Source organism: Carlito syrichta, unplaced genomic scaffold, assembly GCF_000164805.1.
Source record: "Carlito syrichta isolate Samal-C Ts95f unplaced genomic scaffold, Tarsius_syrichta-2.0.1 Scaffold304511, whole genome shotgun sequence".
In the NCBI taxonomy this organism is placed as follows: domain Eukaryota; kingdom Metazoa; phylum Chordata; class Mammalia; order Primates; family Tarsiidae; genus Carlito; species Carlito syrichta.
In genome coordinates, this window is record NW_007248607.1 from 200,907 (window position 1) to 269,878 (window position 68,972).

General features: G+C 44.9%; 2 protein-coding genes across 2 annotated transcripts in view; one reads left to right on the forward strand and one right to left on the reverse strand.

Moving 5' to 3' along the window:
• The window catches only part of STT3B (STT3B, catalytic subunit of the oligosaccharyltransferase complex), a 65,088-nt gene extending 48,965 nt beyond the window's left edge, over nt 1–16,123 (forward strand). Inside the window, exons 9-15 of the mRNA XM_008060075.2 lie at nt 1,575–1,786; nt 3,406–3,593; nt 4,283–4,454; nt 5,304–5,477; nt 8,486–8,599; nt 11,142–11,354; nt 14,496–16,123. Of these exons, the coding sequence (XP_008058266.2) occupies nt 1,575–1,786; nt 3,406–3,593; nt 4,283–4,454; nt 5,304–5,477; nt 8,486–8,599; nt 11,142–11,354; nt 14,496–14,576 (1,154 nt within the window). The 3' untranslated portion in view covers nt 14,577–16,123. The remainder of the gene's footprint in view (nt 1–1,574; nt 1,787–3,405; nt 3,594–4,282; nt 4,455–5,303; nt 5,478–8,485; nt 8,600–11,141; nt 11,355–14,495) is intronic.
• A 17,014-nt stretch (nt 16,124–33,137) lies between these two features.
• Nucleotides 33,138–60,681, reverse strand: LOC103262459 (oxysterol-binding protein-related protein 10-like). The gene is made up of 7 exons (XM_021713371.1): nt 60,661–60,681; nt 59,417–59,602; nt 58,084–58,561; nt 44,003–44,189; nt 41,166–41,348; nt 36,749–36,902; nt 33,138–34,425 (listed from the first exon to the last, which is right to left on the reverse strand). Exons 1-7 carry the CDS (start codon nt 60,679–60,681, stop codon nt 34,381–34,383), a joined length of 1,254 nt encoding a protein of 417 aa, XP_021569046.1. The 3' UTR covers nt 33,138–34,380.
• Nucleotides 60,682–68,972: the final 8,291 nt, after the last annotated feature.

Sequence of the window (68,972 nt, forward strand, 5' to 3'; positions counted from 1 at the left end):
GCATTAGTAGTTTTAGCTATAATAACCCCTATTGAGAAATATTCCAAAGGTCCCTGGGCACATTGACTTACACCTTTAATATTAGAACTTTGGGAGACCGAGATGGGAGGATCACTTGAGGCCAGAAGTTTGCAACCAGCTTGGGCAACATAACAAGACCCTGTCTCTACAAAAAAAAATTAGCTGGGCATGGTGGCACATAACAGTAGTCCCAGCTGCTTGGGAGGCTGATAGCCAGCCCAGGAGTTTGAGGCTGCAATGAATTATGATAGCTTTATTGCACTCCAGCCTGGGCAGTAAGCAAGCCCTGCCTCACAAAAAGAGAGAAATATCTCAAAAGTCATTAGCAATAAAATGGATAAATTTCTATATATTAGTAAAATGGAGTACAATACCACAATTAATAAAACAGGCCAGGCTCACGCCTGTAATCCCAGCACTTTGGGAGGCAGAGGTGAGAGGATTGGCTGGGCCCAGGGTTTCAAGACCAGCCCAGGGCAACTTGGCAAGACCTTGTCTCTCTACAGTAAATAAAAATATTAGCCAAGCATGGTGGTGCACACCTGTAGTTCCAGCTACTTGGAGGACTGAGGTGGAAGGATCACCTGAGCCCCGTAGGTAGAGGCTGAGGTATCCATGAGCATGCCACTGCACTCCAGCCTGGATGACAGAGTAAGAGTCCAACTCAAAAGTAATAGCAATAATAATAATAAAGAAAACAGAATGGGTAAGCAAATAGAACATTTTCATATGATTCCATAACTGTAAAGTTCAAGAATAAGGAGGACTAAATTCATGCTTTAGAAGTCTAAATCGTGGCTGCGTCTTTTATAGGAGAGGAAGCATTTATTGACTGAAGAGGTATAAAAATGTTCTATATCAATATAATGGGTAGTGATTACATAGGTGTGTGCATATATATAAATTTGTTGAGCGATATACTTATAATGTGATAGATGTATTTTTTAATCAGGAAAAAATTTTAATTAGCATCAGATGTGGTAGGAGCTCAAGTGACTCATTGACTTTGCAAAGCCACAACCTGCAGCATTGGTTAGCATGCTCTCCAGAAGGCTCTGGCCACTGAAATTTGTGTCAGATTTTTAAAGAAGTTTCTTGGCAATAACTTTACAGGTTCTCCTTTGATTAATAATTTAGGTTCTTCTCATCTCATTCTTGATTTAAAGCAGGCTTTATACCAGATACTGGCACTGCCTTTTCATCGGCTTTATCTGATTCTGTATATTTTTTGTGCCTAATGATATAATGCACAAATGTATTTTAATCTGTCAGCTATGCGTTTTATATAGTGCTGCTGACAAACAATGAGTTAAATCTAATTCCTTATAACTATAATTAAATTTTAATCATATTTTTCTAAACTGTTGATATGTAGGTTTTATTTAGTCAACACTAACTATAATTTCTGAATATGACTATTATTAACCAGTTGGTCAGTATTATCAATTTTAAAACAATTAGATTTTTTTGTGAAACATGGGCATGCTTCTAGATTTGTTTTAATCGGTGGCGTTAAATATCCCGAAGTGTTGTAAGACAACCTGTCTTTGCAGTTGCTCTGTATGCCATCAGCGCTGTCTACTTTGCTGGAGTGATGGTGCGCCTGATGTTGACTTTGACTCCGGTCGTGTGTATGCTGTCTGCAATTGCCTTCTCAAATGTTTTTGAGCATTATTTGGGGGATGACTTGAAAAGGGAAAATCCACCTGTGGAGGACAGCAGTGATGAGGATGACAAAAGAAACCCAGGAAATTTGTATGATAAGGTGGGGACCCTAAAGTAAGGCCTTTAAAATTTTTTATGTGCTTTCTTGATTTTTCCATGACAGTAAGAACCATGCCCATTAAGAAATGTGATTAAGTGAGGATTTAGACAAATTGTGATTGTCCTGGTTGTTCTCTACTGTTTGCCTCAAAATTTCATTCCTGATCAGTTTTAGCTCAGGCTTAGAAATTAAAATGTAATCAGGGAAGGAATTCTTATTTTTGATTGGTTGTTACTTAAATATTTACGGCTTGTTAATATGCCTATTTACTTATTTATTTTATTTTTAGAAAGCAGGATTTATTGTGAGGACAGAAATCTCTCAGAGCAGGAGGGGACTTGAGGGGGTTACCCTCTGTTCATTTTTGAGAGCAAAAACTTGACTACTAAATTACATAAGCTTTGACACTGTAAATCCCTCTGAAATCATGTGGATAGACAAGTGCTTATCTTTGAAGTCCACATTCAGTGCAAACTTTAAACATTTGAGAGGTGTTTGAAAGTGATAGTTGGTGGATTGAGCAGTAAAATAAAGGGAATAAAGTACTTTTTAAAAAGCCTCCCTTTTGTTGGCAATAGGCAACTGGCCAGTACAATATAATTCATTTTTAACCTACAGTTTCTCAGTTGGTGGTAGTGTGAAAATGACTTGTAAGGGTTGGAGCACTTATCATGGATGACATATTAAACTTTGCTATTTGAATAGTGCCTAGGTTTTTAAATATCAGTAAGAAAGGAAACGTCCCAGTATAGGTGTTAGCTTTGAAAATCTTCCTTTCCTTACTATAAGATCAATGTAATTCATAAAGATTTGTGTTAATAAAGTGCATATCTACGTTTGTGTTTGTTGTTATATTTTAGTTTTTGTTGCTGCTTTGTAGTTTCTTAACTAGGCTTGAAATTTAGATTTTATGACCTTTTCTGTTCTCTCTTCCGGGGGGGGGGGGGGTGTGTGGGGGGGGGGGGGGGGTGGTGTGTGTGTGTGTGTGTGTGTGTGTGTGTGTGTGTTTTTAAAGTAATCTTAGTTTTAACCTGTGTGTCTGTGTGTGTGTGTGTTTAAAGTAATCTTAGTTTTAACCAGTCTGTTGGTTTTAGGGTTTGGAAATTGGAAGACTTCTGTTAATGAAGTGCGTGTGTGTGTGCATGTGTATGTTTAAGGTAATCATGGTTTTAACAAATCTGTGGGTTTTAGGGTTTCGAAATTGTTAGACTGATTATGTTAATGCAATTTTTCTTATACTTAAGTCACACATCGTCAGGATTATAGCTGGACATTGCCACTTTTAGGATGTATATATTACAATTTTATATTTCCAGAATTGGGGCCATTTGGTTAATCTTCTTTGTATTTTAATTAAAACATAAAGGTAACTAGAATTGAAAGCAGCTTTTTACTGGAGATATTATTTTGCTCTGTGACCAGCTTCTGAATTGGTATATTCCCAAGAAACCATCTGACTCACATTTGTCTTTAGAAAACACTCTTTCATCTCCACGCTGGAATGTCTGATGGTTATACATTTTCTGAGTTTTAGGATGAAATTGATAGATTTACATTCTTCCAACTTTTTTCCCTTAAATTAAATGATGAATTTGTCTAACCAGTTTTTGTATCTTCAGGCAGGTAAAGTGAGGAAACATGTAACTGAACAGGAAAAAACTGAAGAGGGATTAGGGCCTAATATAAAAAGCATTGTCACCATGTTGATGCTGATGCTGTTGATGATGTTTGCAGTCCACTGTACCTGGGTCACAAGCAATGCCTACTCCAGTCCCAGTGTGGTCCTGGCCTCTTACAATCATGATGGGTAAGAAAATAATTTGTATACAAAAAGATTTTATACATACACTTTTTTCTTTGTCTCAAAAGATAGAATTTAAAGATAGGATATTGTTTGTGAGGCTTTGCATGCAAATCTGTCCCTTTTTGGCCTCTCCCCTACCTTTGGTGGGTCGGGTAGTTGTGTATTTCATGCTCTTTGCCAAAATATTTCTGCATGTATAGTCATAAGCATCAGTTTTTCTCAAAAAATGTGGTCTTTGGACACACAGCATCTTCATTACCACGAAACTTGTTAGAAATGCAAATTCTTGACTCTACCCTAAGCTTATTGAATCAGAAACCTGGGGGTGGGGCCCAGCATTCTGTGGTTTAACAGGCCCAGTTCATTCAGAAGCGGCTAAAATTTAAGAACAGCTGATTTATATATTGCTTTGGCTTTCAATTTCTGCTTCACTTGAGAGCTTATTAGACTTGCATGCTATTCAGCCCTAACCCAGAAACTACTGAATCAGAATCTGTCTTTTTAGAAACTACGCAGGTGATTTGTATGCACATCGGTTTGTGAAACACCTAGTCTAGCTCTTTATTGTTTTTGGGGTTTTTCTTACCCCTAAAATGTGAACTTATTCAGTGGTTTAGTACCTCAAGATTTTAAGTTATCCCTTCACATTTGTAAGATATTGTTTAAAAAAAGAATATTGTGGTTTTTTTCAGCACCAGGAATATCTTAGATGATTTTAGAGAAGCTTACTTTTGGCTCAGGCAAAATACAGATGAACACGCGCGAGTCATGTCTTGGTGGGATTATGGCTATCAGATAGCTGGAATGGCCAATAGAACTACTTTGGTGGATAATAACACCTGGAATAACAGCCACATAGCACTGGTAAGAATCTGACAAACAAAAGATTAAATATCTTTCTTTATTACTTAGCAATCAGGCTTCACTTGTGACCAAATAGGAGAAATGTGGGTGAAAAATACTCTCCTGAATGCTCAGAATACTTCTTTACACATGTATTCAATAAAGTGAGTTCAAGGCATGTTTATTTTATTTTTAAGAATGGTATTTTCTTATTTAAGTATCATTCAGAATTGTAGGTTGATTTCTGATAGATTTTATGATATATTTAGCTTACTAGAGAATTATGCAAAATCTGAAACTTAAAATGTTTGGTGTTTTTCATTTTATAAACTGAGAAGATTATTTGCAAATATGTAAGATAAATACACTGTATTTTATGGATATGTAAATTATGTTCCTCTAACTATTACATAACTAATCTGTATAAATTAAGGTAATCACCTCATGTATTTTAAATAGATGAATCAGCCTTAACCAAATGAATTGTATTTGCGTTAGTGGTGTAGCTAATCATCAGATGTCTGCTAGACTGGGGAGAAGAAATGCATGTGCTAGCAAGATCACTGGCCAACTCTAGCCTGAGATTGTGAGAAGTTGTTTCTTTTAAGTTTGCCCATTTGCTTCTTAAATTTCATAGAACTGAATTGTTAACAAAATGTTAGAACACATATTCTGGTTTTGAGTATAGTAGGTAGGATTTTCATAAATCTAAATAAATTTGTTGAATTCATAGCAAATTGTTTCTATAAAAAAATTCATGGAAATCAAACTCATGAAGTGAATTTCATCTTACAGTAAAAATATGCATTCATTTGTATTTTTAACATATTATGGAAACAAGTACAAATGTTCTCATTTTTTATTCTGTAGGTGGGAAAAGCTATGTCTTCTAATGAAACAGCAGCCTATAAAATCATGAGGACTCTGGATGTAGATTATGTCTTGGTTATTTTTGGAGGGGTTATTGGCTATTCTGGAGATGATATCAATAAGTTTCTCTGGATGGTTAGGATAGCTGAAGGGGAACATCCAAAAGATATTCGGGTAAGAAACTAGGTAATTCCTGGTACGTGAAAAAACCGCTCACAGTGTTCATGTAATAATTATATTTTCTTGCTAATTGCATTTATTTGTTTCATCGTCCTATCTACCAGAGTAGTTATTTACCCTGATTTTACTGTTTATGAAACACAGTAGAAGCATTTCCTAGGTAAAATCTTCGAAACGCACACCCAGTACTTCCAGTCTCCCCTGTGAAGCTGTCCCTTGCCATGAATTCTTGCTTTGACTTTTCTTCACAGCCTCTCACTTCAGCCCTTTCTTTCCATTTCTACTACTTCTACCCTAGTATGGACCCATCATATGCTTGTAAACCTGAATAGGATAGTAACCTTGAAATTGCTACCTTTGCTGCCTTAGACTTGTGTCCTCTCCCAGTGTAAGATGAAATTGATCATGTCACTTTTCGGCTTAAATGGTTTCAATAGATTATGGGAAAGGACCTTCAAACCAGGCAGACGTGAGTTACAGCTAAAACTCTGTCAACTGGGAGCTGTGGACAGATTATTTTTGGTCAGTCAACATTATATGGTTTGAGCACTAATTCTTGTTGTACGATCTGTAGTTAAAGTGGTGATTAGGGCAGAATAGGTTATCTTTTGTCAAGAAGAACTCATTGACATAGTGCTGATAATGAGAATTTATAGTGTATAGATGAAGCCTCAGCCCTAGGGACTAGTATGAAATAGGTAACTTCTGATGAAACTTTGGTAAAAAGTCTAAACTCCTTAGTTTGGAATGGAAGCCCGCTTCGCATTTTGTCTTCCTTTCTGGTCTCTTGTCCCTCTGCAAGCCTTTTTCCACTTTGCCTGTCTACTCTGTCCCCAGAAACTTGCCTGTGGTTCCTTCCTTTGATTCACCCAACATGTGTTTTTACTGTTCCCTTTCATGGAATACCTTCTCTACCATAGACTTGACCCCTCTCCAGAAACCCTTTTCTGGTATACCCATGTCAGTACTCATCATCAGCTTGCTTATACCTGTTGTGTAGTTAGTATCTATCTTATCTCTTTCACTGTATTATGAGCTCTTAGAGGATGGGCATCCAGCATTTTGCTTTTATATGATGAAGACACAAAAGATAAGAGTAATTTGCCACTGATCTAGAATAAAAGAATCTTTTGAGGGAGGCTGGATGGCTCAGCCTGTAATCCCACGCTTTGGAAGGCTGAGGTGAGTGTATTGCCTGAACCCGTGGGTTCGAGACCCGCCTGGGCAGCTTGGCGAGACCTCATCTCTACAATAAATCAAAAAATTAGCCGGGCATGGTAGCGCGCGCCTGTGGTTCCAGCTACTTGGAAGGCTGAGGCAGAAGGATCGCCTGAGCCCAGCAGGCTGAGGCTGCAGTGGCTGGGAGCGTGCTACTGCACTCCAGTCTGGGTGATAGAGTGAGACTCCAACTCAAAAAAAAAAAAGTTTGTATGTATATCATGTGACAGAGATGAAGTAAAGCTCCAGATTACCTGGTCAAATGTAATTGCTGTGACATTTTCCCTTAACTGTGATTAATAAACATATTTCCTTGTATTAAATTAATCTTCTGAAATTTAATTCTCCCAGTATCTGATTTTTGTTTGCAAATTTGCTTTACCATTGTTAAACTATGACATGTGATAGATCACTGTTTTCAAATATATCCTTTAAATATTTATATGTAGAAATACTAAATTTCTGTGCATTTTAAATTCATTATTTTCAAACTTTGTAAATAATACATTCATGTGTTCCAAAAAAGTATAAGAGGATATACAATAAAAGTTTACACCCTCAAAAAAAGAAAAAATACCTATGTAGTTAATAACATTGTATGATATATTTATAAAGTGCTAAGAGAATAGATTTTTAAGTGTTCTTACCACAAGAAACTAAGTATGACAATGCATGTGTTAATTAGATCAATTTAGCCATTTCACAGTGTATATGCATTTCAAAACATGTTATAAACTATAAATATATACAAACCTATTTGTTATTTAAAAAAAAAAAAAATCCCTGGCAGTTAATATGATTATTTTCTTGTGATTCTTATTCCAGGAAGGTATATATACCCTGTTCACTTCACAATATATCTTGATAGTTGTTCCATATTAGAATATGGAGAAGCCTCATTTCTTTTTTCTTACATTTTCACAGTATGTTCCATTTTGTGTTTGTATGCCGCAGTTTTTCTAACCTGTCCCTATTGATGGGATTTAGGTTGTTTCCGGTATTTTAGTCTTATCAACAATGATACAATAAATTACATATATTCATTATTTCAGCCATATACAAGTATCTCTGTAGGATTAATTCTGAAGTAAGGAATTTCACATTTTTAAAATCTCAACTGCCAAATTGTTCCTCATAGAGGTTAACTTATAACCCAATAAAAGTTGCTACTGACTGGGCGTGGTGGCTCAAGCCTGTAATCCCAGCACTTTGGGAGGCTGAGGTGAGATTTCCTGAGCCCATGAGTTCTAGAACAGCCTGGGCAACTTGGCAAGACCTCATCTCTACAATAAATCAAAAAATTAATCGGACATGGTAGTGCACCTGTAGTTCCGCCTGCTTGGAAGGCTGAGGCAAAAGGATCACCTGAGCCTAGCAGGTCAATGCTGGGGTGGTCATGAGTGTGCCACTGCACTCCAGCCTAGGGGATGAGTGAGACTCCAACTCCAAAAAAAAAAATTGCTATCAGGGTCTTCTAAACATTCTTCTTCCCAACTAAAGAGGCTGATTTTAGAATTCATATAGACAAATTTAGGAAAACCTTGAAAAGGAGTAGAAGGTATGAAGATGGACTAATTGGAGAGAGCCAACCCTACCTAGTTTTAAATTGTACTGTTGGTGGATTCCCTTTAAATTTTCCAGGCTTTACAACATGGGCTGAAACTGAATGTGGCTTTATGAAGTCACTTCAAAAGCTGACTATTATGGGAAAATGAAAGGAGGAACCTGTAGCTTGAATGTGTAAAATTGAACTGACATGGAAACTTCTGGTTTCTTTTTTGTAGGAAAGTGACTATTTTACCCCACAGGGAGAATTCCGTGTAGACAAAGCAGGATCGCCCACTTTGTTGAATTGCCTTATGTATAAAATGTCATACTACAGATTTGGAGAAATGCAGGTTAGTTAAGTCTGTTTTCATATAATGTTTATTCAGAAGAATATTTTTTAAAATAGTGTTTGCCTTTAGAAAACAGGATAATGATGTTTTGATTATGCTATATAGAGAAATGTGCTTATCTAAAAATTCTTTTTTTCTATTAAATTTAGATTTCTGAAACTTCTATGTGAGATATTAGAAAAGTTTTAGATCAAGGACTTCTTTCCGAAGTGTTGTTAACACTAGGCTCAGATCTAACCTTTTCTTGCCATCCAATCTTTTGACTTCATGCTTTTGGAAGGCATTGTTCTGGGGAGAAGTCTCCCGGCTAGGAAACAGTGTGGTCTTAGGTAGTTCACTTTGCTGCTTGATAGAGAAAAGCTTACAATTAAACAGTTGGAGTACATCATCACTTCAGATGGTCACTCTGTTCCTGTTTTTCATTACCACACATAGCTAGAACTGTCTGGGTCACAGTTTTCTAGTAAATTTGAGTGATATGGTACAGAAGCTCAAGAATTTCCAAAATGAATATATGAAGTGGCATTGTGGCAGAAAGAACAGTGGACTTGATGTCATAATACTTTGTGTTTTAGAGTAGGCTCTGTAAAGTCATATAATCCCTCAATTTGTGTCTTCCCTTGGACTCTACATGGTTATTTTCCTGTCAGTAGTTAATGGAGGTTATACTGATGACTTGATTTGTAAGGAAACAAGAGTATGTCACCCCAATTTATGCCTCTTGGTCATAAAAATTACTTTTGAGCTGAAGGGAATTTAGAAGCAGCAAACAGGAAAAGCTCTCTTTAGCAAATATCTTTGCCAGAAGATAAACATTCTCCTTTACTGGAGACAAACTACAGACTCTAGATTTTCCCACCTTAGAGGCCTAAAACCTTTGTCCTTACCTTTCCCTACGCATTTATTGTTCTTTGTTGAACATGCTATATAGTCAGAGTTCTAAGCCACGGCTGAGTTACTTTTCATTGAGGTTTCTCCTGCATGATGTGCACTGCCTGTGATAATAAGTCTGTTCTTCTCTTGTTAATTTGTCTGTTGTTATAGGTGTCTGTCCTAAGTTACTATCTTCATACTAAAGTTTCATTGAAAACTGCTTGTTTCATTAATGCTGTCTGGTTAAGAATGCAGAGGGAAAATTGTTTGTTTAATTTTACACTATCGCTGGGAATCAAGATATTGTTCAAAACTGAAGGGGTTTGTTTGGGCCTTAATTTGTGAATCAAATTTTATACTTTTGTAAAATATAATCATTGTGACTACTATAGGCTAAAATAGAAAACCACTGGCTTTCAGAAGAGTTTGCATATCACTCTGTTGCTGTTTATTAAATTATTCACTTGGAATTACTCTGCAAGTGACTTAGAAAAGGAAAAAAATACAATAACCTATGTTTAGGTTTTTGTTTGTGTTTTAGTTTCTTTTGAAGGCCATACCTGGTCTCTAAACTCATGCTAAGAAAGAAGTACTCTGGCTGTAATAATTAGTTACACCAGAAAATGGGTAAATTCTCTGGAGTAAATTATTAGTTTCTCTGCAAACCAATAATAGATTGAAGGATCGTTTTTCTCATCTTTTAAGTTTATCAGCAGCTTTAAACTACGTTTCTAGCATGCATTCATTTTGATGCCTTCCTTACTCAAGAGTAATACATGGTTAAAACATGAAGTATAACTTTTACTCTTGTATAGATAGCAAGAACAAGTTCTTCAGGCTTTGGAGTAGAGTTCGTTTTTATGTTTCTTTTAAAGTTGGGTTATCTATGCTCGGTTTGTGTGGCAACATAAACTTAGTCTGAGAATTTCTTAAAGTCTCCTTCCTCTATCTTTCCTCCCTTTATTCTTCATAAATCCTTTCATAGTGTGGCTTTCATAGCCTCCTTTGGAGTTCCCACTTTGGGGGTGTAGATCACTGCCTACTTGTTCACTTATTTAACAAATAGCCCTCAGGATACAAAGCTACACTGTGGATAAGATAAAGTCATCATGCGGCTTGCATCCTAGTGGAGGACACAAGTAACTTTAAAAAAAAAATGTTCGACGTGCACACTATAGTTTGAAAGAACAGGGTTCTATAAGGAATCAAAGAGGGAGACTCACCAACCACCAATCTCAAGAAAATACTTCCCTGAAGGGGTGGATGGTGAAGGGGCAGCCATGCAAAGAGCTGAATGGAGAGTGTGTCAGCAGAGAATAGTGCGAGGCCCTGAGGCAGCAAAGAAGCCTGTTCTGTGTGTTCTCCCTCTGTACCTGTAAAAGGGCCTTGATGGATTTCATTTCGATATCTTGGGGTTTTCATGCCTGTAAAGCTGCTCATCCACTCCACGGATTCTATGAAATTCTTACTCTGATGTACTTAGATTCTTTCTCTCTTCCTGATTTCTTCCTATCTAGTTACAGTGTATGAGAACTATTAAGATATATTACTTGATTCTTTTTTCCTAGATTATAGGGAAAGGATATTACTGTGGTGATAATATTTACTGTTCTAACATGGAATGTTTTCCAATATGGTTAAACATCTCATTCTAATATCACGTTTGCAGCTGGATTTTCGTACACCCCCAGGTTTTGACCGAACACGTAATGCTGAGATTGGAAACAAGGACATTAAATTCAAACATTTGGAAGAAGCCTTTACATCAGAACACTGGCTTGTCAGGATATATAAAGTTAAAGCACCTGATAACAGGGAGACCCTAGACCACAAACCTCGAGTCACCAACATTTTCCCAAAACAGAAGTATTTGTCAAAAAAGGTGGGTGCCAAGTGAAGGCATTTCTATAAAAGGGCAACTCAAGGTGGTTGGTTTGGCTTGTATGAAAAAGAATTAATGAAACTTGTATTATGTGCTAAATATTAGCTGTGTGATATGTATATAGAAGCTTTTTATATAAATACTTTCTATGCCAGATATAATTTTCCATATGTAATGTATTTAAAGATGTCACATAGAGCTGACAGCCACTGCGTTAGCCATCAAATTTACTTACCAGTCTTTAGGAAAAATGACATTAAGAATTCAGATGATCTGGTTTCTCACAGGCACGAGGTAGGAGAAACTGGTCATACCAGTGCACAAGTCGATGCACTAGCACATGCAGCTTAGTCTCAAAGGAGTTACTCCTAAGATATCCAAGCCTAGTGAAGGTCTGCTTTTCTGGAAAAACAGAGCTGTTGCAGTTGCTGTCAAGCCGATGCTGCAGACCCCGAAGGAGTGAATTTTCTCCATTTGACCTCTTATCTTCCCTCATCCTTTTCCCAAAATAGATGCATGTGAATGGATACCTACAAACGAGGCTCGCCTGTATGCCCAGCACTGTGTTCTAGTCTCCAGTCACATGGATTTCCAATTTCGGGTTCCCATGGCTTTATATTCTGAGTTTTGTACTAGCACTATAGAGGAATGCTTTTTGTTTGTTGACTTTCCTCTCCCTAACCTGATTTTGACTTTTGGGGAAGAGGAGGTACTTGACAGCGTTGATTCTGTCCTGCAAAGCTAGCCTGGCTGAGGGGCTAGGAATTGTAGTCCAGGGCTGCAGAAAAGACATGGTTCACTGCTAAGAGGAGAAAAATGCCTGAGAGCTTCGTTACATACTTGCATAGTCCTGGGCACACTCACAGATCTTTTAGAAAACGTATCATGTTAGAAATCTGTATGTGATCTGGTTTGGATTTTTAAAAATTGTGCCCTGCATAGTTTCTTACTTTTTGCCTTAATAAAATGTGGCTAGCCGGGCTCGGCGACTCAGCCTGTAATCCCGCGCCTTTGGGAGGCTGAGGTGAGTGGATTGCCTGAGGCCACGGGTTCGAGACCCGCCTGGGCAACTTGGCGAGACCTCATCTCTACAATAAATCAAAACTCAGCCAGGCGTGGTAGTGCGCGCCTGTAGTTCCAGCTACTTAGAAGGCTGTGGCGGAAGGATCGCTGGCGCCCAGCAGGTCGAGGCTGCGGTGGCCGGAAGCGGCCACTGCACCCCCTGTCTGAGTGACGGAGTGAGACTCCAACTCAAAAAAAAAAAAAGCCCAGCAGGCGAGGCTGCGGTGGCCGGAAGCAACCACTGCACTCCCCTCTGAGTGACAGAGTGAGACTCCAACTCAAAAAAAAAAAAAGATGTGGCTAGCAAGTTAGCAGTAGCTACGTTTTGCTTATGAAGGATTGCATTTTGCCTTGTGTTCTTACCCCTGTTAGAAAAAAATGACAAATTGTTTTGAACTGAACATCATGAATAAAGGAACATGATACAGCATTTACCCTACCTCCAAGAGTTGTATTTAAATGTGAAAATTGAATTGAGTGGTCAGTATTTGGCCTCTTAACTCGGTGCTTTGATGGTACATTAAATTATTTATTTCCAAAAAATGCAGAGGGTGCCAAAAAAAAGTATACATATTTTAAGAAAGGAAAAAACTTAAAATTGTAATACTCTCTACATACCAATAACAAAAGATGAATACAAGTCACACAGTCACAAGTGGTGCTTGCAGTGGTTACCGTTAGTGTCCAGACACTTCTGATTACTGCAAACTACTGCGGGACTTGTTGCTATGCAAGGCCTTCTGGATCTTCCCTTGTGCACATCACACACAGCACTGTGTGTCTCAAACTTCTCACAAATGCATGCACTTGTTAGGTGGGTCAGAGGTTCTGTTGCATACTCACACCTCCATTGTGGTCGTAGTTCCACAAAGTTCTCAAATTTCACATACCACTTCAAAATGGTGTCGCACTCCTATTGACAACCCTGCTTCCACCATTTTCTTTTGACCATCCTGCCTATTGCATGGTGATTAACAACATCTTTTGAGTGAACCTCATACTACACATTGCTACCGTAATTCAACTTCAAAAAGTAATACATAGATAATATCTTTTAAAAATGTGTATACATTTTTTGGCACCTCTGGTATTTACTTTCTTCAATTATCTAGGGCTATGTATCAAATTGACAGATGTGTGTGCCTGTATGATTTAACTTGTAGGATTATAATAAGCATTTTTGCAGTAATTTGTACCACCACATTTGTAGTAATTTGTTTCTTATACCAGGAAACTTATATTGAAAGTATTTTAGTGGGATACTGAATTGTTAAGAAAAATGTTTCATTTTTAAAAGATGTATGAAGCCGGGCTCCATGGCTCAACCTGTAATCCCGTGCTTTGGGAGACTGAGGTGAGTGGATTGCCTGAGCCTGCAGGTTCAAGACCTGCCTGGGCAACTTGGCAAGACCTCATCTCTACAATACCACTGCACTCCAGTCTGGGCGACAGAGTGAGACTCCAACTCAAAAAATAAAAGAAGTATGAAACTCAGGGAATGTTATTTTGCTTTTCATTTTTAATTGCTTATTTTCCTACTTGAAAGATTATTATTACAGAATGTGCCAAGTGATTTTTTTGTCTTTCTGTTTTGTAGGTAGGTACAAGTCATCATTATTTTACAGATAAGAAAACTGGGGCTGCAAAAGTTACTTAGGTTAACTTGATTTTTTTACACACAGCTAATTTCTTGGACTAAACCAGGAGCAGTTACCAATTTTCTGATTTTTTTAGTCTAGTGTTAGAGTCTACTATGCCTGGAAATTTGAGTAATTATTCAAGCTTAGTACTTAGTAGTTGAGAAAGGAGCTGAAAGTGGTGAGGACTGTATGATACATAGTTGAGGAATGATCTGGTAGTCCTTTTTTCTTAAAGCTAGGGACCTAGTCCTATTCGTCTTGGATATCTTAGCATAGTCAGCATAAAACTAGCCATCCTCACTAAAGTGTTCGAGGAGTCCAGTCATAGGAAGAGCAAAGAGCATACTAAGACAGTCTTCATTATGGAAGCCATGTGTGTATAGGTGTTTTAATCTGTAAAAAATCTGCATTAATGCCATGTGTTCTGCTTTCTTTTTAGACTACCAAAAGGAAGCGTGGCTACATTAAAAATAAGCTGGTTTTTAAGAAAGGCAAAAAAATACCTAAGAAGACTGTTTAAACACACTGTTCTGGTTCCTAACTTGAAGCAGTTGTCCTTGTGAGAACCGGTCTTTGCCTTTAGCTCATGTCGTGTTTCACAGCAACAGAGGGTACAGAACCATCACGTGTCCAGGTTAATGTACACAATTTTCTGGCAATGCCTGATTCAAAAAATAAAATTGGTTTGTTGAGAACAGCTGTTTTCGATTTATAACGTGAAGCAAGACAGAGCACTGCTGTGAATGTCTAGCAGCAGGTTTTTTTATTGGTACATATTATCCTTCAAATCTGAGAATTTGGACTAATTGCACCAAAGAACCCTGTAATTTGGTCCCTGGCACATGCATACTTGTCAATGTTTTTATTCTTTTACAAGACCTGCATTTTATTTGAATTACCCAAATAGCAATATGTAAAATACAAATGAAAAAATGTGATGAGAACTTCTTGAACCAGTTAAACTAGTACAGGTCTGAGAAAGAGGTATTAGAAAAGTAATTATACTTCCTTGAACTGTATTTATTTTCATGTTTCTCCAATGCAAAGAATGTTTCATCAAATGTACATTTTCTATTACTTACTGTTTGCTCTGAGAAGAAGCTGCTGTTTCGAAGGTGGACCTCTGCATATATTGATTCAAATAGTTTTTTTTATGTTGACACATTACTACTGCTGTTAGCAGTTGTTTTCACCAGGTACTCACAGAGCAGGTTTCATACATTGTTCATTCAAGGGCTAAATTTATATTCTTTGGAAATCATGGCAATTGCACAAGATGTTGCTTACCACGATGGGGTTTGGTATCTTAGTACTGAAGTTAGCACTATGTTTACATGCAAAAGATGAAAGAAAAAACCCTTAAGGTGGACAGGTATCCAAAGTTCATTTTCTGTGACTTGTCAAAATGACAAAGGAATGATAAACTTTGCCTGGGTTTTTCTCATTATACAACAGTTCATCCATCACAATGATTTTGTTCTCTGCTCTATATTTTTTTAATCCCTTAAGCATTTGATGAAACACTCTTTAGTGCTATATGCATTTTCTTACTTTTAAAAATGTGACAGTTGTCAAAAAATGCACTAAAATGTACATGGAGATTGAACATGTTCACTTTCCAGCTTATAGGCAACTTTATACAGACTTGAACATACTCTCCAATTGTTTAGTAAAAGTCAGAGAAAGAGTTCTTCCTGCTGCAGGATATAATTTTTTTTTATATAACAAGCATAACACACCACTGCTTTTGGTGGAAAAGTACAGAATAGTATGTACCTTTTATGAAGAAAAATGTAATTTACAATGTTCAGTGAGAATGTTACTGCTGATTTTCTTTTCCAGGGTGTAGAATATTCTTTGATTTATAGAATTCATTTTTGACCCAAATGATGGTTCTTTTACAGACCAATAAAATGGCTGAACATTTTCACAGATATAGTGTAACTAAATCTGGATTTCTGATACCTTGTCATTTGGGGGATTTTATTTTACTTTGTTGCTTTAAAATTCAATGCAGAGAAGTTGTTGACTGTAGGGGAAATAAAGTTCATTCAAATTTTGTGTTAAGTGTTGTTTTGTATAAGTCTTTTGTTTTTAAAAGGAGTTACTACTGAACACACAACTCCTTCATTGTTTACTTGTACAAAGGTTTTAGAGAATTTGTGTGGAGAAGATATACTGGATGAGTTCAACTTAGACCAAGCTCTTTTATTTTGCCTCCTTTTTACCGCAAACTGAAAATCTCATTTTGACTTTTTGGGGGGACTGGGGGAGGGGGAAGAAGAGCTAACCAAATAGGAATTTTATCTCTATGTAAATAAGGGTAGGAAATTAATGAAGCCCTATTCATGCAGTTCTGGTCTTTAATGTCAACTCTTAGGTGTAGAATTTTGTCATTAGAAAATTCTCCAAGGAAAGACCTTTCACCTTTCTCAGGAAACAGTATTTGGTTCTGTATATCTCATCAGTAAACTACCATATTGTAACTGTTTAAACACTTTTACTGTAGCAGAAAAGTGAAATTATAGTTTGAATACACTGGAATACAGGATAATTGACTCAGAATAGTCTTTATTTCATATGTGATCACTAACATTTTATACCATGACCTTGAAGTTTTAGACTGTGAAATAGCTCTTGGGTTGTAATGCTTTGTAGTAGAAAGAAGGCAGCGAGGCAGCAATTTCAAAGACAAAATTCAGTTTTCGGACTTACATGGATAACTTCTTGAGTTTGCAGTCGTAGAGTTTGAATTCATTTGTATTCCTGGGCTGTGACCAAGAGGCCAGAGGACTAGGTAGTGTTAAAAGGACTCTGTGGCATACTCCTGTTTCCATAGCCGTGCAGCCATATGATCATGAAACTTGGAGCTACTGCTCCTGTGAGAAAATTGTAAAATACACATTAAATAAAATTCACCATCTTAACCCATTTCAAAGTGTGCAGTTCAGCGGTATTAAAGTACACTCACAGTGTTGTGCAGATAATCTGCTGAACTCTCGTCATCTTGCTGGAGCTGCTGTTGCTTAATGTAAAATGTAAACACAGAACACAAAAAGATACAGTTGACCGTTGAACAACAGGGGTTTCAACTGTGTGGGGTCCACTTATACGGGAATTTTTTTCAATACTATTTTGGAAAAATTTGGGGGGATTTTTGATAATTTGAAAAAAATTGCAGATTGAATTCATAGCCTAGAAATATCAAAAATTGAAGAAAAAGATATGGAATGAATGCATAAAATATATAGATACTAGTCTACTTTATCATTTACTACCGTAAAATATACACCAATCTATCGTAAGTTAAAAATTATCAAAACTTGCACACAAAGACTGCATGGTGCCATTTGTAGTCGAAAAATGTAAACCAAACAAGCTGTATTAAGTCATAACTGCATAAAATTAACTAGTATGTATTGTACTATAATAGTTTTATAGCCACCTGTTGCTATTGTGATGAGCACAAGTGCTTAGAGTATCTGCTTAAAACAGTGTGTGCGCTGCTGATCACACAGCATTGTAGGCTATTAATAGTTAGGTTTTGGGGGAGTCAAAAATTTTACGTGGATTTTTTTCAACTGCGCAGTGGTCATTTGGGGTCAGCTGCTCACCTTGTAAATTAACCACAAAGCAAGCAACTTTGCAACCATGACCCAGGTCAGAGAACATAACAGTGACACTACTCCAGAAGCTTCCTCAGGACCCCTTCCAGTTACTATCCTGTCCCACTCCCCCTGCAGAAGATAATCTCCTAGTTCTTATGGTTCTTTGACTTATGGTTTTACCATCTCAGTATTTCTTTCCAAGCGTGTGTGTGTCTGTTCTTTTGAACTATATAAATGGAATAACAGAGTATGTATTTTTTGTATCTACTTTTGCTTGGTATTTGTGAAATGCATCCAGGTGGTCGCATGCAGATATAAGTGTATTCCCTTTCATTGATATATATAGTATTCCCTCTGTCTCTGTATAGCTCACTTTCTCACACAAGATATATCCATTCTACTGTTAATGGGAGATACTTGCATTGTTTCCAGTTTGAGGCTGGAAACAAATAATGCTGTAGGAATATCTTTAACATCTCTGTTGGTGCTCATATGCATACATTTCTATGAGTATTCACCAAGAAATGGAATTGTTGGGCTGGGTATAGAAGCTCTTGTTGCTTCGCATCCTAATCAGCCCTTGTCATTCTTTTTAATTCTGCCTTTCTGGTGGATGGATAATGATTTCTCATTGTGTTTAGTTTGCCTTCTCCAGGTTACTAGTGAGGTGGGCCATTTGGAAATCCCCCTTTTACAAGGTGTTGGTTCTAGTCCCTTTTTCTTTCTTTCTTTCTTTTTTTTATTATTATTAGGAGTTCTGTATTTATCTTGTTAAACTTTTAACAATTTCAAAGATTTTTTTTTTGTGAACATCATAACTTAAGAATGGTGACAGGGCCGGTCTTGGTGGCTCAGCCTGTAATCCCAGCACTTTGGGAGGCCGAGGCAAGTGGATTGCCTGTGCCTGCAGGTTCAAGACCAGTCTGGGCAACTTGATGAGACCTCGTCTCTACAGTAAATAAATTAGCCAGGCGTGGCAGCACACGCATGTAGTTCTAGCTACTTGGAAGGCTGAGGCAGAAGGATCGCCAGAGCCTAGCAAGTTGACGCTGGGGTGGCCGTTAGTGTGCTACTGCACTCCAGCCTGGGCAACTGGAGTGAGACTCCAACTCAAAAAAAAAGAAGGATGACAGTTTTATTTCTCCCTTTTTAGTGGTTATATATTTAAATTTCTTGTTTTGATGATTGCCTAAGATATACCCAGTAGAGTGGTGTATAAGAAAAAGCAACATCCTTGTCTTTTTCCCTGTTTCACAGGAAAGGCTTTTGATATTTCACCTTCAAGTATGGTGTAGCTTTTCTATAGATCTCTTTGATCAGATCAATAGGGACATTGCTGCTTCCCAATTTGCTGTGTTGGTTTTTTTGTTTGTTTTAATCATGAATGGGTTTTGTTTCTCAAGTTGTTTTTTTTCCTTTGATAATTGAAATAATGCTGATTTTTCTCCTTTATTCTGTTAGGTGAATTACAGAGACTTAATTCACAAAGTTAAACTAAACTTGTATTCCTGGAGTAGTGATATCTATGTATGGTAGAATTTACTGGTAAAACCATTTGGGCCTGGAATTCTTTGTGCAAAGACTTTTAATTACAGATTTTCTTATTTTATAGATGCAGTATTTGAGTTTTATATTCCTTGTTTTAGTTTTGGTGAGTTGTGTTTTTCAAAGAATCTATTCCTTTTATCTAAATTTTTAATTAGTACTAAAGTAAAATTGTTGACCTCACTTAATGATTGTCTTAATGTCTACAGTTTCTATTATGATGTTCCTTTTAAATTACTGAGATTAGAGGGGGTTTTGGGGTTTTTTTCCCCCTTGTATTCATCCCTCTTCCCACCTTGCCCTTGCTTCCTGAAATTTCTTGGCAGTTTTTTTCCCCTACGGTTTTATTAGCTGGTTTTTTCTTCTTTCACAGACCAGCTCCTGACTTTAACACTTTCTACAGTATGTTTTTTACTTCATTAATTTTTGTAATTTCCTTGAGTTGGGGAGAAGACGATGTTCTTTTTAAACTTAGTGTGTTGATTTTTTTTTCCTTCCTAATATATGAATTTAAAGTGACAAATTTACTCTAAAAAGTTTAAGCTGTACTCTCACAGATTTTGAGGTGAACTAAATGTCATTCAGTATATTTAGTTTACATTGTAATTTTTTATTTAAACTGTATTTCTTGTTTTTAACTGTAGGTTATTTAGATGTACTTTTAAAATTTTTTAAATACTGTGATTTTCTAACATCCTTTTATTGTCAGTTTCTACCTTAATTGAATTGTAGCCTGATACTCTTATGATTTTAATCCCTTGAAATTGGTTGAGACTTGCTCTGGGACATACTCATTTAGTAAATATATAGAATATATTTCATTTAATATGTTTTGGCAGTAACATTTTACCAAAAGAGAGTACACATTGCTTTCAGGAACATATGGCAGGATATTTTTGAATATATATTTTATAAGTATATACATACTTTTTCCCATGTGACCCTGAAAGCAGTGTGTGTTCTTTGACAATTGTTGGGTATGCTGCTTGAATCTATTGTAACTAGTTTATTTGATTTGTCACTTACTAAGAAATTTGTTTTGTTACTTACTGAGAAGGACATACTGAAGTCACATTATTACAGATTTGCCCGTTTTGCAAATAATGGGCAATAATTTTTTCTTTATATGTTTCATTCCATATTACTAAGTTTATATACATTTGGAACTTTTATTGGTAAGCTGAACCTTCAGTTTTTTGGAAATAATAATTTTCAGAAGTCTTTTTGTTAAAAGCTTTTTTTTTTGTCTAATATATAGTAGCACTACGTCAACTTTCTTATAGTGTTTGTGTAATGCATCTTTTTTCATCCTTTTTTTTATATCCTACTTGGGACTTGTTGAGCTTTTAACTTTGTAACTTGTTGGTTTTCATCAATTTTTTAAAAGTTCTAAGCATTTCCCTTTAAGTGTTCCTTCTGCCTTATTCTCTTTTCTGCTCTCCTTCTGAGACTCCAATTCAACATAATCAGAACTTCTTATACTTATAAACTGTCTTCCCTTTGTTCCCCATTTTCTCTAACCCCCCCCCTTCCTCTCTTTCCTTCTCTTCTTTTGCCTCTCTATTCATTCTGTATGCTTTCTCCTGACTTCATTTTCTGACGAATTATGGCTAATCTGCTTATAAAACTTTCCTTTGAGTTCTTTATTTTACTAACATTTTTCAACTCTACAATTTATTGTTTTCCCCCCTGGATTGACTATGCCTCTTTTCATGGTATACACCTGGCCCACTGGAATACAGTCTTGTCTCAACATAGTGAGCAGTTTTACATTGTATCTGGTAAATCCAGTATCTAGAGCCCTTGTGGGTCTTAACTTGCATTGTGTGGTAGGGTTTTGTTGTTGTTGTTGTTGTTGTTGCTGCTGCTGCTATTGTTTTTTGTTTTTTTCCCTGCTGGTGGTGGTTCATGTTGTTTTATCTGGGTATGGGATTGTGTTCTCGACACTATATTTAAGAAAGTATAAGGGTAAGTTTAGGTGTTACTTTACAGATTTTTCTTTTAAGAGACAAAGTCTTGCTCTGTTGCCCAGGCTGGGGGGGAAGTGGTGTGATAATAGCTCAGTGTAGCCTCAAACTCCTGGACTCAAGCAGTCCTATCACCTTAGCCTCCCGAATAGCTGGGACTGCAGGCTCACACCAACATGCCCAGCTAGTTTTTTAAATTCTGGTAAAGGTAGGAGTCTCACTGTGTTGCCCAGGCTCGTCTTCGACTTCTGACATCTAGCCACCCTCCCGACTCACCTTCAGTGTTGGGATTACGGGGTGTGAGCCACCACACCCAACCCATACTTTACAGGTTTTCTTTTGTTTCTGCCAGGTACCTAGGAGAACTGATAAGCCAGAATCACCTTACTTCAATTTAAGGGGTATATATGGTGTACAGAACCAGTCTACCATTTCTGTCAGGGCTGGTTCATTATTCTCAGACTGAAATTCTCTCAGGACTTCACCCAAGAAGATACGAATATTTGGCCTTTTTGTCTTACAAAGTTATAATATTACTCTTCAGCCTCTGCCGTTTCCCAGGAAAAATGACTTCAGATGTTAGACTTTTCTCAGAGTTTGTCTTCTCCTTGATTCTGGCCTGGTGATCCTATTTTGATTCTGTGACGTCTTTAAGCAGGTGTTGTTTTAAACATTCCTTGTTCAGCTTTTCTAATTGCTTTTATCTGGATAGTTGGCTCAAACTCCTTTGTCTACTACTATGAGAAGTGGAGTATTAGCAATAAAATTATCTTTGGTCTTTTGGATCACAGAACACATTTAATGTTTCTTTTTTTCTTTGAGTTCGGGGTCTCACTCTGTCACCCAGGCTGGAGTGCACACAATCACAGCTCACCACGGCCTCGCCTTTGGGGCTCAGGCAGTCCTTCTACTTCAGCCTCTCAAGTAGCTGGGAATACAGGCTTGCACCACCACACCTAGCTAATTATTATTATAGTTATTATTTTGTAGAGATGAGGTCTCGCTATGTTACTGCCTGGGCTCAAGCAGTCCTCCCACTTTTGCATTCTAAAGTGCCACAATTAGAGGCATGAGCCACTGCAACCAACCACATTGAATGTTTGTGTCTTCCTCACTGTCTCACCATGTAGTAATTGTCAATCCTGACTGTGCCTCCCAGAGATAGTTGTAATCTTAATATTACTTAGAAAGCATAGCATTTTATGGGGACAGTTGCCTCTTTATAAATCTTAAAAATAGCCTGGAGTCATTTTGATTAAAATATCAAGAGGCTGCTTTTGGAAAACGGGATTTGGTGAAAGGCAGAACTAATGAGACTCAATGGAAACTTAAGATCAGGTGGCAACCAGAATGACTGACAATGCATTCTCATAATCTTGGTACACTATCTTAATTGTCCAAACAAGCTACATAGATGAAACATGCATTCCTTCTTTCACAAAATAAGATTCATATGGATCAGCACTCAGCTTTGTATCCTGCCTGCTGAAGGAAATTTTTAAAAATGATTTTATGACCCTGACTATCATGAAGATTGCATTAACATTGCAGAAGGTGGGGACTAGTCAATCTTTGTTACCTTTCTCCAAGGTTATTAGAGACCTGTCAGCAGACCTCTCCTGCTTATATAATGTTATCTTTTATATTTTAAGGTATGTACTGTGTTTCATTTTTGTATGTGATTGGAGGTGTATTTTATTCAGTTGATCCAACACCATTTGTTGAAAAGACTGTTGTTTTCTCCATTTGACTGGCACCTTTCTAAAAAAGAAGAAAAAAAACATGTTGGTCTATTTCTGTCCCATTGATCTGTATATGTGTCTTTACACCAGTGCCGTGCCAGCTTGATTGCGGTAACTTTACAGGAAGTCAAGTCCAGTAATACAAGTTTTATGCCTTTGTTCAATGGCCTTTTAACAACCCTGGGACTTAGGAGTGTACTGGATATCTTCAGCAAACATGTATCGTCACCCAACCTGTTACTGACAAAAAACTAATATCCAGAACATATAAGCAACTCTTAGGAAAACAAAAGAAATCCAAATATGAAAACAAAAAGACTACACACCAGGTTAACTAAAATGAACAAATAAATATCAGAGAGAGTATGCAAAAACAAACTCCCATATGTTGCTGGTGAGAACTGTTAAAAAACATTCTGAAAAACTGTTTGGTATTAGTGCAGTTGAAGATATACATACCCTATATTCCAGCAATTCTAAATGTCAAAAACAGACAAGTTTATAGCAGTATGTTTATATTATTAAATGGTACACAAGGGGAAAAAAGTTTATAAGGAAAAAAATGGATAACATAATTTGAGTTAAAAAACCAGCCAAAAGGATATATAACATTTTCTTTCTATATGATAGCAGTATGTTCATATCGTGAAATAGTATACAAGGAAAAAAGTTAATCAAGAAAAACATAAAAATTTGAGTAAAAGAACCAGACAAAAGGGTAACTGCAGCAACAGATCAAATCAAAAAAATTTACAAAACCCAGAAAAAAATTCAAATTATTGATTCTAAAGCTCAGTGGCCGGGCTCGGTGTCTCAGCCTGTAATCCCGCACCTTGGGAGGCTTGAAGTGAGTGGATTGCTTGAGGCTGCGGGTTCGAGACCCGCCTAGGCAACTTGGTGAGACATCATCTCTACAATAAATTTAAAAAAAAATCAGCCGGGCGTGGTAGCGCGCACCTGTAGTTCCAACTACTTGGAAGGCTGAGGCGTAAGGATTGCTGGAGCCCAGCAGGTTGAGGCTGCGGTGGCTGGGAGCGTGCCACTGCACTCCAGTCTGGGCGACAGAGTGAGACTCCAACTCAAAAAAAAAAAAGCTCAGTGAGATACAAGATAATTCTGAAAAACAATACAGAGAAATCAGAAAAACAATTCAGGATATGAATGAAAAATTTACCAAAGAGATAACATTAAAAAGAACCAAACAAATTCTAGAACTGAAGAATGTATTGAATGAAATACAAAGTACATTTTGAAAAAGCTTCAACAATGAACTTTACTAAGCATAAGAATAATCTCAGAACTTGAAGCAGATCTTACTCAACAGGCAGAAAAAAATAAGAATAAAAGGAATGACAAAGTTTCCTGACAGAACCCCATAAAGTGACAAAATATTTGAATTATCGGAGTTCCAGAAGGCAGAATAAAAGAAAGGCCCCTCCCCCCTTCCCTTTTTTTTGAGATTGGGTCTCACTTTCTCAACCGGGCTGGAGTGTGGTGGTACGATCACAGCTCATTACAGCCTTAACCTCCTGGGCTCAAACAATACTCTTGCCTCAGTTCCTGAGTGGCTAGGACTACAAGGCACATGCCACCACGGCCAGCTAATTTTTTTTTGTAGGACCCAAGTCACTGTTTCCCAGGCTGGTCTCAAACTCCTTGCTTCGAGTTATCCTCCTGCTTTGGTCTCCCATAGTGCTGGGATTATAGACATGAGCCTATTTAGTGAGATCATAGATGAACTTCCCTGGTCTAGCAAGAGATTTAGATGCCCAGATACAGGAGGCTTAGATATTCCCACATAAATTGCACAGAGGCCTGCTCCACAGCACATTACAGTCAAACTGTCTCAAGTCAAAGAGCAATTCCTAAAAATAGCAAGAGAAGTATAATCACCATCAGACTAACAGCATATTTCTCAACAGAAACCTTAAAGATCAGGAGATAATGGGCTGATATATTCAAAGTGCTTGAAAGAAAAAAGCTGTTAGCTACAGATACTATATCCAGGAAAGTATCCTTCTTAAATGAAGAAATATTCATAACCCACCTGAGCAACTTGATGAGACCTCGTCTCTACAATAAATTTAAAAAACTAGCTGGGTGTGGTGGCATGTGCCTATAGTTCCAGCTACTTGGAAGGCTGTGGCAGAAAGATCTCCTGAGCCCAGCTGGTTGACGCTGGCATGGCAGTGAGTGTGCCACTGTACTCCAGCCTGGGCAACAGAGTGAGACTACAACTAAAAAAAGAAATAGTTTCCTAGACAAGCAAAAGTTGAGGGAATTAATAACCACTAGGCCAGCTCTACAAGAAATGCTCAAGAGACTCTTAAACCTGGAAGTGAACAGATGACATTTGCCATTATGAAAACACGAATGTATAAAACTCTCTGGTTAGCGAACACACAAATGACGAAAGGAAATTTCAAATTGTATGACATCAAACCATAGTTATAAACATGAAAAAGGACAAAGAATATACAAAATAACCAGAAAACAACTAATAGTATGACAGGACCAAAACGCAACATGTCAGTAACTTGTTTAAATTCTCCACTTAAAAGACTAGTCAAATGGATTTTTTCAAATGACCCAACTATTTGCTGCTTACAAGGAATACACATTAGCTGTAAGGACACATTTAGAATTGGAATGGAAAAAGATGCCATGCAAATAAAAACCAAAAGTGAACAGAAGCAGCTATACTTAAATAGACTTTAAGTAGAAACAATTAAAAATAAAGACAAGGTCAAAGATACAAGGATAAAAGGATCATATCCAGCAGCAAGACATAACAATTCTAAATATATGTGTACTCAACACTGGAGAAGCCAGATTCATAAAGCAAATGTTACTAAATCAAAAGTGAGCAATAGACTCCAACACAATAATAGTGGGGTCAGCACCTACTCTGAGCATTAGATCTAGACAGAAGATCAACCAAAAATGAAACACTGGATTTAAAGTGGCCTGAATAGACCATATGTTAGGCCACAAAAGAACTGTCAACAATTTGAAATAATCCAAATCATAATCAAGTGTCACCTCAGACCACAATGGAATAAAACTAGAAAACAAAATCAAGAGGAACTTTGACACTATACAAATGCATGGAAATTAACATGCTCCTGAATGACCACTGGGTCAGTAAAAGGATTGATATGGAAATCAAAAATTTATTGAAACATGAAAATGCAAACATCTCAAAAGCTGTGAGACACAGGAAAAGTAGAAAGACTTCACATAAAGTCTTATGATCCATCTCAAAGAACTAATAAAAACAAAACAACCTGAAATCAGCAGGAAAAAGTATTTGTAAAAAGATCAGAGCAAAACCAGAAATTTAAAGAATACAAAAGATCAATGAAACAAAAAGTTGTCTCTTCAAAAAGATAAGCAAAATTGATAAGCTGCTTGCTAAAAAGATTTTAAAAAGTAAACATTACAACACATCCCACAGAAATACAGAAAATCATTAGAGACAATAATGAACAACAATATCGAAACTGGAAAACCTGAAGGAAATAAGTAAATTTCTAGACACACACAACCCATCAAGATTGAATCAGGAAAAAACCTGAACAGACCAATGAGTAATGAGATTGAATCAGTAATAACAAGTCTACTCACAAAAGTCCAGGACTGGATGGCTTCACTGCCAAAATCAACCAAACTTTCAAAGAAGAACTAACACCAATTCTCTATTCCAAAATACTGAAGATGTGGGACTTCTCCCTAACTCTTTCTATGAGACAGCATTACCTTGATACCAAAACTAGACATGGATACAATAAAAAAGGAAACCTATGAGCCAATATCCCAGAGGTCAATATAGGTACAAAAATCCTCAAAGTACTAGTAGACTGAATTCATCCACACATCAAAAAGATAACACACATGATCAAATGAGATTTATACCAGGGATGCAAAGGATGGCTTAATATATGTAAATCAGTAAGCACAACACATCGACAGGACAACAAACATGATGATCTTAAGAGACACAAATAGCATTTGATAAAATTCAAGAACCCTTAATGATATAAACTAGACATAGAAGGAAAACACCTCAAAATAATAAATGCCATATATCAGGGTCCCCACCTCCTGGGCCATGGACTGGTACCAGTCCGTGGACTGTCAGGAACTGGGCTGCGCAGCAGGAGGTGAGCAGTGGGTGAGCAAACGAAGCTTCATCTGTATTTACAGCCACTCCCCATTGTTTGCGTTACTGCCTGAGCTCCACCTCCTGTCAGATCAGCACTAAAAAGCCTGCTTCCATTTCTGACATCCCATCTTTGTAAAGCAGGGTTTTCTGCAGTGACAGCATCCAAGACAGGATTATGGAGCAGACTGGACATAAGCAGCACACTTCAGCTGTCACTGTCTCCTATCATCCCCAGATGAGACCATCTGGTTTTTCACTCAGGGCATTCTGCATTATGGCGAGTTGTATAATTTCATTCTATATTACAATGTAATAATAGAAACAAAATGTACAATAAATATAATGTGCTTGAATCATTGTGAAACCATCTACCCTCTCCCCCATCCTCAGTCTGTGGAAAAATTGTCTTTCATGAAACCTGATGCCAAAAAAGATTGGGGACTGCTGCTAACATGACAAACCCACAGCAATCATCATACTGAATGGGGGAAAGTTGAAAACATTTTCTCTAAGAACTGGAAAAAAACAGGGATATCCATTTCACTACTTCTATTCAACATAATACTGGATATCCTAGCCAGAGCAATCAGCCAAGGGAAAGAAAGTAAAAGTCACCCAAATTGGAAAGTGGAAGATAAATTGTCCCTCTTTGCACATGACATGATCTTATATTTAGAAAAACCAAAGGACCACCAAAAAAATCTCTTTGAGCTGATAAGCAAATTCAGCAAAGTTGCAGGATACAAAAGCAACATACAAAAAAATTAGTAACATTTTTATACACCAGTAATGAAATAACCAAAAGAGAAATCAAGGAAATCCCATTTATAATAGCTACAAAAATAATAAAATACTTAATAAATTTAACAACAGTGGTGAAAGAGATTAAAGAGGACACAAATGGGAAAACATCCTCTGCTTATGGATTGGAAGAATACTGTTAAAATGACCATACTGCCCAAAGCAATAGACAGATTCCATGCAATCCTTATCAAACTGCCAATATCATTTTTTACAGAAACAAAAAAAAAAAATGCTAAAATTCATATAGAGCCAAAAACGAGCCAGAATAGCCAGAGTAATCCTAAGCAAAAAGCACAAAGCTGGAAACGTCACACTACCTGACTTCAAATTATATTGCAAGGTTATAGTGACCAGCATGGTGTGGTATGAAAATAAACACACAGACATATGAAACAGAATAAAAAACACACAAATAAATCCACATACTTACAGCCAATCAATTTTCAATACAGGCAGCAAGAACATACATTGGGGAAAGGACACCCTCTTCAATAAACAGTTCTGGGAAAATTGGATATCCACATGCAGAAGAATGAAACTGGACCCCTATCTCTCCCATATACAGAAATCAACTCAAAATAAAGACTTAAACATAAGACCCAAAACTACTAGAAGACTACGATAAGAAAACAGAACATTTCAGGACACTGGTCTAAGAAGAGATTTTATGGCTAAGACCTCCATCGTACAGACACAACAAAAATGGGTTAATTTTGCCAGTAATATTTTTTTTAAAAAAGGACACATGGGACTATGTTAAACTATGTTAAAGGTTCTGCACAGCAAAAGAAACCATCAACAGAGTGAAGAGACAACCTGTTGAATGGGAGAATTTATTTGCAAGCTATCCAACAAGGACCTGATATATATAATATATAAGGAACTCGTTAAAAATATTAAAATACTGTTAAAAAGTGGGCAGAAAACATGAATAGCCAATTCTCAAATGGCCAAATAAATGGCCAACTAGTATCTTAAAAATGGCTCAACATCACTAATCACGGAAATGTAAATCAGACATGAGATATCACCTTGCCCCAGTTAAACTGACTATTATTAAAAAGATGGGGGAAAAGTTTCTGGCAAGGATGTGGAGAAAAAAGGAACTCATACACTCTAGGTGGGACTGTGAATTAGTATAACCACTATAGAAAACAATATAAAGGTGTCTCAAAAAACTAAAAAGAAAACTGCCAATCCAGCAATCCCACTACTGGGTGAGTATCCAAAGGAAAATCAGTATGTCAAGGGAATACCCACAGCACTATTCACAGTAGCCAAGATTTGGAATCAACCTAAGTGTCCATTGATGGGTGAACAGATAAAGAAAATGTGGTAATTATACACGATGGAATATTATTTGACCGTTAAAAAAAATGTTATTTGCAGCAGCATGGATGGAACTGGAAGTCATTATGATACATGAAATAACCCAAGCACATGTTCTCACAAATATGTGGGACCTTAAAAAAAAAAAAGAATGATCTCATGGAGATAAGAGAATAGAATGATAAACACCAGAGGCACAGAAGGGTTGAGAAGGAACTGAAGAGAGGTTTTCGATGTGTACAAACTTAGAAGAAATACATTCTAATGTTTAGTGTTAGACTAGGGTGACTATAGTTAGCAACAAGATATTTCATATTTCAAAATAGCTACATGTGAAATGTCCCCAACACATACAAATGACAAATACAAATGACAAGGTGATGGATAGTCTACATACCCTGACTTCATTATTAAACTTCTATGCCTGTAGAAATACATGTACTCCATAAATATGTAAAATATTATGTATCAATAAAATTTTTTAAAAATTCCAAAGCTGAAAAATAACTCAGTTGAAAAATCAACTAGAGGCCAGGCTCGGCGGCTCAGCCTGTAATCCCACATTTTGGGAGACTGAGGCATGTGAATTGCCTGAGCCCGCGGGTTCGAGACCCGCCTGGGCAACTTGGAGAGACCTTATCTCTACAATAAATCAAAAAAATTAGCCGGGCGTGGTAGTGCGCGCCTGTAGCTCCAGTTACTTGGAAGGCTGAGGCGGAAGGATCGCCGGAGCCCAGCAGGTCAAGGCTGCGGTGACCAGGAGCATGCCACTGCACTTCAGTCTGGGCGACAGAGTGAGACCCCAACTCAAAAAAAAAAACAAAATCAACTAGAGGCATTTAACAGCAGATTCAAAGAGGAATAAGAATCATGACAGATCATCTGAAATTGAGTTAATGGATTAGAAAGCTTAATATTGTTAAGATGGCAATACTACCCAAAGTGATCCCAGAGTCAATGCAAACTGTTATCAAAATCCCAGTGTTTTTTGCAAAAATAAAATATTTCAGGCCAGGCGTGGTGGCTCATGCCTGTAATCCCAAGGTGAGAGGACTGCTTGAGCCCAAGAGTTTGAGACCAGCCAGCCTAGGCAATACAGTAAAACCTTATCTTTACAAAAATTCAAAAATTTAGCTGAGCATAGTGGCATGTGCCTGTAGTCCCAGCTACTTAGGCTGAGGCGGGATTGCTTGAGCCCTGGAGGTCAAGGCCTCAGTGAACTGTGATCGTGCCACTGCACTCTAGCCTGGGTCACAGAGTGAGACCCTGACTCAAAAAAAAAAGTGTTTTCATCCTAAAATCGTAGAGGATCCTGTATAGACAAAGCAATCTGGAAAAAGGGGGAAGAAGGTGAGGTCTCAAACACTTCCTCAGAACTGCTACAAGTCTACAGTAATCAAAAATGTGTGGTACTGGCATAAAGACAGACATAGACCAATGGAATAGGATAGACAGTCAACAAAACAAACCTTCATGTATATGGGCAAATGATTTTCAACAAGGGTCCCACGACCACTCAATGGGGAAAGGACTGTGTTTTCAACAGGTGATGTTGGGAAAACTGGATATCCGCATGCAAAAGAATGAAGCTGGACCATTACCTAGTACTACATATAAAAACCAACTCAAAATGGATTAAAGACCCAGATGTGAGACCTAATACTATAAAGCTCTTAGAAGAAAACACAGGCCAAAAGCTTCACGCATTTTATTTGGCAATGATTTCTTGGGCATGACATCAAAAGCCCAGGCTACAAAAGAAAAAATAGGTAGGTTCGACATTATCAAAATCAAATACTTTTGTACATCAAAGGACACTATCAACAGAGTGAAAAGGGAACCCACAGAATGGAAGAACATATTCGCAAATCATACATCTGATAAAGGATTAAAATCCAGAAAACATATATATATAAACTCTTGAAACTCAACAACAAAAGGCTAATTTTAAAAATGGAAAAAAGACTTATATAGACATTTCTCCAAAGACGATATACAAATGGCCAAAAACACATGAAAATATGCTCAACACCACTAATTATTAGGGAAATGTAAATCAAAACCACAATGAGGCCGGGCGCGGTGGTGGTTCACGCCTATAATCCCAGCACTTTGGGAGGCCGAGGTGAGAGGGTTGCCTGAGCCTTGTGGTTCGAGACCAGCCTGGGCAACTTGTCGAGCCCTCATCTCTACAACAAATAAAAAAATTAGCCGCGTGTGGTGGTGCATACCTGTAGTTCCGGCTACTTGGAAGGATCACCTGAGCCCAGCAGGTCGAGGCTGCGGTGGCCGTGAGCATGCCACTCCAGCCTGGGTGACAGAGTGAGACTCCAACTCAAAAAAAAAGAGATAACACTCCACAACCATTAGAATGGTAGTTATTAAAACAATAACAATAAAAAGAAAATTACAAGAGTTGATGAGGATGTGGAGAAACTGAATCCCTTGTGTATTCATTGCTCGTGGGATTGCAAATTGGTGCCAACCCCTGTGAGAAACACTTCGGCAATGCCTCCAAATTTAGAAATAGCATTTCCATAGAACCCAGCGGTTCCACTTCTGAGCACTTCCAAAAGAACCGAAAGCAGAGACTCGAACAGATGTTCGTACACCCCAGCAGGAGAATGGATAAATGAAATCTGAGTGTATGTGATATGTGTGTGGGAAGGGGGTGTCGTCCAGCCTTCAAAAAGAAATCCCGACACATGCTACAACATGAACTCAGAACACAAAATGCCAAGTGAACTAAGCCAACATAAAGGCACAGGTGCGGCATGATTCCATTTCGATGTCCTGAGTAGTCGAGCTCACAGGGACAAAGTGCAGTGTTGTTTGCCCCAACTGGAGGGGTGGGGAGACGGAGTTATCGTTGAACGGCTGCCGAGTTTCAGTTTGGGACGTTTCGGAGATGGAGCGGGGTGGTGGCTGCACAATTATGTGAAGGTACTTTAATGTCACTGAACCGTAACTTAAAAATAGTTAAAACGGCACGTTCTGTTACATATATTTTACCAAAGGGGGAAAACCCAACAATGTGGACTCAGCAAAAGACAAGGAGCAAATAGAGCAACATGAACTGGACAAGAAAAAGACTGGCGCAAATTCCCAAGCCATGCTATGAGATGGTATAATTCCACTCACACAACATCCAAAACCAGAGAAAACCAAGCGTGCTGTTTCAAAACACACATGGCACGTAGAGTTTCAAAACACACGAGGGGACAGTCATTCCGGGGGGGCGTGGAGGTGGTGACCACGCTGTGTAAAGGTGTGATAGTGGCTTTTGAGACACGGGCAAACTTTGGCTCTCTACTTAAGCGGTGGGTACTCAGAATGATTCTCGGGGTTGCACATGTGTTTTATGTCAATCTCCTGGCTTGTAAGATTTCATAAGTTTAAATATACTCCCTGCCCCAAAAGAAAAGTGAACCTTCTCCATGTTCTACTTCCCAGATGGTTTGTATTTTGCAGGAAGACTGGAAAAATCCAAAAACACCACAGTGATTGCTTTTCAGTCTTCCCACTGAGGATGATTTTCTCCCCTTTTTTCCCTCAAAATAGCACCCGCTCTGCTTCTCAGAAATAAAACGGTTCCCAACATTTCACTCATCTAGACGTTCTCAAGACTGGACCTGAGCAGACTTACGTTATGGCTGCTTCTGGAAGTGACTCTTCTCATGAACCAAAGCATCCACGGGATACGAGTTAAATGCGTCTTATGAACTCATCAGAAAATATCTATGCATAGTGGTTTACCTGGTACATTTTTAAACGTCTTTAAGACACCATTTTGATAGACAGGATTTGCTATTCACATCAATAATTAGCAATACCTCAGCATGAAAATCTGAGCTCATTTAGGGCCACCAGTCTATTAGAATGCTTAAATCCCTGGAAATAAAACACAGACACACAGATAGGTATAGTATTTAATCGAAATATATTTGTCTAATATCTACAAAGTGTGAACAATTGGTCTTAAGAAAGCAGACAAAAGGCACAAGATTAGTATTACTACAGAGAAGCAGTCATGCTATTGGATTTTATAAATGTCATTGGAGTGGCACAGTAAAAAATAAATTAAGCATTCAGCAAGAAATCAAATATTTCTTTTTTTTTTTCCCTTGCCTTCTATTTTGGTCACATCTTTGACCTCACTTGTAAAGGCTAAGGCCTGAAATTTAACTGAAACCATGGAATACTTATGCAGGCTGTACGTATGTTTTAATCACAGTGCTTTTCTTACAGAGTTTGTGTCAACCAGAGAGGTGCACTTAAGAAAGAAAAAAAAAAAAACATGGGAAATGATTTTCTCTTTCCCCAAATTAGATATAAGATTGAAGCTGTGGTTGTGCATGTTTATATATGCATGCGTGTGTGTTTAACTTCTAAAGCCCTTTTTCATCATAAAAGTAGTGAAGTTTCCATATGATTTGTTTTCTGATGTAAAAGCAGCAGCTTCTAAAAATGGATGACTAGTGCTCTGACTGCAAGAGAGGGCAGGAAACCCGGTGGGGCTTGGTTCTCGATGCTCCTGGTGGTGCTCCATATCCCGGAAGGCTCTGGCAGCTTCCTGCCCAGCTCCACACAGCGGGAAACGGCTGTTGATCTTCCTCGGATGTGGACCAACACAACACTGGGGTGGGGAGTGGGTGAGAATCACAATAATTCTGAAATGGTCGCCCCCACCCTCCACTAGGAATGAACCGCCTTCTATTGTGTGGACATCAACCGGGTCATGCCAGTTCACCATTTTGATGGGACCTGACCGAGTGAGACTACCTTTGTGAGTGTAAATCATTTCCGGCAAAGTGGAAAATAGAAAACCTCAAACCTGATTGATAGAAAGAAGCTCTCGATAACCCACTTCAACCTCGGTGAGTGCGGTATTGACCTCGTGTCCGCCATCAGCAGATGTGTACGTAGTGCCTGCGTGTGAACATATACTGTGTGTACACACACACGTGCCCCAGTGGCTCTTGGATAAATTCGTTTCTCTAGCAGAGTCTGGGGGTGCAGACTTCACAGTATGTAATTCCTCTCTCTGTGATCGTTTCTCGGATGCTCACACGAGGTCTCAGTGAACGCCAACAGAACCTTGATAGTCTGCCACTTTAATGCCTAAAAAACGGGGCTATTCCGGAAAGTTCTGCGCCGCCACCCGTCAGTGTGCCTTCCACAGGGGATTGACGTACACCCAGTCGTCGCCCTGTAAGAGAACAAGGGAGGCATTACACGGAGACCTCCCCCCAGGGGCAGCCGCGGTCCGTCCATGGAGCTGCCCTGTTCCTGACACATCATACCCACGCCAAGCTGGCGGTCTCACCACCCCTTCTCAGCCCAGATGATCTCACGATCTCATGATCTTGGCCTTTCAGGAGGGACTCCCATGCAATGAGCACAATTAAAGGGGAATTTTGCTAGTTTCCATCCAGGAAGATGACTTGGCAAAAAAGCACCTCGAGACAGTGAAACCAGAGAAAAGGAGGGTAGCTGGGAAAGAGGACAGGGGAAAGAAAAGGCGGGGGCGAACAGACCACCAGCCTGGAGGGGATGCCCGCCTAAAGGATTTCCAGCAGGCAGTGGCCACAAAGAACTCAACACACACACGAAACAACACCAGTCCAAAACCAAGAAAGAAAAAGGCAAGACACAACTGGTCTGTATGATCTGGTTTTGGACTAGAAGGTGACATGCTGAGTGGAAGCTGTCCTGATGTTGGGGTGACTTTTCTTCTTGGCATGTCCCCAAAGCTTCTGTTAGGAACACACTGGCTTTTCTTAATCCCAGGGGTAAGAACTGACGATGGATTTTTGTTGCTGTTTTATGTGTAACCTTCCACAAAAGCCAGGCAGACACTGTCTCAAGAGAGAAGGGACCCACCTCCCAGAAGGAGCCTTTGAGGATTTACCTCACCTGGGCAAGACCGGCAGTACACAGGGTCCCCACCCAGTGACCCGCAAAGGCGGAGTCTTCCTGTCCGAACCAAAATCCAACCTTGAAGTCTCCTTCAGTCCACAGCCCTTGGTTCCTGACTCAGGAGAATGCTGGTGGCTTCCTGCTCTGAACCAGGGGTCCACCTCCAGGTTACCATGTTGCCCTAACTCACTTCCCGGCCTACGTCTAGACAGAGGAACCCCTTCCCGTAGCAGAAGTCGGAGGTTAGCAGCGTGTGGGCCAGAGAAAGCCCACGAATACATTTCAGTCGGTTCCTGATATTTAAAATGCTTTGAATTCCTTGACACCATGCAAATATCAGATTTCTCATCAAAATCCAGATTTCTGGCTCCTGGTAAAGAATCCAATGATCAGCCGGGCTCGGTGGCTCAGCCTGTAATCCCACGCCTTGGGAGGCTGAGGTGAGTGGATTGCCTGAGCCCGCGGGTTCGAGTCCCGCCTAGGCAACTTGGCAAGACCTCGTCTCTACAATAAATCAAAAAATTCGCCGGGTGTGGTAGCACATGCCTGTAGTTCCAGCTACTCAGAAGGCTGAGGCGGAAGGATCGTCGGAGCCCAGCGGGTCGAGGCTGCGGTGGCCGGGAGCGGCCACTGCACTCCAGTCTGGGTGACAGAGTGAGACTCCAACTCAAAAAAAAAAAAAAAGAATCCGATGATCAGTCTCTGATCACCTGGAGGTGAGTGGGGCCCACCCGCTTGAGATATGGCCTCCCGCGTCTGCCCGGGTCTACACGGGCCTCTGCAGACAACTTCAAGAGTCTGCGGGCCTCAACTGGGCACATTATGCCTTGCCCAGCGGTGGGAGTCCCGTGGGCATTATTTTTGCCTTCCAGTGCCACCTTCCGGGGTGACAGCAGCAGCGTTTTAGGCATAGGACCCCGCTGGCCTTCGCCAGCATGTCTGTCCCTTGTGGCCCACAGCAGGCCAAGCTCTGAAAGGCGGTTCTCAATCCCGAGGGCTCAGCTCAGCCCCGCCAGTGTGGAGACAGGCTCGAGGCGCTTCCCAGCTCATCTGCTGCTAATGATAAAGCACTGGGGTCACGATGTGTTTTCCCAACTGGACAAAACAGTATCCAGACCTGCAATCCCGCTCCTTTCCCGCCCCCAAGGGAGTTGTCTCGCTCAGTTCTGCCCTCCAAGAGGTTTCAGAAAAAATGATCAAGAATTTTTTTTCTTTTTGGAGTTGGGGTCTCACTCTGTTGCCCAGGCTGGAGTGCAGCGGCAGGATCCCAGCTCACTGCAGCCTCAACCTCTTGGGCTCAGGCAATCCTTCCGCCTCGGCCTCCCAAGGAGCTGGGAGTACAGGACTACAAGCGCGAGCCACCACTCCCGGATAATTTTTTTTTATCGTGTGCAGTGACGGTCTCGCTGTGTTGCCCAGGCAGGAATCATGGATGTTGTCCAGAGAAACCGGCAGGAAGCTGGAGCCAGGGTTCCTTCTGGAGCCAGAGCCACGCCTGGCCCAGCCATCCTAGGACCTCCCCCACCCCCATCTGTCATTCAACCGACCGCGCGGTCATCTACCCTCTCGGGCCTAGTTCTCCCGGGCCCGGCCCGACGGCAGGTGGGAGTTACCTCCTGGAGGAAGTATTTGGGCTTCCACGGCGCGCGGAGTTTCTCCCGCTTCCGCTCCTCGGCCCGCTGCTTCTCCTCCAAGTGCCGCTTCTGCTCGGTGGCCGCGTCGATGTCCCCCAGCCGCAGGAATCGGGTCACCTCCCGCCACAGGTTCCTGGGAGGCATGGAGGAGAGGAGACCATGGACAGGGCCGGCCGGCGGGAGGACCGCGGGCCTGGGCAAGGGGGCCGGTGAGGCCTCTCCAAGGCAGCCGTCCCAGGTGCCTCCAGGGCCTGGAGAGCCAGGATTTGAACCCTGGGCTGCCTGGCTCCGCCTCTACACTCTTTCTGTTCCGCTTTTCCGAGCTGCAGGCCCTTCTAAGGGCCTGGAGTTTCTGGGGACCACATCTAATAACTGAAACAGGCAGTCTGCGATCACAGTAAGTCCCCTACCTCCGGACAAGTTCCGTTCTGAGAGCACGTTTCTAAGTCCAATGTGCCCCTAAGTCCAAGAGAGTCAGCCCAGGTACCCAGCTAACACGCTTGGCTATAGAGTACTGTCCTGTAATAGGTGCATAAAACTTTTCACACAAATAATGCATGAAAAACAGACACAAAAAATAGGCCTTTTTTTTTTTTGAGTTGGAGTCTCACTCCGTCGCTCAGACTGGAGTGCAGTGGCACACTCTCGGCCACCCCAGCATCGACCTGCTGGGCTCCCGTGATCCCTCCGCCTCCGCCTTCCAAGTAGCCAGAACTACAGGTGCGCACTACCACGCCCGGCTAATTTTTTGGTTTATTGTAGAGATGAAGGCTCGTCAAGTTGCCCAGGCTGGTCTCGAACCTGTGAGCTTAGGCAATCCTCTCACCTCAGCCTCCCAAAGCACGGGATTATAGGCGTGAACCACCGTGCCCAGCCAACATTTTAAATCTCATACTTCAGAACCTTGGAAACTACAGTGGTACCATTCAGCACAACAGCTGGCCTACAGGGACTGGCATTGCGTGAACAGGCAGGAGCAGTCACTGATGGTGGCGGGAGAGGAGGTGGGAGGTGGCAGAGTTGAAAGATCACCAGCAACAGGAGACGAGGACCAGCTGCAGTTTCACAACGTACGCCAGACACGTCTACTGTGAAACAACTCACATGACTGGACATGGGAACACACGTTCACATCTTTGAAAGTTCGCAACTCGAAGGTTCTTATGTAGGGGACTCACTGTACCACACACAACAACAGCAGAACATATAACAATTTCCTTATTTCTAAGCATTTTACATCTATACATGTATTTAATCCTCACAACAACCCAATTATATAAATATCATATTATCAGCTCCATTTGACAGGGGAGAAAACTTGAAGTCCACATAACATAAGACTTGCCTGAGGTCACCAAGCTGGCCAATGTGAACGATGCCTGTTTTTCCACAAGGGACCCCGGAATTAGGAGTCACAGACTGCACATGCATGCGTCTATGGTGTGGAATCTACCATCGCCCCCCACGTCTACACAAAGCCTCTTCCTTGCCTCACGCCCTCTTTGTAGAAGGCGGCCTACACCGGCTTGTGTTCCACACACAGCTTCCCCTGGGTCTTCCTGGGGACCCGCCCAGACCCACACACACTCTGTTCTGGAGAGAGAGGAAGGCAACCATGGTCATCAGGACGCCATCTCCCATGCACTTCCTCACATAAATTCATCAGGAAAAGCTGGGGTTTCACGCCAAAGGAACTAGTGAAATTCTCTGGTGGGGATGTCCTCCCGGCTTTGAGAAAACAGTACTTCTGCACCCAGGACCAAGGGAATGTCCGCCATTACATCCTGGGCCAAGAAGCACTTCTTTTTTCTTTTTTTTGAGTCGGAGTCTCACTCTGTCGCCCAGACTGGAGTGCAGTGGCCGCTCCCGGCCACCGCAGCCTCGACCTGCTGGGCTCCAGCGATCCTTCCGCCTCAGCCTTCCGAGTAGCTGGAATTACAGGCGTGAGCTACCACGCCTGGCTAGTTTTTTGATTTATTGTAGAGATGAGGTCTCGCTGCTCAGGCGGGTCTCGAACCCGCGGGCTCAGGCAATCCACTCACCTCAGCCTCCCAAAGTCATGGGATTACAGGCTGAGCCACCGAGCCCGGCAAGAAGCACTTCTATAGTGGGTGCCCTCAACTCTTTCCACAGAGAGGGTCTAGCGCAACAGGAAGCCTTGAGCATTGACATGACTGGGCCAAGGAAGGGAGACAGGGCTGCCCACAAAGTGGGGACAGCAAGCAGCACCTTCCAAGGAGGGTCAGATGCCAAAGGGAGACACAGACAAGGGCCGAGCTCTGGCTGCAAACTCCCTGCCCACCAGAGCTGCCCCGAATCCCACCGTACAGAGGCCCAAAGAGAGTGATGCTCTGGCCCCCGTTTTACAGCAAGAGAGACATCTGGAATTCAGATATAAAGTCAGGTCCGGCTGGCCTCACAGCCCCTTCTACTCTGCCTGGATACTCGACTTAAGAAGGACCGGCCAAAACAGGCCTGTGGGGTGAGGGAAGGAAGCAAGGAGGGGTGGGTGTCGGGTCAAGTTACAGTCCTTTTCGTCACCTACAACCTGGAGGAGGAGGAGCTGGGTTCCAGGATAGCCAGGGTTGGGGGGATTCCAGGGATTCAGATCCTCTGTTTTCATTTCATTTACACACACTGTTCCATCCCTGCTTTGTTTCCACTGAATAAGCACGATTTTTTTCACTTGGTTACAATCGCCTCCAGTAATAGTAAACCCTTCCATAGATTCATATGTAATTTCATTTTAACGCTACATCAAATTTCTAAAGAGCGTATGCTTTTAGATTAGAGCAGGGGTTGGCAAACATTTTCTGTAAACGGCCAGATAGCAAACGTTTTAGGCTCTGCAGACCATATGGTCTTGGTTGCAACTACTCTGCTGTTGTAGCAGGAAGGCGGCCATAAACCATATGTAAATGAATGACCGTGGCTGCATTCCAATAAAACTTTATTTACAAAATCAGCCACAGGCTGGATGTGTGGCCCATGGGCCATGGTGTGCTGATGTCGTGGATTAAAAAATTAAAAATGGGCTGGGCTAGGTGGCTCAGCCTGCAATCTCAGCACTTTGGGAGGCCGAGGTGAGTGGATTGCCTGAGCTCAGGGGTTTGAGACCAGCTGGGCAACTTGGTGAGACCTCTTCTATACAATAAATTAAAAAACCAGTTGGGCATGGTGGTGCATGCCTGTGGTTCTGGCTGCTTGGAAGGCTGAGGCGGAAGGATCACCTGAGCCCAGCAGGTCAAGGCTGTGGTGGCCGTGAGCATGCCACTGCCCTCCAGCCTGGGCGACAGAGTAAGACTCTGACTCAAAGAAAAATAAAAATCGGAGTATTTCAAGAAGAGTCTGCTCCTACACCTACATAAACATCACACAAAGTGACTGTATTATGTACTCACACCATCGATAGACACACTGATTGAACAGATACTTCATCATGTACTTAACCGTTTTCCAAATATTAGACAGTCGGGTAATGTCTCCTTTTCGTTGTTGTTTTTGTTTAGTTTTCTTTTAAAAAAAAATTCTTTTGTTTAAAATTTTTTCTGGCTGGGCACAGTGGCTCACACCTGTAATCCCAGCACTTTGGGAGGCTGAGAAGAGAGGACTGCCTGAGCCCAGGGTTCGAGACCAGCCTGGGCAACTTGGCAAGAAAATAAATTTTCAAAATTAGCTGGGAATGGTGGCATATGCCTACAGTTTCAGCTATTTGGAAGGCTGAGGCAGAAGGATCGCCTAAGCCCAGCAGGTCGAGGCTACAGTGGCTGTGAGCAGCCACTGGACTCCAGCTGGGACAACAGTGAGACTGTAACTCAAAAAAATAAAAATAAAATCTTTTCTGAACTTAAGAACGTTCCCTGAGAAAAAATTCTCAGAAGCACAGAAGCAGAATGCAAGATTAAAGTGAGTTCGTGAGTTCAAAGCAACTGATCCAGGCAGCTAAACTGCACACCCTCCTACTGGAAGAGAATGTCAATTTCACTACATCTCCGCCAGCACTGAATTTTTAATAACGTTGCTAATCTGGTAGAAAAAAATAATCCTATCTCATGCCTCCGTGTGCAGTTCTTACCTTATGATGAGCAATTCTTCGTATCTACCTCTGCAGTCAAGCATCAGATCAGCTGAGTTGACATTTTTAAGACCCGCAGTACAAGTCTGCTGTAGATTACCCTCACCCCCACCCCATAACTGCAGAATGACTCGACTAAAAGCCACAAGCATCTCCTCCTACGTGACACGCGGCAGAAAACTCAAATTATCTAGAGAGGCCGGAGGAACGTGATTCCTGGCCCGGGTCCACAAGCTGAGCTTCCCAGGGCTTCCTCTCTGTCCCCCAAGTCAAGTGCTGCGAACAGCCAAGCTGGGGAGCAACACACAGCTGGGTCCTCACCTGGATTCCATGGGCCCCTGCTTCTCAAGGGGCCTGATCTTCTTAGGACACACTGGCAACGTGGTCGTGTCGATGACTTTGGTTTCTCCATTGCTGTACGTGAACTCCAAGGTCCCGTTCCACTCCCCGTGGGCTTTGCAAACAATGGTGTTGGTTGGGTTGTGTTTCACTTCTGCTGTGACTCTGAATTAACAAGGCAGGTGAACACACTTTGCAAGACGATCAAAACAGAGACTTCGAAAGGTACGCTCATCTTTAGAGACATTTTTTATGTGGGGGTGGAAGGGATTGTTTTTGCAGTTTTGCTCAAAGACTAGCTCTTAAAATATGACCTAACCATATCTAGCCTTGAGCAAAAAAAGGTGGCATCGGGGAAAAAACTGGTGAAACTAAATAGTCTGGATAGTTAAGAGCCATATAGCAAGGTTAATTTTTTTGTTAGTTGCTATTTGTTTAATTGTCTTTTCTTTATTTCAATAGTTTTGGCGGGTACACAGTGTTTTTGGTTACATGGTTACACTGTATAGTGGCACAGGAGTCAGGGCTTTAAGTGTACCCACCACCCCCATCTGTGCACACAGTGTTAATTTTGTAGCTTTGATAAAACACACAATGGTTATATGTTATATGTTATCACTGGAATGGAAATCAAGCAGTTCCCTAAGAGCAGAACAAAATATACTCTCTCTTCCCCAAAACAGAAGGCAATAGTGTTATATATTTTAACCCCCAGAAGAGTGTAAGAGTTCAGGGAGAGTTTTTCAATGCTTGAACAAGGCCAATTCCACATGGGGTCTGACGTGGCTGTTCACCATCCCCACAGAGGTCACACTGGAAGAGGAGGGACACGTCCACCCCGGTGGCCACATGCTCCCTGAACGAGGCATCGCGGCCTCACATCCATCCCTTCCCAACCACAGCAGGGACTCCGCGGGATGACCTTCGTCCTGCCTTTCCAAGGAGATCTGGGCCCTGTCTTCCACCTGCCTCACCAGGGATGCCCCGGGTCCTACTTCCATCTCCCTCCCACCTCTGAGCTCAGAGCCCCGCAGCGAGAGCAGGGGCAGCGAGAGCAGGGACACCTGGGCCCCCGGCAGCCACGTGGAAAGCGCGGCTCCTCCCCTCCTTAGGGCCAGCTCTGGCCGCGTCTAGTTTTCAAACACAGGCTTGGAAGCTTCCCTCCCCGGGCTTGAAAACAGCCACAGTTCCCAGGTGGTGAGGCAGAGACTCCTGGGCAGGAATGAGGCGTCTTCTGGGTACACACGGTTGCAGGGTGCTAGTGACATGCTGGCAAATACAACAACAGGCTTTGGCAGGCGGGGCGGAGGGGGAATGTGGGTGTGGAGACCCGATCTGTATTATTTGCCAATTTCTGTGGTGCCCCGCATGGCTGATTTCAACTACCCACGTGGTATCTCTTGAACATGGGGCTGGGGAGACACGCACACCAGTCAGCTCCTGCCAGCTGGCTGGGCTGGCTCCCCAAGGGCGCCCATGTGTCCGGCCACCCACAACCTCACACCAACGCCCTGTAGAGCAATGCTTGCCAGGACAAAGGGCAAAGGTGGACGCTTGCTTCCTCAGCAGATCTGCTCTGAGAGAGGACTTTTTATAACTGGGGCAATAAAAATAGTTCTGTGCCTCCTCAAACAGCGGACCCCTCCCCTTCTGCGCCTTGGCCGTGGGCTTCCTCAGGGAAGGAAATGTCCCCATTCGTGATCTCGGGATAGTGGCCAACTCCATGTGAAATGGCAGCTGTCTGGCAATGCCTGAGTTCACGGATAGGGTCACTTCAGAGCGGGGAAGCCAGCTGTGGCTTCAGAAGGGAGAGTTGAGGCCAGGCTCGGTGGCTCAGCCTGTCATCCCAGCACTTTGGGAGGCCGAGGCGAGTGGGTTGCCTGAGCCCGCTGGTTTGAGACCAGCCCAGGCAACTTGGTGAGACCTCGTCTCTAGAAAAAAATAAAAAATAGCCGGGCATGGTAGCGTGCATCTGTAGTTCCAGGCTACTTGGAAGGCTGAGGCGGAAGGATCACCGGAGCCCAGCAGGTCGAGGCTGCGGTGGCCATGAGCATGCCTCTGCACTCCAGCCTGGGCGAAGGAGTGAGACTTCAACTCAGAAAAAAGAAAAAAAGGAGAGTTGATTGTCACAAACAGAAGTGCCTTTCATTCTCTGGGGTGTGTTCTGCAAATGCGCCACCGAAGACTTCACCTGAAGTTTAGAGTGGGGTGGACTCTACAAAATTGCCCTGTACGATGGGGAAAGGCGCGTCTCTTTTTATTTTTTGAGTTGGAGTCTCACTCTCTGTCTCCCAGACTGGAATACAGTAGCTCACTCACGGCTCACCACAGCCTTGACCTCCTGGGCTCAGGCCATCCTCCCACCCCAGCCTCTGGAGTAGCTAGGCCTACAGGCATGCACCCACCATGTCTGGCTAATTTTTTGATTTTTTTTATAGAGACGAGGTCTCACCATGTTGCCCTGGCTGGTCTCGAACAACTGAGCTCAAGCTCTCCTCCCTCGGCCTCCTAAAGTGCAGGGATTCCAGGTGTGAGCCACCATGCCCAGCTAATTTTTGCATCTTCTGTCGAGATACAGTCTCACGGTGTTGTTTAGACTGGTCTCAAACCCCTGAGCGCACGCAGTCCTCCCGCCTCGGCCTCCCAGTGTGTTGGGATTACAGGCGTGAGCCGCCCTGCCAGGCCGAGGCATTTCTTTCGCAAAAGCCCTGTGAGCAACTTGATCTTGCTTGACTTTCAGCTTATCCCTGCTAATGGAGAAGCAAACGCAGGGCGTGGTGACGAGACAAAGCCCTTGGGCCGCGCCAGCCGGCTCCTACCTGTGCACCTTCCCTCCGTAGAAAGGCTTCGTGTGGAAGATCACGGTGGCCGAGTACCCCGTCTTGGCACAGCTGATGTTGACTTTTCCTCCGAGCTCCACCCAGGGGATGGTGAGTATGGACCGTGCGTAGGCACTGGGCAGGGTGAAGACGTACTCCTCTCCGTGCTCCAGGAGCCTCAGCACACCTCGGGGGGGAAGCAGGGAACGTTAGGAGGCAGATGCGGGAAGGGCTCCGGGATCCGAAGAAGTAAAGAGGAGAAACACCACCCGTCTCCCGCGTCCGCGGCCGTCAGCGGCTCGTTCGCCGGCACTGAGAATGCAGCGGGGAACAAGACAGACCCGCTTTCTGCCCTCGGGGAGCAGAAGAGAAAGGTGGGCATGCGTCGCCCCACGAACGCAAAATTGCCACCACGGTAAAGGCGGCCAGGTGAGGCGCCCGGTGCCATGGGGGCCTCCGACAAGAGGAACTGACCTGGGAGGGGAAGGCTTCCTTGAGGAAGGGGAGCTTGAATGCGGTAAGAGTTGAGAAAGTGAACAGCGGACGGAGGAGTGTTCCAGGCAGGGACAACGCGTGTGCAAAGGCCCTGGGGTGGAAGAGCCTGGCGAGGCTTAGAAAAGGGCCCACGTGCTGAAGGGAGGTGGTATGTGCAGGTGTGGGGGATGACCAGGTTGGCAGGGGCCAGACCTTGTCTTTCGAGCTTCTAGAATGCCTGTTAAAAAGTTCTGCCCCGCCGGGCTCAGTGGCTCAGCCTGTAATCCCGTGTCTTTGGGAGGCTGAGGTGAGTGGACTGCCTGAGCCCGTGGGATCGAGACCCGCCTGGGCAGCAAGACCTCATCTCTACAGTAAATAAAAAAATCAGCCAGGCGTGGTAGCGCATGCCTGTAGTTCCACCTACTCGGAAGGCTGAGGCGGAAGGATCACCGGAGCCCAGCAGGTCGAGGCTGTGGTGGCCGGGAGCGGCCACTGCACTCCAGTCTGGGCGACAGAGTGAGACTCCAACTCCAAAAAAAAAAAAAAGTTCTGCCCATATCCTGAGAGCTAGCCACAGTGCTTCTCATGAAGTTAGAGAAACTGCTGTACGTGTATCTGTGTATGGGGGGGGAAGACATCTGCCAAGAGTGGGATCAGGTGTTTTCCGAGGACTGGAGGGGTCTTAATCCTCTTGATGCAATGCAGAATTCGGTGGGTTTCTGGTTTTTAGGGAGAAGGGCCAACTTTCCTCCAAGACCACCCCAGCAGCCTATGCGCTCCCAGGGCTTCTGTCCAACCCGTGTACAGAGCCCTGAGAACCGGTGCCACAGCTCTCTGGGATGGATTCCCACCAGACGCCTCTCAGCTTCCCAAGCGGCCTCCTGGCCTGGGCTCCCGGGTGACAGGCTCTGGGGGCCACACCCCAGGTCACCCAGGCCTCGCCCTTGCCAAGGGCACTCTGGGCCTCAGGAGGGCGGAGGATCAGAGGTGGCTTGTGACGGCCCCTCCCTGGGTCCCGGGTCCTCGACCGGGAAGAGTGGGATCCTGGCTCCCATGGGCGAGCACCTCTGGCTGCCAGACATCCCTGGGGGCACCACGATCTCCTCCTGCCTCGCAATTACCCAACACGGCAATCGTTGTTATCATCTGATGACAAGGACGAGGAATTAGAAACTCAGCGTGGTTAAGTAATCCTGCTGGTCAGTCCTGCCAAGCACCTAAGCAGAGAGAGCCAGGATTTGCCTAGGAGGCAGCAGGGAGTGGGGGAGAGGAGAGAAGGGGACAGGGGGTGGGGGCTCAAGGAGGGAGGGACAGAGACAGAGAAACAGAGATTCTTTCAGAGCAGATGATCTTGCCAGGGGAGTCTGAAGAGTCATGGGCTTCATTTGCACAGAGGAGTCATGACCGCCCTTAGACTCTAAAGTCAATACTGCCAGGAGGGGTGGCTGGAAAAATTCCAGCACTTTGCGAGGCAGAGGTGAAAGGACTGCCTGAGCTCAGGAGTTCGAGACCAACATGGCGAGACCTCGTCTCTACAATAACACCAAAAAATAAGCCAGGCGTGGTGGCACACGCCTATAATTCCAGTTACTTGGAAGGCTGAGGCGGTAGGATCACCTGAGCCCAGCGGGTTGAGGCTGCGGTGGCCGAGAGTGCAAGACTCTGACTCAATAAAATAAAAAATAAAAAAATAAAGAATGTCCAGGACGCCTTCAACTATTGTTCAATTTGCCCTTGGGAATTCCTTTAATTGCCCATGAGCTACAGCACCTAGAACACACTAGGCTTGTCCAAACAAGCAAAAGCACCCTCAGCTAAGTCCACTCAAGTCAGTTCTTCCAGCCCAGGTCACAAACAGCTGGTTCTAATGTAAACCCAAGGTGACATGCGGGCACAGGTTGAGAGGTCTCGATCCCTCCTCCGCACATGTGGGCATGTGCAGGTATGGAGACACCCAGGAGACACAGATCTGTGGGCTGCCCACACCCACATGGCAGGACAGGAGGGCAGATGTCCTTGTGGTATTGGAGCACTTCCTCTCTGGCCAGGAGTCTCAATGAATACACACAATGCAGACACACAAACAGTCAAGTCCACTGACGCAAAGACACTGAACACCAGAACAGCTTCGCCATTCGTCCCTGCTCCAACTCGCCAGAGCTCTCTTGACTGAGTCAACCCATCTTCCTCCAAGCCCAGCCCCAGGCCACTTCGTGTTTTCCCCCGACACTTGTCCCTCCTCCAGCACCTCAGAGAAGGCAACTGCCCTGGAGGACCCGAGGCCCCGCGGGTCCCATCCATGCGCTTAAGGGAAGATCGTGATGTTTGTGAGGAGAATTAGACGTCTGTGCTCCCATGCTGCTAGCTTCCGAGCAGGACTCTTGGAGAACGGCCATGTCTGACATGGTTTTCTGTTTCAAAGCCCACTTCATATCCGACTTGCTTGAACTGGGTCACTTGAGAAGACAGCAAGCAGGTGGGAAATTGCAGCCAATGCCAAACACAGACAAGCGTTGGTTCTCCCTGGCCAGCAGTCAGAAGGGTTTGTAGAAAAGAGAGGTCACCTCGGATGTCCCTCCTCTCTCCCCGAGTTTTACCTCCCAAGCCCCCCAGTTCCGGTGATGGCCATATCCTCACAGACACAGACCCTGTGGCAGCTGGGAGTGACCCCCCAATCCCCGTAGAGAAGACTGCCCATCAGCTTGCCTCAAGGCCCCGAGAAGAGGGTCCACCCTGCCCCCTGCAGTGCTAACAGACTACAGACGGTCCCCAACCGACAGTGGTTGACTTACAATTCTCTGACCTTACATGGGTGCCAAAGCAACAGTGTTCCACAGACACTGTTCTTGGTCTTTTCTCAGGCTAGCGAGATGCGATGTGACACTCTCGTAATACTGGGCAGCCACGCGATTGTCATCGTTGGGATGACATTGTCATCGTTGGGACGCAAGCATTGTGTGGAAATGTGATCCCCAAAGCTGAAGGTGGGGTCTGGTGGGAGGTTTTTAGGTCACAGGGACGGATTCCTCATGAATGATGTGGTGCCAGTCTCACCACATCATTCATGATGAGTGGGTTCTCGCTGCCTTTGTTTGTCCAGATCACCGGAGAGCTGATTGCTGAAAAGAGCCTGGCACTTCCTGGCTGTCTCTTGTTTCCTCTCTCGCCATGTGATCTCTGTACACGCCAGCTCCCTTTTACCTTCCTCCCTGAAGCCCTCACCAGAAGCAGATGCCAGTGTCACGCTCCTTGTACAGCCTGCAGAACCGTGAGCCAAATAAGCCTTTCTTTACAAATTCTTCAGCCTCTGGTATTCCTTTATAGCTACACAAGCGAACTAAGACACAACCCATCCTCTCCAGTGTGCTGTGTTGCCAGAGAGCTTTGCCCAACTGTAGGCTAATGCAAGTGTCTGAGCACATTTAAGGTAGGCTGGGCGTATTAAATACATTTTCTTTTTTTGTTTGTTTGTTTTTTGGTTTTTGGTTTTTTTTTTTTTTTTTTTTGAGTTGGAGTCTCACTCTGTTACCCAGACTGGAGTGCAGTGGCCACTCCCAGCCACCGCAGCCTCAACCTGCTGGGTTCCGGCGATCCTTCCGCCTCAGCCTTCCGAGTAGCTGGAACTACACATTTTCAACTTAGGATATTTTCAACTCAGGATGGGCTCATTGGGGCGTACTCCCTTGTAAGCCAAAAAACATCTGTATTGGTAGTAAAATCCTTCCAGATGGCCAGTGTGCCGCCCTGGCACCACAACCTCAACCCTGATGTCTACTGGGACTGCCACCCACTCACACGTCCAGCCAGCAGCCTCTGCAGACCAGAATACACACAGCCATGAACTCAGGTGGCTGGTTTTCCCAGTCTCATTCACAAATACAAGCTTGGTAAGATAGGATCCTATAGGTGGGATTTTCTTTACAACTCTTTTACGTGGAGAATAGCCTACAATTATTACATTATTTGGGTTTTTTGAGTTGGAGTCTCACCCCGTCACCCAGGCTGGAGTGCAGTGGCATGCTCACAGTCACCCCAGCGTTGACCTGCTGGGCTCCAGCAATCCTTCTGCCTCAGCCTTCCAAGTAGCTAAAACCACAGGTGTGTGCTAATTTTTTTTTTTTTTTAATTGTAGAGACAAGGTCTGGCCAAGCTGCCCAGGCTGTTCTCAAACCCATGGGCTCAGGCAATCCCCTCACCTCGGCCTCCCAAAGTGCTGGGATTACAGGCTTGAGCCACCACGCCCGGCCCCCACAATTATTTTTAAAGACTTGGATGAAATCTCAGAGGATCATTCCAAGTCCTCCGTCACTAGCCTAGTGATCTTAACTTCCCTCTGCCTCAGTTTCCTCATCTGTGGCACATGGATAATGGTGTCTGTACCTCACAGGGCTGTGGCGAATCTTCTCCGGAAGGAGGTCCTAAAACTCAGCGGACCCCACCACCACCTGGCACACCTGCCAGAATGCTGGAGGCTTTACCACCTAGTCACTCTTCAATCTGTCGTGAGGTCCTCTCCAGGGGGAATTCTTCATAACGGTGTTGCCACCGAGCAATGAAGAGAAAACCACAAGGTCTGGATTACGCGTGTGGGGATGGAAGAGGTGGGAGAAGATTTTTTTTTTTTTAATGTAATGGTGTGCATAAGAGACAGCATCCTACTCCCATTATCTTTAGAGAAATCTCTCCCAAGCCAAGGTGAAATTTCTCTCATTTCCCAAGGAAGTCAATGAGCCCCCGGGTTACACTGATTTATTTGAAGGCTCTGGCAAGATCACATTCCCTTGGCTCTTTTCTGAAAATCCACAAATGTGGACCCATCCGTTAAGTCACCTGTGATTATGCCTTCTTAGTACTAACTCTTTTATTCGGGGTTACATTAAAAAAAAAAAAATCTATCCCTCAGATGAATAAAAGAGTGTATTAAAATTCAACTTACAAATGGGATCACAAATAAAAGCGACTTCTTCATTTGGCCCAAGAGCTGAGAGAAGCTGAAAAATGTCAAATAATCAATCCCTCCATGCACGGCCGGTCCTCCCGCAGGGAGATGCTCACTTAAAATTTCACAAATTGATTTACCAATTAACAGCAGGCGAAGCATTAAGATTTTCAAACTGATAGATTTAAAATAATTTCGTGTCCAATCTCCATCTGAGGAACCAAAATATTCCACTAGGACATCAACCCTAGAAGGTACAGGATGGCAGAAAGTGACTCTGGGGAGTATTTCTGCAGAGACAAGTGACATCTGCATGCTAAGCCCTGTGGCAACGATTCGCTTCTGTCACTAGGGCCAACTGCCTTCTCCCACAGACTCAATTCAGGGGCTGGGTCATTTACTGGGCACAGACTCTGGCGTTTCACGGGACAGGGGTTGCAAAATTCAGGTGAACACACCTCCGCTCCCAGCGGTGGGGATGGGTGGGGTGAGCCGAACGGCCCTGGCTTTCCAGGGACTTGAGCTTCAGGCTGATCAAACAGGGTTGGCTTTCCCGTCACAGCAGCAGACACGGGGTGGGAGTGGGGACAGTCTCTGAGTGGCAACCCAAGTGAATTCAGGGCATAGTGAGGCACTTCATAACAGCATTTTATCACAGTCAAATATGCCACAGCCTGAAGGCAGTAATTTAAGAGAAAAGCCCATGTACCTCCAATCACAATTTCAGGTGGGCCCAACTACAGTCTCATTTTTAAAAATAAGTGGATGGAAAAAGTGTTATTTCAAACCTCATCGGCAAATTTACGGAATATGCAGAGAATATGTAAGGAAAAGAAAAACATCCCACTTCCCACCTTCTTCCACTCAAAGGAGCTCTGAGTACAAGAACCAGAACCTTCTGCTTTGAAGTCATGGGATTCTTAGGAATATTCTGTGTGAAAAATAAGATCACGGGTGACAGAGAGCACATTTAATGAACACGAAAGATACGTGGCTTCTGAAAGCACTTCGGCCAACCTAAGGCCTCACGAGAATGAGCCAGTGGCCTCCTGGCCCCACTGAGGCCCGTCCCCAGCAGAACCCCAGATCGGGGCTAGGAAGGACTCTGCCCAGGAGAGGCCATCCAGTCTTTCTCTGGAACCTTCTTTCTGAGCTCAGCACTCTACTGAGACGTTCAAAGCAGGATCTTCAAGCAGGTAGAAGTGAGAGCAGCCCATTCTGATTCTGCTCCAGGGATGGCTCTGCCTGAAAGCCTCAGGACAGGGTGTCCTGTGGCTTCTCACCCACAATGTCAGGCAGCCTAAGCTAGACAAACTGGACGCAAGACCCCTGCCTGCCCATTGGGAATGGGGAGCCAAGGTCCTGAGACCTTCCAGGCCTGCCCTGAGGAGACACAGACCCTCAACAACTGCCAACAATACCAGAAAGTAACGACGCCATAGCCGGGCATGGTGGTGCGTGCCTGTCGCTCCAGCTACTTGGAAGGCTGAGGCGAAGGATGACCCGAGCCCAGCGAGTCGAGGCTGCAGTGGCCGTGAGCGTGCCACTGCATTCCAGCCTGGGCGACAGAGTGAGACTCCGACTCAAAAAAAAGAAAGACAGTAACAATGCCAGTTGAGTGCAGGGGAAGCAGGGCTCAAAGACTCCATCACTCTCTCAAGCGCAGCTGCAGAGGCAGAGAAAGGAGGCCGTGTGTGTGCTGGGCTGAGGGGGAGCCTTAAGCAGTGAGGCTTGAGCACAAGGGCTGGAGACAGCAGGCGGAGGCAGGACGGACTAGGGGGCAGAGACGCAGAGGGACAGGGGAGATGTGCCCATTGCTGGTGCTGGGAAGGGAGGAGGAAGGATCCTGACGGTCAGGGAGAGGCCAAGTTTCTCTGACTAAAGAATTCCCTGCACCAGGTGACCCCAGCCCTCGGGGCTACCGGTCCATAGTCTGTTAGGGACCGTGCCGCACAGCAGGAGGTGAGTGGCAAGTCGGGCTGTCAGATCAGAGGCGGCATTAGATTCTCATAGGAGCGCGAATCCTGTTGTGAACCTTGCACGCGCGGGATCCAGGCTGCGCACTCCTTATGAGAATCCAGTGGCTGATGTTCCCAGCCGCCGCCCACCCACCATCCATGGAAAACTCGTCTTCCCAGAAACGGGCTCCTGATGCCAAAAAGGTTGGGCACCACTGCCCTACCCCACTAAACGTGAATTTGCAAATCTTGACCCTTAGGGAAAATTCCTAGATATTTCTCGAACAGCAAGAACCTCTGCCTGGGGGCCCACAATCTGGGCGGCATCCGACCTGTGCTCCATCCGACCTGTGCTCCCGCGTCCTGACAAGGGGCCACCCTCGCTTCTGCTGACTGCGGGGACGTCCCCAGAAAGGAGGGTGGATCGACATTTGCTAGGTGCCAGAAAATGCATTTGGCTGCTCAAAAGGCTTTAAGTTCACCGAGCACTTCTTCCAACTCATAATAATATAAGCAGCTTTAAACTCTGTGTGTGCATTGGAGGGAAAAGGAGAAATAAGAAACCACTGTCTCTGCTTCTACCCCTACACTGGGCCCTCCCAATTCCCACGTTCCAGGCTCTTCTTTACTCAGCAGCCGCAGTGATGCTGCCCAAACCGCGTTCACTCTCTGGGGACTCCCGTTGCCCTCAGAGTAAAAGCCCAGAGTCCTCCCGGGGTCTCCAGACCACATCCACGGTCTGGCCTGTCCCCTCTGGCCTTGTCTCCCCTACTAGCCTCTTGCATGCTCTTCTGCAGCCACAGAGGCCCCTTGCTGTCCTAAGAACACCCCAGCCACATGGGCCTGCCCCAGGGCCTTTGCACTTGCTGGTCTTTTGACCTGGAACACCGCTCCATCGGCCGCCCACCTGTCTGACTCCCTCACCTGCTTCAGACCTTTCCACAAATGCCCCGTTCCTGGGTGAGGTCCACCTGCAGCCTCCCCGCCCCCTTCCCGCGCCCTAGCCTCCTTCCCACTTCGTCTCTGAGTGCCAAGCATCCTCCATCACACTGCATGGACCTCGTCTTCTGTCTGACCCGCCTGCTGGAGCGTGGGCTCTCGAGGGCAGGATCCGTGTGACGTGACCTCCCCCACATCAAGGAGGGTACCGATCACGTCACAGAACCATGAATGAATGGAGAATGGATGGGCAGCCGAGCGGGGCGATCGGAGCCGCCACTGATATAAACAAGGAGGGAGACGCATTCAAAGCAGCATCTGTAGGAGAAGGGAGGAAGCGCCGTGCGTGTGGGTCACGGGAAGAACTGAAGGTGTGAACTGCCTTCTCTAGCAAGCACACATACTTCTTTCTTTTCCTTTTTTTTTTTGAGTTGGAGTCTCACCCCGTCGCCCAGACCGGAGGGCCGTGGCACGCTCACCGCCACCGCAGCCTCGACCTGCTGGGCTCCGGCGATCCTTCCGCCTCGGCCTTCCGAGTAGCTGAAGCCACGCCCGACTAATTTTTTGATGTATGTAGAGATGAGGTCTCACCAAGTTGCTCAGGGGTCTCGAACCCCTGGGCTCAGGTAATCCTCTCGCCTTGGCCTCCCAAAGAAGCACAGAGATTTCATCTTCAAAATATGTATGACGTGGGGACTCTAGGAGCAGTCATAAAGTTAAACAGAACGAGATGAGTCTCCCAAATACCAGTTTTTGTTTGTTTTTAAAACAGGGAAAGACTTTTGCCAGCACAAACCTCAAGGCACGAGGCAGGCCGCTAGCAACCTACAAACACGCACAGTCCCAGGTACCGCAAGATTAAGCTTAATGTCGCTTCCGCTTCTTACAAACAAAGCCAAGTACACAAGTCAACGCAAACACAAGCCTCTCCTCACCCCAGGGGAGGCCTCAGCAACCTGCCCCCTGCTTTTCACGGTAAAAACTACCCAAGAACCCTACCCAAGACACACCTGTTGGGAGCTGCCACGTGGCTTGAACCGCACAGTGCCACGTGGACAGCCCATGCCACCGGAATCCCTCCGGAAGAAGGCAGAGTTCAGGAGACAAAGCTGTCACCAGGGTCAGAAAGGAAGCCTGGGAGGGGACACCCCATCTCCTTCTTCTGGCCCTGCCCCTCTGGAGCACCCTTGAATCAAGTTTGTTTTCTCGGCTTCAGCAAGACGGTCTCACCAGCCCTGGCTGCGGCCGGTAGGGGCCCTCGACCCTCCCTGGCCAGTCTCCCCCAGCTGGACCCCCAGCTGTGGCTCACCCCTGCCCCTCTTCCGGTCCTTGTGACTTCAAGGGACGCCCTGAACCTTCTCAGATTCCGGCTTCTCAGGCACTGGTCAGAGATGAGCTGATGAGAGACGGCCCCTGGCTCCAGGAGACTCCCAGCACTGGCCGGCCTCCCTCCTCCCGGGCCTGTGGAGAGGCCCCGACGGGTGCTGGGAGGCGCGCCCGTGACGGTGGACCACTTGCTTCGCAGGCTCATCTGGGAAGCGAGGGCGGCCGGGCGCATCAGAGCTTAGCTGAGCATTCTGAACAACTGAGCCCTTCCGAAACGGACCCTGACAGGGAAGCCTCCGGCAAGCAGGCGAGGGCGGACAGAGACGCTCAGGCTGGAGAGGGCTTGGAGGAACAGAAGCCTCGTACTCACTCCCTTTACCCTCCCGGCCTGAGCCCCTCGAAGGCTGAGCCCCGCGACTCCCTACGGCGCGGCTGGCAGCCCTGGGGCACAGGATGGACAAACTCTCATTTAGCCGCAAGAGTCCACGGTCTTGTCGTCAGGGAAGAGAGGCCACTTCCGACATCCCTCTCACCTTTTCAACCAGAAGCCACACACATCGGTCATGCACTGGGGTTTTTCTGATGGAAAAAAGCCGGGCTGGGTGGCTCAGCCTGTCATCCCGCGCCTTTGGGAGGCTGAGATGAGTGGATTGCCTGAGCCCGCGGGTTCGAGACCCGCCTGGGCAGCGAGACCTCATCTCTACAATAAATCAAAAAATCAGCCGGGCGTGGTAGCGTGCGCCTGTAATTCCGGCTACTCGGAAGGCCGAGGCGGAAGGATCGCCGGAGCCCGGCAGGTCGAGGCTGCGGTGGCCGGGAGCGGCCACTGCACTCCAGTCTGGGCGACAGAGTGAGACTCCAACTCAAAAAAAAAAGAAAAATGGTTGCGGCCAGGGGTGGCGGCTCACGCCTATAATGCCAGCACTTTGGGAGGTCGGAGGATCACCTGAGGCCGGAGTTTGAGGCCAGTCAGGGCAGTATAGCAAGACCTGGTCTCTACTCAAAATCGAAAAAATGAGCCAAGTAGGTGTGGTGGCACGCGCCTGCCTCAGGGCCTCTGCTCTTTTTGCCTGGAACACCCTCCATAAGCCAGCCAAAAAAAAAAAAAGCAAGAGAGAAAAAGAAAAATGGCTGCAATACTATACGCTCCCAACAGAGAGCCTACGAGGAAATAATATTCATTCGTGATGAGGCTTATTCAAAGAGGAATGTGTCCATCTCTTCCCCGCATGTACGACCCACCCCATCCACATTCTGGAGAAGGTCTGAGACTGAGTGGCCCAAGGTTATCGTGGTGACAGCTGAGTTCCTGACTGGCCTCCTTCACAAACGGATGAAACTCCTCTGGGTGACCTTCTTGATCCTGACTGATCCTCGAGAGCAAGGTAAGACAAGTGTAGCACCAGCCAGGCAGTTCCTGGGTTGCGCACGGAAGAGCCCCGAGAAGGCCTGGCACTGACGCTGTGCATCTGTGGACGTTCTGGAGCCACCGTCTTGCCAGGGCACGGAGGACAACCTTTTGGGGGGTACAGCCAACAGCCCAGAGACAGAACCCAGACGTGCACCCCCAAGAGTGGGCTTCTCCCCCTGAGTTGGACCACTGCCCCCAACAACAAGGCAGGAAGCGCTGTGGTTACGCTCCCCAACTCCTCTCTTTCCATTCTCTGTTGGATTTCTTCCAGACTTTTCCCTAGCGCCACTCCAACCACTGTCAAGGTCACCAGTGACCTCCATGGTCCAAAATCCAATGGTCAATTCTCAGCTCTCACCTTCTGGAACTAACCGGCATTCCTGGGCGGGCGCCTCAGCCCTTCTTCTCCTGGCTGGCAGGGAACACTTTCTCCGTCCTGTCTCCTTCTCTGCCACCCTGCAGCCTCCTTGGACCTCTAGAGGCTGAAAGGCTGCAGGGATCAGTGCTCACGTAGAAATCTCGTTAGTCTCAAGGCCTTAGATGAAGAGTTTTTACGTCCACCAGGACCTCCCGATTACCTCCAGCCTGTATACACAACCGCTAACCCAACCACTCTGCTTGGCCATCTAATCCATAACACAATCACACCGAGTCCCCAGGCTCACCCTCTAAAGAAGTCCCCTCCCACAGTTGTCCGTCTCCTCATCTCAGGGAATGGCTGGTCCATCCTCCTCGGCACTCAGGTCAAAACCTTGGTGATGCTTCCTCTCACACCCGTTGTCCCATCCAAAGGCAAATCCTCGTGTGCTCTGGGCTTCAGAAAACATCCAGACTCCTCCTACTCTCACCTCCTCTGCCGTCTCCACCTGGTCCCAGCCCCTGCATCTCCTGCCAGGATTATTCTGGAACTTCCATGCTGGTCTGCTTGCTTCTACTGTTGACCCCCTCTCAGGGACTATCTTCAACACATATGCAATCGTGGTGGACCACAGGTCAGAGCCTGGTCCTATCCTCAGCGTAAGAGCCAACGTCCAAAGCAATGGCCCACGAGGCCCTATGTGACCCGGTTACTGTCACCTCTCTAACTGCCCCCCTCACCCCCTTCACCCTGCTCCAGCCACACAGGCTTTCTGTCCTCACCACCATGCCAGGACCATCCTGCCTCCAGGCTGCTGGGTATACTCTTCCCTGACCCTCTACAAGGCTCGCCCCTCATGAAATGTCACCTTCTCAGTGAGGTCTCTCCACCAGCCAGCTCAACTTCGCAGCGCTCTCCCCTGTACTCCCCAGGCCCCATCCCCGTTGTTGTTGTTGTTGTTGTTGTTTCAAGTCAGGATATCATGCTTTCACCCAGGCTGGAGGGCAGTGGCACGATCACAGCTCACTGCAGCCTCAAACTCCTGGGCTCAAGCGATCCTCCCACCTCAGCCTCCCAAGTAGCTGGAACTACAAGTGTGTGCCACTACACCTGGCTAATTCATTTTATTTTGTTTTTGTAGAGACGAGGCCTCACTATGTTGCCCAGGCTGGTCTCAGACTTCTGGGCTCAAGCAATCCTCCCCCTGACCTCGGCCTCCCAAAGTGCTGGGATTACAGGCATGAGCCACCATACCCAGACTTAATATTTCCAGTTTCCTTTTTTGGTAGAGATGGGAGTATCACTATGTTGCAGGCTGGTCTCAAACTCCCAGCCTCAAGCAATCCTCCCTCCTTGGCCTCCCAAAGTGCTGGGATTACAGGCATGAGCCACCATGCCCAGCCCCTCCCCTGCTTTATTTTTTTCTACAACATTTATACTCCAACATACCACATCACTGATCTAATTTCCCCACTAGGTAGAAATAGAATAGAAGCTTCATAAAAATTAATCTTTTTGATTTTTTTTTTTTTACTCTAGTATTCAAGTCTCCTAAGACAATGTTTCACATTTATAGGTGCTCAATAAAAATGTGTGGAATAGATGAAAGGTGCTCCTGTCTCATGGGGTTTTGGAAGGGCTTCCAAGCAGCCAAGTAATCCCTAAAACCGAAAGCCAAATTTTGTGCTGGATTTCTTTCTTTCTTTCTTTCTTTTCTGAGAAGAGTCACAGCCTCAGCATCTCAAAGAGATTCATGACTCAAAAAAACTAGAGAACCACTAACACAGACGCTTGAATTTAACAAGGATTATTATAGGTTTCTTCAAACAATGAATAAACTTCATTCACAGCTATTTGCTAACATAGAAACGTGTAATCCACCAGTGGCAGTGAGTTCTTGTTTCGGAATTTCTAGCAAAGAGTCAAGAGATTTGCCTTGGGAATTTTTATGAGCACGTTCTGAACAGGCAGCACTGTTATGCTCACTGTCTGTGAGCCAGAACGCCGGTGAGAATGAATAAAAATGTGTTTTCACAGATTTGGAGCCAACTCTCAAATCCGTGCAAAGCTGAAAGAAAAAAGTATACATAAGGCGCACACACATGAATAGCACGGGACGACCCAGGTGGGTGGCTGTCAGGCTAAAAGTCCCTCATCTTGGTCCCACTGGGAAATCACCAGACCTGGTCCCAACAAAACCCATCCATCCCTCTTTCCCACCCCAATTCCAAAACAAGTTTTGTTGTATTGTTTCGGGTTTGTTTTTGTCTATTTGTTTCCTTTGAGACATGGTCTCCTTCTGCCACCCGGGCTGGAGTGCAGTGGCATGATCATCGCTCACTGCAGGCTTGAACTCCTGGGCTCAAGTGATCCTCCCACCTCAGCCTCCTGAGTAGCTGGGACTACAGGCAGGCACCACCACGCCCAGCTAATTTTTTGAATTTTTTTGCAGAGACAAGGTTTCGCAATGTTGCCCAGCGTGGTCTCGAACTCCCGGGCTCAGGCGATCCTTCTGTCTCGGCCTCCCAAAGCGCTGGGATTACAGGCCTGAGCCACCATGCCCAGCCCCAAAACGAATCAAAAACGCAAACCTCCACACACAAAATGATCGATCATCTATCAAGTACATAAACATCAATGCGTAAGAACCAAATTCCGACATACTACGTGGCTTACCTTCTCCTATCATAGAAACCCCCACGGACATGCCCATGAACTTGCTTTTGGTCCATACGTGAGTGTTGACACACAGTCTCTTCTCCTTGCACTCGCAGTAGAAGCAGGAGATGGGCGGGTGATGGGACACTTGCTCAGCCACAAACCTTAGCTTGTAGCTTTGGGAAGGGTCGTCGGCCATCGAGTCCTCATGACAGGCGGGAGACGGGGGAGCAGTCCTCTTGGGCTTGACCCTGTCCTTGGGGACTTCCCAGGAGCAGTGAAACGTCTCACCGATGATGGGGTTGTAGGGCTTCTTGGCCAAAGCCCCCCTGCGGCCCTCGTGGAAGGCTGTGAGGTAATACTCCACGAAGCAAATGACCCTCTCCTCCGGCGTGGCGGCAGCGGTCACGGCCAACAGCAGGTCCGGGTGCGCCATAAAATCTGCGTACATCTCCAGCAAGGATCGCTTCTCCAGGATGAATGTGGGAAGCACCACCTGCATCGAAGCACACAGGGTTAGACAGGAATCCCCGTGAACTCACAGAAAAGCCGGGAGGACAAATTCAGGGCTGTAGCCACCGTCGTGCAAGCTCACAACAACTCAAGCCAGGGAACCGCTTCTCCTGACTTATGCACAAATGAGAAACTGGGAGAAGCAATCACAAAATTAGAAGAGGCCATCGCTGACAGCCCAGCTTTGTAGACCAGACGGTTCCGAGGGACCTTCTTCTGTGCTGACTTGGGATAACACAGCGGTTTCTGTCTCTACCTGCACTTCATGGCTCTCCTAACACACAGCCTCTGTTACTCAGGGATGTGAACACAGCAGCTTCGAAGGGCTTCACCCCATTCCTCTTGTCATTAGGTAGGGCCAAGGGGGATAGACTCAGTGTGTCACCACAAACATGGATCCTGGGGTTTGTTAGTGCCACTTCAAAGGGGGTCCAAGCAGACCAGGACCCACCACCACCAACAAGAGTGTCCACTGAGGGATCTCGTTAGGAGAATGGTGCTTAGGCCGGGTGTGGTGGCTCACGCCTGTAATCCCAGTGCTTTGAGAGGCAGAGGCAGGAGGACTGCTTGAGCACAGGAGTTCGAGACCAGCTAAAGCAACAAAGCAAAACCTCTTCTCTACAAAAAAATACTTAAAAATAGACAAGCATGGTGGTGTACGCCTATAGTTCCAGCTACTTGGGAGGCTGAGGCAGAAGGACCATCTGAGCCCAGGAAGCTGAGGCTGCAGTGAGCCATGATTGTGCTACTCCAGCTTGGGAAACAGGGTAAGACTCCAACTCAAAAAAAAAAAAAGAATAGCATATAAACACCACCATGATCAAGTGATCAAGGCTACAAGGTAGGACTGTGGAAAAGGCCCAGCCCAGGGCTCCAACGGGTAGGCAATCAGCAAGCAAGTGTCCACAGAGCTGCCACGGAGAAGAGGGGCCGTGGCAATTCCATCTGTGGAGGTTGGTCCAAGGCTGGGCCATAAGAAATCGATGAAGGTGATGCTTAACATACAGAATCTTCTGGTAAAGGCCTGGAATAGGGGCACCCATAGGTTTGTTAAGCAGAAACCCAGATAACTCTGCCAGGGATGGGACAGAGACTCCCCCTGGATCCAACGTGGCTCCATACCCCAAGTGCTTACAACCCAAGGATGGGGTCACTTAAACAAGTGAAGGACATTCTGAACCTGGAAACTCATTACTACTACTAAAACAACTACTGCTATTTGCAGGAGACAGAGTCCACCACTCACTATCCTAGAGTAATCTTAAAATAGCTTAGTTATGCCGGGCTTGGTGGCTCAGCCTGTAATCCCGCACCTTTGGGATGCTGAGGTGAGTGGATTGCCTGAGCCCGTGGGTTCGAGACCCGCCTGGGCAGGCGAGACCTCATCTCTACAATAAATCAAAAAAATGAGCCGGGCATGGTAGCGCACGCCTGTAGTTCCAGCTACTTGGAAGGCTGAGGCAGAAGGATCGCCGGAGTCCAGCAGGTCGAGGCTGTGGTGGCCGGAATGGCCACCGCACTCCAGTCTGGGCGACAGTGAGACTCCAACTCAAAAAACAAAAATAGCTTAGTTATGGCATATTAGTAATCCACTCATTCAGTTTCAAGACACAGCTGGCTTTTACCCGAAGCATCTTCTGGTGCTCCTCACCCCTACCTTTTACCTGAAGCATCTCATGGTGTCCTCACAGCTGGCTTTAGCCTAGAGCATCTTATGGCATCTTCACCCCCTAGCTTTAACTCGAACCATCTCGTGGTGTACTCACAGCTAGCTTTAACCAGGCATCTCATGGCTGGTTAAATCTAAGGGTGTCCTCACACCCTTAGATTTAACCCGAGGCATCTTATGGTGTCCTCAAGCTGGCTTTATCCCAAAGCATCTCCTGGTGCTCCTCACAGTTGGCTTTAACCTGGGGCATCTCCTGGTGTTCCTTCCGATGTGGATTCACAGGATTTTGAAGCTGGAAGGCTGGCCCACATCTGCTGGCTCTTCCTTGGCACTTGCAACTTGAGGCAGGGACGTCATGCCAGCTTCAAGCAAGTTGACCAAGGTCATGTGGCTGGCTTAGGCTTCCCACTTACACGACTGTGTCCTCCCTTCATATCGTCCCTAACTCCCATGAAAACATTTGGGAGGGTTTAGGTCACTAACTACCACAATCACCCGGCCTTATAGATCTGTAACCTACTTCAGCTCTCGAAGACTCTTCCCTAGAAACAACGTGGATGCAGCGGTAGGGAGAGGAGAGGCTGTGATGGTTGAGTCTGTCCCCTCCGAAGTTCATTGCTGAAATTCGATCCCAATGTGGTGGCACTGGGAGGTGGGGCCTGATGGGAGTGTTGGGGTCCTAGGGACAGATCCTTTATGAACAGATTAATAATGCTTTGCCTGGGACATGAGTGAGTTCTCGCTTCTTAGGGACTAGATTAGTAATCGTGAGGGCAGGTTAGCAGAAAAGTTAGGCTTTCTATACCCTCTCCCGTCAGATGTCTGTACACACCCACTTGCTTTTTTTGTCTGTCTTGAGTTGGAGTCTTACTCTGTCGTCCAGGCTGGACTGCAGTGACGTGATCACGATGATCACAGCTCACGGCCACCTCAGCCTCCTGGGCTCAGGCAATCCTTCCACCTCAGCCTCCTGAGTAGCTGGGACTATAGGAATGCACCAGCATGCTCGGCTAATTTTTTTATTTATTATTATTATTATTATTATTAGGTAGCGATAAGGTTTCACTATACTGCCTAGGCTGGTCTTGAACTCCTGGACTCAAGCCATTCACCCCACTGCCTTGGCCTCCCAAAGTGCTGGGATTACAGGCGTGAGCCACCACGCCCAGCTCTGCCATGTTTTGACCCAGCAAGTGCCATATTTTGACCCAGCAAGTCAGCTGGATGGAATACCTACGCTCTTGAACTTCTCAGTCTGCAGAATCATGAGCTACACAAACACTTTTCTTTTATAAACGATCCAGTCTTGGGAATCCTCTCATAGCAACACTAAATGGATGAATACAGATGTCCAGAGAGAAAGAGACAGACAGGCAGATGTGAGAACAAACAGGTACAGAGATTCCAGAAAAAACCAGAAAAAGCCCAGCCTGCCAGAGAGGTAAAGTCTGAGAGATCCCTTTGAATGCTTTTCTATCTTTCATTTAAAAACTATATAAGAGGAAAAGATGCCTGTGTTAAGTAAAAAGGCAGCCAGATGTAAAATTGAATATGTCACACAATCCAAGTGTCACCAAAAGACGCAAAATGCAAGTAACGTCTCTCCGGGTGATAGAACTGAGTGCTTTTTACAAGTTTTTTCTAAGTACCTTTCTATTTTGCTTTTGTAATACACAGAAAAAAAGAAGCATTGTTTTAAAAACAACTACGCAAAGCAATGGAGATTTCCTAATGTTCTTTAATCCATAACTTGATGAAACTGAGACTCTGGGCTGTGGCTCATGACTGTAATTTCTGCACTTGGGGAGGCCGGGGCGGAAGGAGTGCTTGAGCCCGGGGGTTCGAGACCAGCCTGGGCAACATAGCAAAACCTCGTCACTACAAAAAAATTCTTTTAAAAATTAGCCAGGCGTGGTGGTGTGTGCCTACGGTCCTAGCTGCACAGGAGGCTGAGGTAGAAGGATCACGAGAGCCCAGGAGGTCAAGGCTGTGGTGAGCAATGATTGTGCCACCGCACTCCAGCCTGGGTGACAGAGTGAGATCTCAAGTAGAGAGAGCGGTGAGAGCACGGGGGGGGGGGGCGCGGAACAGGGCGCTTGGCCTAGGCCAGAGGTCCCCAACTCCTGGGCTGGGCTGCAGACCAGCGCTGGCCTGTGGCCCGTTGGGACGCAGCAGGGCGACGCAGCAGGAGGTAAGCAGCAGAGGAGCAGATTTCCACCTTCTGTCAGATCAGTGGCGGCATTAGATTTTCACAGAAGCGCGAACCCCAATGAGAACTGCGCCTGCCAGGGAGCTAGGTTGCGTGCTGCGTGCTCCTTATCAGAATCTAACGCCCGAGGATGCCCCCTTGCCCCGTCCCATCCGTGGAAAAACTGTCTTCCACAAAACCTGTCCCTGAGGCCAAAAAGGCTGGGGGCCGCTGGCCTGGCCACCCGACCGCTGAGCTAGCAGGAGGCCTCAGACTCCCAGCTGTCACCCCAGCTGACACGGCCCATTTTCCGTTTCTGGCTAAGAAGCACATCTTTCCCTCGGCAGATGGGGGAGTCAGAGTTCACTGGACATAAGAATGGGGATGGCCCGGCTACCCCCTCTGCCGTCACGGATTATGAAGCAGGGGAAGGAGGTGGCACAGGGAAGAGAATGGGACATGAGCCCACCTTCTAGGCCATTCCACCCTTCCCAGCATGGCAGGAAAATCCGCCATTCCCAACATTCATATCACAGATGGGAGGGAGACCGTCGCAGGAAGGAGGCCACAGCAGGTGTGACCCCCAGCTGGTCATTTGGCCTCTTCCGTGGCCCCGGCTCTCCTCCACACCAGATGCATCTCTCTAACATCTCTATAAGAAATAAGGTCCCCGGGCTCGGTGGCTCAGCCTGTAATCCCAGCGCTTTGGGAGGCCGAGGTGAGTGGATTGCCTGAGGCTGCAGGTTCGAGCCCCACCTGGGCAACTTCGGCGAGACCTCATCTCTACAATAAATCAAAAAATCAGCCGGGCGTGGTAGCACATGCCTGTACTTCTGGCTACTGGGAAGGCTGAGGCGGAAGGATCGCCGGAGCCCAGCAGGTCGAGGCTGCGGTGGCCGGGAGCGGCCAAGGCACTCCAGTCCGGGCAACGGAGTGAGACTCCAACTCAACAAAAAAATAAATAAAAGAAAACAGAGTTATTTTTAAAAATCAAGAGGAGCTAAATAATTTTTAAAAAAAGAAAAGAAAGAAAGTCCAGTATGTCCCCACCTCCCTCCAGTCTCACATCGTACCCTCACTTTCTGGCCTAAAACCCACCTGCACTCCCGCCCACACACACATACTCACACACACTCCATCCACTTGTTCTGCCCTCCATCCTGCCTGGTCTAGATACTTCCTGCTCCCAAGGCTGACCCAACAATCCCACCTTCATGACCTCACTGTACCCCACACAAACCTCCATCGAGAATGCTCTTTCGCTCTTTAATGTACACGTTTGCGGCAGGGTAGGGTGGCTCACACCTGTAATCCCAGCACTTTGAGAGGCCAAGGCAAGAGGATTGCTTGAGCCCAGGAGTTTGAGACCAGCCTGGGCAATGGAGCAAGACCTCGCCTATACAAAAAAATAATAATTAAAAAATAAATAAACCAGGGCCAGGCTTGATGGCTCAGCCTGTAATCCCAGCACTTTGGGAGGATGAGATGAGTGGACTGCCTGAGCCCGTGGGTTCGAGACCAGCCCAGGCAACTTGGCAAGACCTCGTCTCTACAATAAAAATAGAAAATTAGCCAGGCGTGATAGTGCACACCTGTAGTTCTGGCTACTTGGAAGGCTGAGGTGAAAGGACAGTGGGCCAACGCTGGTGTGGTCATGAGCGTGCCACTGCACTCCGGCCTAGGCGACGGAGTGAGACTCCAACTCAAAAAAAATTAAATAAAATAAACCAGGTGCTGTGGCGTGCACCTGTAGTCCCAGCTACTAAGAAGGCTGGAGTGGAAGGATCACCTGAGCCCAGGAAATTAAGGCTGCAGTAAACCGTGATGATGCCACTACACTCTAGCCAGGGCAACAGAGTAAGACCCCAACTCAAAAAAAGTCATAATATACACGTTTGCAAACCATAAGCTCTTAGTGGGCAGACACTGCCTAGTAGCTAGCATGAACAAAACACATAGATGCATTACATATTAGAAGAGATACCTTCATTTCCTTTGACATGTTTGATTTCACCATATTTTTAGAGGCAGATTATCACTCATCGTGCTTTTATTTATTTAGATTACTTCAAGCCAAGTTTTCAAGGAACACCAGAATATTCAGATACACACCAAGGAACTTCTGGGTTGGAACAGGGTGCAGCCTGCTGAGACGGGACCTGGCTTCTTCAGGAATGTGTTTTCTAGGGTGAGGAACATCAGAGTCCAGAAAATGCCCATAAAACGTCTAATAAATGAGTGGTCTCAAACCTGGCATGCCCCGCACCCACTAGATCTCTTGAGATACCTGGGGACCAAAAACTGAAGCTGGGTGACCTCCAGGATGGGACCTTCAAAGGCTGAGGAGGTGTGAGAAGGAACACCATCATCTAGTCTGATGATGTCTCCATCTTCTCTTTATGGAGGGGAAATTAGGTTCTACTCAGCTTCATCTACCCAGACTGTTCAATCTGACTCTCAACTACAAGGGGGAACAAAAAACCCCAAACTACTCACATTCTGCAACAAAAATAAAAACCTGACTTGAACTCTTCAGTATCACTGCCATGAAAGAGAAGAAATTGTTTTTTAGATTCTCTAGAATTTTCTAGACTAAAGGAGACTAAAGAGACATCATGATGACCAAATACAACATAATCTGGATTGGATGCTGAAGTTTTAAAAAAATTTGCTGGCCATGGCTCAGCCTGTCATCCCAGCACTTTGGGAGGCCGAGGCGAATGGATTGCCTGAGTCCGCGGGTTCGAGACCAGCCCGGGCAACTTGGTGAGACCTTGTCTCTACAATAAATCAAAAATTAGGTGTGGTAGCCTGTAGTTCCGGCTCCTTGGAAGGCTGAGGCGGAAGGATCGCCGGAGCCCAGCAGGTCGATGCTGTGGTGGCCGTGAGTGTGCAACTGCCCTCTAGCCTGGGCGACGGAGTGGGACTCCAACTCAAAAAAACAAAAATTTTGCTATAAAGGCCATTACTGGGACAAGTTAGGAACATTTTTACCACGGGCTACATATTAAATAGTATTGCCTCAATGTTCAATTTTCCAGTGTGACAACTGTACACTGTAACGTATATCTTAGCCGACACTAAGAGGGTTGGGGAAAGACTGTCACAGTGTCTGCAATGGACTCTAAAATAGTTCATCAAAAACGAAATATATGCACACATGAGGGGTCCCCAAAAAAGTGGAATTATCTTTGGAGGTTGGGCCCCTTATAGTACACTCAGAATTTGTTCTTCTGGCTCACACGGTCAACCAAAGTGTTTATCTGGAAGTTTTATCCTGGTTATGTCAGGATTTGCAGAAGAAACATCCCGAGTTGTGGCTGACAGGTGACTGGCTCTTCCTCCATGAAAGGCACCTGCCCGTACCACACTGAGTGTTCGGCAGTTTTTGACCAAAACCACATGCCTCCATGCCCCACCCTCCCTATTCACGTGATCTCACCCCAAGCGATTTTTGTTGTTCCCCTGGATGAAAAAGTCCTTACAGGGAAAAGTTTCGCTGATGTGGAAGGGGTGAAACAAAAACAGCAGAAGCACTAAAGGGCAGCCAAATTGACGAGTTCAGAAACTGTTTTGAGCGATGGAAAAAGCATCTCGATAGATGTATTACATCAAACGGAGAGTACTTTGAAAGTGAATCAAGTTTAAACATAGAAGAACACATACACACGTTTTTTATAAATTCCGGGGTTTTTTGGGTCCCTTCGTATATGTAGAGGGAGAGAGAGGAAACGTGACAGAAGAGAGAGAAGAAATGCAAACAAGCAAGAAGCCTGCATGAGAGTCCACGGTACTCTTCTTGCAACTTCACTGTACACTGGAAAATGTTCAAAATAAAAGGCTGGAGGGGGGAAAAGAAGGGTCTACTGGGGATGCGATACCCAAGAACGTATCCATTTTCAAAGACAGCCCTCCTGAAATTGCAGGCTCAGGGAAGACGGGCTCACAGCCAGCGTCAAGTCCGACCTACTTGTGATGTACTTGCTCTCTAAAATGATGTTGTGGCTTTGTCAGAGCTGGAAAAAAAACTGAACTCCTGCAGAGATAGAGCAGAAGGGGGTGGGGTAGATGACTGTTTCCTCTTCCATCTCCCGTTGGTGTGTTTCCTGGGAGTTGGCACGGACACCAGATCGACTTCAAAACCGGCACCTGCGCACTCTGGACAAGACGTCAGACCCTTCATTAAGACGGATTTCTGGTCTGCTTTTTTTCTCTCATACAATCCCTTGCCCCCTCCCTCCTTTTTTTTTTTTTTTTTTGGTGTGTTTGCAAATAAGTCACTTAATCATCTGTTTCTTGGGCGGTGGACACTGGGGATACAGAGCCAAGAGTGCTAATTGGGCTGTCTGCCTCTGACAGAGGGTGAGTGATGGCCCAGCTGTTCGGGCCGATGGCAGCCAAATGGCCTGAAATCCCCGCTGCAGATTTAGCGAGCCATCAATAAGGACTGCCTTTTCTCCCATTAACATAATTAAGACAATGAACTACTCTGGGAAAGAAAAAAAAGAGGGGATCCACACCGAGGACCTAGAGGACAATTAATTACATTTAAAGTTGCATCAATCTGAAGTCAGTAACTAATCCTCAGGTTGGGCTCTCAGGCTCTTGGAAATTTGAAATAAGCAGCCACACGCTAGGGAAGACAAAGGACAACCAAAAAGAGTGACAGTCCCCCTGCCCCCACAGGCCACACCGCAGGCTCTGCAGAGGAGGGCCAGGGTAAGTGCAGTCCTCATCAGGTAAACTTTGGGAACCATCTCCATGATACTCTGGCCTTAGAAGGTTTGATATCAGTGTAAACAAGAAAGCAAAGAGTCGTCTAGGTTGGGTGTGGTGGCTCACACTTGTGATCCCAGCACTTTGGGAGGCTGAAGTGAGAGGAGCACTTGAGTTCAGGAATTCAAGACTGGGCCTGGGCAGTATAGGGAGACCTCATCTCTACACTGGCACACCTGTAGTCCTAGTTACTCAGGAGGCTGAGGTGGAAGGATCGCCTGAGTCCAGAAGATTGAGGCTGCAGTGAGCCATGATTATCCCACAGCACTCCAGACTGGATGAGCGTGAGACTCCGAGTCAGAGAGAGAAAGAGAGAGAGAAGAGAAAAGAGCTCTAGACCACCATCAAGGTTAATTTATGTAATACTTTAAGAAAACCAGGGGAAGCCTGGCTGCAGTGACTCATGCCTATCATCCTAACACTTTGGGAAGCTGAGGCGGCAGGACTGTCTGAGGCCAGGAGTTTCAGACCAACCTGAGCAACAAAGTGAGACCCAGTATCTACAAAAATAAAACAAAATAAAATAATTAGTCAGGTATGGTGGCTAATCCCAGCTACACCTACTTTACCTTTTCCTAGAAGATAAAGATAAAGGGAAGGGTGAGCTCCTGCCAGCCAGCCTGAAAGGGAACATGAAGATCACACAGTGATGTCCCTTCATGACACAAATTTACACAGATAAAAGCCTAGGGAAGCTGGCTGTGTCTCTACTCTTGTCTTTTATGACAAGGCAAACACTTAGGAGCAGTATCAGGTTTTGCTTGACAGTACATTAAAAACAAGATTCCGAGGCTGGGCGTGGTGGCTCATGTCTGTAATCCCAACATTTTGGGAGGCCGAGGTGAGAGGATTGCCTGAACCCAGGAGTTCGAGACCAGCCTGGGCAACTTGGCGAGCCCTCATCTCCACAGTAAGTCAAAAAGTGAGTCGGGCGTGATCGTGAGTGCCTGTAATCCCAGTTACTTGGGAGGCTGAGGTGGAAGACTGCCTGAGCCCAGCAGTTCAAGGCTGCAGTAGCCGTGACTGTGCCACTGCACTCCAGCCTGGGCGACAGAGTGGGACTCTGACTCAAACCAAACCAAACCAAAGATTAGGAGAGAAGAGGAACTGGGAGCATCTGGAAAGAAAAAGGACAGTAAGACCTGGGAGAGCAGAGGCCCCTGAATGTCCACAGCGGTGCTGCGTGGGTTGAATCTCAGGACCTGGGCCTGACCCTTTCCATTAAACTGTCCCCCTCATTAAAAAAACACTTAAGCACAGCAATGCTAATCTTTGCATATTGTGATTGAGGCTGGAAATCTGGTCAATGAAATAATTCAAAGGAACAAAAAGCTGTATGTCCAAGAAGATGTTCACCATATCACTGTCTATAACATCAAGAACCCAAAAAGGCCAACCTGGACTTTTTTGTAGAGACCTCGTCTTTACAAAAAAATCAAAAAATTAGCCAGGTAGGGTGGCATGTGCCTGTAGTCCCAGCTACTTGGGAGGCTGAGGTGGAAAGGATCGCCTGAGCCCAGGAGGTGGAGGCTGCAATGAGTCGACTGTGCCACTGCCCTCTAGTCTGGGCGACAGAGTGAGACCCCAACTCAAAAAAAAAAAAAAAAAAAGAAGAAGCTGAAGAGATACAACACAATCAACCATACTACCATCTGCTGGAGAGTAATCATGGTGCAACAGTGCTAAGAATGCTGTCAGTCAGCCAGACTCAGTGGCTCAGCCTGTAATCCCGTGCCTTTAGGAGGCTGAGGTGAGTGGATT

Coding starts and splice junctions, on each gene's coding strand:
- LOC103262459 (XM_021713371.1), bottom strand. CDS start 60,681: ATGAAGGGAGGACACAGTCGT. Junction 59,603..60,660: donor TGAAGGGAGGACACAGTCGT/GTAAGTGGGAAG, acceptor CCCCTATTCCAG/GCCTTTACCAGAAGATTCTG. Junction 44,190..58,083: donor GGTTTCTATGATAGGAGAAG/GTAAGCCACGTA, acceptor TTCCCCCCCGAG/GTGTGCTGAGGCTCCTGGAG.